Raw genomic sequence first — 70,798 nt, 5'->3', positions numbered from 1 at the left:
GTGCGCATTCAGCGCCCGCCACGGGCCACTGCCACTTTCTGCTTCCTTGTGAGTCTCCCCTGCCAGGCTGTGCGATGTTCGGGGACAAGAGCCTGTACCTTACGCATCTGGAATCCCCAGATCCGGACCCGGTGCCTGGCACAGCGAGGGAGCTCCCTCCGCAAATGTCGCCCAGTGGGTTCGGAACGGGCTGGCAGGCGGGCATCGCTTTGCTACAACGGCACCTCGTGGTAGGCCTCGGAAGTGCAGCAGGAAGGGGACACTGGGGCTAGGGGCGGGGGCTCCATGGCTCCAGATGTCCCCTGGGGTCCGAGTCGGAGACGGTCTCCCGCCCATCCACTCTAGACCCCACCTTGCCCAACGGCGCCCAACGTAGGCAGAGCCCAGTGGGCGGGTGACACGCCCGCCTTTCCATCACCGGGACTGCCCTCGGCTAAGGAGATTTGCCTACCCCATGATCATTGGCTTTGGGCACTTAGAGAGAGAGAGAGAGAGAGAGAGAGAAAGGGAGGGAGGGAGGGAGGGAGGAGTGTGTGTGTGTGTGTGTGTGTGTGTGTGTGTGTGTGATGCACTTGTGCGTTTCAGGGCGTAGTTAGCATGTACCCTGAGCCGATACTTAACACCACTCCTATAAGACCAAATTTTATCAGTAACAATCATGAAATGAATAACAATAAATAAACGGCAGGCAGCCAAAATTTTCTTTTACTGAATTTTGTATATAAACTTATGCCATTTCAAAAACAAATAAAATTAAAAATACAATAATCATTATAGTACAAAAAGGGGAAAAATGGATACATACTTTTAAATTACATTATTTTTAAAAGGGGGGAATATATATCTACATATTGGTCTATCTCAGTAATGAATACAATTACATTAGAATTAAATCAGAATAAAAGACTAACTAGTTAAAAAGAAGAAACTTAATTTATAAACAAACTGTTCAAATACAGTAAAATATTTCCTGTGTAATCTAAAATGTACACTTTCCTAACCAAACTATTATGACCTCACAACTCACACTCTAATTCACTGTTTTAAATGTTAAATACAAATAAAACTAAGCAATTCAAGTCCTGTTTCTACAATTTCACCATCACAGAGCTAGGGCTGGGCGACACAAACTGCACCTGAAAACACTCAGTTGATTCCAAACACCAGAACTGGACAAGGGGCCAGCTGCATGGAGTTGCGAGGTATTGGGATTAACTTCCATGTAGAACACAGGGTTAATTAAAGGATAAGTAGTAAAAAATGTGCTGACTTGAAGCCTACATATTTATTATTAAAGCCAACAGGTTAAGACACAAAAGGACACATGTTATATGATTCCACTTATATGAGAAACCTAGAGTAGGTAATTCATAGAAACGGAAAGTAGAAAGAGGTTACCAGGAGCTGGGGAAGGGGGATTGGAAGTTATTGTTTAATGGGTACAAGGTTTCTGATCGGGATGATGAAAAAGTTCTGGAAATAGTGGTGATGGTTATACAACATTGTGAATGCACTCAGCGCCATTGAGCTGTATGCTTAAAAATGGTTAAAATAGTCACAATAAAAAAATAGAAAAAATGATTAATATTATGTTATGTATATTTTACCACAATAAAAATCATCTGAAAAAAACCCAACAGGTTAGAATTAACAAAATAATTTGGGGAGGGGGAGAGGAATATCTTATCACTGACGTGGTTAAAGGCCAGTGCAAGGCGGGGGGGGGGGGGGGGGAAAGCAGACTGAAGGTGTGTTTTACTATGGTTTTCAAGTTCTCTACAGACAAGGTACTTGCCTGCCTCCAGGCTGGATCCCTTGGGACAACTTTGTTGTGTTTATCTTCGTGGGTCCAAGGTGTGTTTGTCCCTCTTTTGTGTCTGAGTCTGTGAAGTGTTTGTCTTTGGGTTTCTAATGTGTGTGTGTCTCTCTCTTTATGTCTTTTTGTGTGTATATTTACGTGTCTGTCTACAGTGAGATGATCAGGCACCCATCACAGTGCCTATGATGAGGATCCAACAACTGTTATCTGCTGTGTGCTTGCTTGGGGGTTCTCATCTTTGTGTCTCCATGGTTCTGATGGTGGTGGGGTTTTGGTGTCTCTGTGTACAAGTTTCTATGTGTGTGTATGGTGTGTGGGGTAGGTACATGGTGACTGTCTCCACCTCTACTCCTCCTCTCTGGCCTGTGTGTGGGGTGCCACAGTGGATGGGCTCATAGGGAGGGCTGCTGCTGCCCCCAAATTTCTGGCTTAGGGTTCCCCCAGAGCTGCACTGGTGGGAGAGGGCACCCCATAGCCTGGCTTTCCCAAAAGCCACACCAAAAAGTCTCTGACATTTTGCCTGAGACAGTCTTCCTAGTGACTCCCAGTCCTTCCAAAGTCCCAGCTAGCCCTGCACTTGCTCATCCACGGACCCCCAAATTGGGCAGTAAGGAGTGGACAGCAAATAACCCTGGCAGTGGGCAAACCCTCTTGAAGTCACCTCGGTCCACCCCTTTCACAGAGCTAGGGGCATGAGTCCTTAGGGCAAGTGGCCCGGGAGCCACATGGGACTCCAATCCTGGGTCTGGAGACCCGATGCATGCCCCTCCCCTGGGCCCATCAGTCACCCCTCTGGGCCTGAGTTCCACTACCTTCAAAGTAGGCACAGTAACTCCAGTTGGAATCTCTCCCTCCTTCCAAACACAGCCCTAAGCAGGCTTCATTGCAAGCCCCTTTCAAGGCTAACAGGATGAGCCTCGTGAAAGGTCTTCAGAGCAGTTGATGAATAGGTAGGGGGTGGATGGGGGCCGGAGGCAGTGAGCCAGGCAGGCTGGGAATCCTGTAGCTTCAGAGTCAGGAGGGAGCGGATCCGAATCACAAAGCGTGGGGGGCACACTTCCCTTTCCAACTCTGAGGTTCCCAAGCGGGGGGTAGCGGGAAGCCTCAGCTTCCTGAACAAAGGTCAGCCCCCCTTGCCGCTGATGCTCTTTTGGGAGCCTTGGCTTTGGCCAGCACGGAAGAAAGGCTCCTTCTCTCTGGGTCGTGTCAGGCCTGGCACAGGGCTGCCTGGGAAACAGAGTCCAGTGTCTGGCTCCAATGGGCATTCAGAAGCTCAGGGCCTGGCAGGCTCTGCCAGCTACCAGAAAAAAGGGGCATTGTCCCTTCCTCACCGGAGCCAACGGGTCTTTCCTCCCCTGCTCTTGGGGGCCCAGTGGACTCCCTGCTCCCAGGGTATGCTGGAACCCAGAGGTGCCCACCGTCAGGCACCAAGACCCAGTTCTGAGGGAAGAGGGCTTGGGGGATGGGCTGGGACTCCTTCTGGTTCTCATTCATGTGCTCAAGTGTGGGGAGAAAGAGTTCTGGATTCAAAACCACCCTCTGAGCTACAAGATGGCCTGACTTGGGGCTGAGGGTGTGTGGGCACCAAGCAGCCAGGACACAGGGCTTCTCAGATGTTTCTGGGGTCCCAGTTCCCATCTGTGTGGTCTGGCACAGCTCTGAAATTCTCCCTACAGACTCCCAAGCTAGCAAGAAGCTACCGAAATCCTTCACAAATCCAGAGCTTTGAGAAGGGCAGCTCTACCCGCAGTCCTGAGTTTAGGAAACCTGCGTGCAGATCAGGGAGATGCTGAAGCATCAGCTGGACAGCTTGTGTGGATCCCGTGCCCACGGTGGAGACAGCTTTACTGGAAGCTCTGCCTTCGGGGAGTAAGAAAAGCTGATGAAGAATGACACTTCCGTCCTTTCATCCACTAAAAAACAGGTGGCGGGACTTCCCTGGCGGTCCACTGGTTAAGACTCCATGCTTCCAATGCAGGGGGTGCAGGTTTGATCCCTGGTTGGGGAGCTAAGATCCCACAAGCTGCGCAGCGCAGCGAAACCAACCAACCAACCAACCAACCAACAAAAGTAAGTGACTAAAGGCAATGTGGAGTGGACCCTGGAACAAAGGACATTAGTGGAAAAACTGGTGAAATCCAAATAAGTCTGGAGTTTATATCATCGTATTGTAGAAATGTTAACTTCCTAGTTTTGACAAATGTACCATTGTTGTATAAGACGTTAATGTTTGGGGAATCTGGATGAAGGGTATACGGAACTCTGTACTACCTGCAGTTTTTCTGTAAGTCTAAAGTTATTCCAAAATAAAAAAGTTACTTTAAAAAAGGCCATGGGCTTCCCTGGTGGCGCAGTCGTTGAGAGTTTGCCTGCCGTTGCTGGGGACGTGGGTTTGTGCCCCGGTCCGGGAAGATCCCACATGCCGCAGAGCGACTAGGCCCATGAGCCATGGCCGCTAAACCTGCGCGTCCGGAGCCTGTGCTCCGCAACGGGAGAAGCCATAACAGTGAGAGGCCCATGTACCGCAAAAAAAATAAATAAATAAAAAAGGCCAGATGGATACTATAGAAGGAGCCCTTATTGTGCACCACTTTCGCCCCAATATACAACGGTTGTTACTAAGAACGCTGGAAGCCTTAGTCTGAACGCTACTTTTGGATACAACTTATTTAGAATTAATGATCATTCCACGTTCAAACAGGGCCTAAGAAATATAGTTGCCATTTATAGAGCATATCCTATGTGTCAGGGCCTGATACCCATCACCTCATATAATGCACACGCCATCCTACAAGCGTAATTTCTGTACAATCACTGTTTAGAGATGGATAAACTGTGGTTCAGTGGGTTATAAAGCCCGTTGAGATCACAGAGCCAGAGCTGCAGAGCCCAGGCATGCTGACTCCCGTATCCCATAGTCCCAGTGGGCGGGATGGCTCAGAAGAGGAGCTGTTTCTAAGCCTCCTGGAGCTTCCCCTGGTTTGCAAACCAGCAACCTCTCAGGGGGTCCATCTCTCATCAGAGGCTGAAGGCCTTTCTGAAGCCCACTCTCATCCGTCACGAGTTCCTGTTGCTGTCCTGGAAGGCAGCATTTTAGCTCCCCCCCCGCTCCTGGTGGGGACTCTTCTCGTACTTTCTGGGCCCCTTGGCCGGTGTGTGTGTGTGTAGGGGGGCGGGTTCCCTCAGCTTTCATTAAGTCTCAGCACAGCTGCCCAGGCTGTGGGTGACTGGGACCCAGCAGGCCCCCGTGATGGGGCGGCAAGTGAGAGCTGGCTTCCTGGGGCCTCCCCGGGTGTTGAGCAGCGTGGCCACTTCCGAAGGCCCCTTTGTTCACCACTTTATCCAGAAGAGTGGCTGCGATTGTATGGGTACAAAGAGCCTGCGGGCCCTGACTTCCCACCCCTGCCTGTGGCTCAGCAGGGAGAGGGTTTCCCAGGCTCCCCTGCGTAAGCCGGAGACTCAGGCCTTCTACTTCTGGGTCCCAGACCTGTTCATTCATCTAGCCTGCACTGGCTCCCCTGCCCCCGGGGCCCAGCTATTCACACTGGCCACCATCTCCCTGTCCCTCCTGTGCTCACATCGGGACACACACAGCAAGCAGTTCCCGCGCTAAACGCTGGGGCAGACTCCAGGAAGATGCGGCTTGCTCCATTCACCTGCCGCAAAGTGTTTTTGGAAGGTTTGCCGGCTTGCAGGCAGCTGAGGATGCACTGGGTGTGGGCCTCCCCAAGAGGCAGCTGGAAAATGGGGTAGGGTGGGGAAGCGGGCCGGAGGCCTGTCTGTGGGGACTTGCACCCACCATGAGCACATGCATGGCTGCCCTGTGCCAGAGGAAGAACAGAGTAAAGAAAGGAAGAGGGGGCTTCCCTGGTGGCGCAGTGGTTGAGAGTCCGCCTGCCGATGCAGGGGACACGGGTTTGTGCCCCGGTCCGGGAAGATCCCACATGCCGCGGGAGTGGCTGCGCCTGTGAGCCATGGCCGCTGAGCCTGCACGTCCGGAGCCTGTGCTCCGCAACGGGAGAGGCCACACCAGTGAGAGGCCCGCGTACCACAAAAAAAAAAAAAAGAAAGGAAGAGGAAGGCAGTACATCTTAACCTCCTCCTTTAAGCACTGGTATGCCGAGCCCTGGCCTCACATAATGGTGCTCAGTGCCCCCAGTAGTACCCCTTCCTATAGACAACTAAGCCTGAGAGAAGGAAGTGACTTTCTCAAGGAGTCACAGCTCAAAAGTGAAATTTAAGGCCACGGGTCTCTGATCCTTAAGGCCATGCTTTTTACTACAATTCAGGAGAGAGAGCAGGAATGCCAACCAGGGGGCAAACTACATGGCCATGGCCAAAGAGCCTGCTCTGGGGCTGGCTGCTTTGGCCCCATCTGTCCAGACTACCCAGCCTCAGCGATCCCCTGGGAGTGGCCACCTTTACCTAGTGGGAAGGTTCTGGTCCTTCCAGGAAAGAGCCAGAAAAGCCTTTTACCCTGGATTGATCTCTTGCCTCTCTGTCTGCCCCTGGCCTCCAAAGAAGAGAAGGGGTACTGCCCCCGGGCGCATGAGCACACCCTGGGCGTGCTCGCGGGGGAAATAATGGCTCGTCTATAGGCCAATGGCTCTCACCTGACCTGTTTTCCTCTAGGTCAGGGGAGGCAGTGACTCAAGGTCTAGTGGTCTGTCCCTGGAATCCAGAAGGGCAGCCCCAGGGGCCAGACTCTGGACATCAGCCCTCTAGGAAGAGCCTACCATGCCCTACCTCCCCCAAGCCAGAAGCCCTTCAGGCATCCAGGTAGCTAACTCATTCCTGGTCTCCTCTGCACAGATGGGAGCAGCCCAGCTGAAACTTCCTTCTCATTCCTCGTCCTCTTCTTCTCCTCCCTCCCCCCCCCTCCCCCTCCCCCTCCTTCCTCTGCCCTCCCTTCTCTCCCATCTTTCTTTCCTTCTTCCTGCTTCTCATCTCTTTCTTCCTCTCCCTTTCCTTTTCCTCTTCCTCACCCCCTCTCTCCTACACTTTTCTTCCCCTCCTTCTCTCCCTCCTCCACTCTCTCCTACCTCCAAACATCTCCAGAGGCCCAGGATTTGAAGCTCATAAATGATATAGTCAGCACAACCTTCCTCTCATCAACCCAGAGTGCCCACAAACCATATAGCTCACACCAGAAGGAGGCCTTGGGTTTCTTCTCCTCCAAGCCCCTCATTTCACAGATGGCCCACAGACGGGATGCAATTTGCCCAAGGTCACAAAGCCCAGGGCACTAAAGTACTATGTGGCCACTTGTCCATGGGAATAAAAAGAATCATAGCACCGTTTATTGAGCACCTACTAAATTTTAGGTCTTGTGCTAGGCATTTGTACCTATTGCATGATAGCAACCCTTTAGAATAGGTATCACTATTTCCTTTTATTTTGCACCAGGGAGCTGAAACACTGAAAAGTCCAATTGCTTGTCCAAGGTCACACAGCGAGGAAGTGGAAGAGCAGAGATTCAAGCCACGTCTGCTCAGACTCTGACCATGAGGTCTGCTAGGATCACCTGCTCCAGCTCTCTCCTGCTTAGGACCCATTGGTCACTGACTCTCTCAGACATTGCTTGAGGCCAAGCAGAGGCCTCTGTGTTATGCTAGACTGTCCTCTGCCAGCCCAGTCCTGCAGCCCCATCACACACCTTGCTCCTGCCGGAGGTGCTGCCATCAGTTCCACCCAGGGACTCTGTCCTGCTTGCTGAGAACTTGCAAATGAGGGCAGAGGAGCATCCTGGGAGAACGGGGGTAGGGGGCTCAGAGCATCTCCCCTTCCATCTGTCTGCCCACCCAGGAGCCCTCCCTCTGAGATGTCACATGAATTCGGCATTGGCAGAAGCCCAGGGCAGAGGAGGGAGTGCAGCCACAGCTGCGGGAAAGAGGTGAGAAGGAGGGAGGCAGGCAGCCAGAGACATCCCCAACCTCTGGCTGCCCCTTGGAGCAGAAGGGGGCCTGTCAGATGTGGGAGGACAAGGACCTAACCCCTGCAGAGGGAAGGCACTAAGCTCAGGCCTCTTGCCAGCCCTAGAGGGCCTGACCCCAGCTGAGCCAGTCTGGGGCAAAGCAGCAGGTTTGCAGGGGAAGCGGGGGTTGCTTGGTCCAGCAACCAGGTTCTTGCCCTTCACATGGTGTCCCCTGCATTCATAGGTCACAGGATGCCTGGGGGTGGGGAATTAAGGGATCCATGCAGCAGGGATCCCCTGTTGCTGGCCTGCTGAGCATCCCAGACTAAATGGGTACAAACCTCAGGGCCTGAGAGGAGGAAGAAAACTGGTCCACTTGACAGGTGAGGAAACTGAGGTCCAGATAAGGGAAGGGACTTTTGTGGGTTCAAACATTAGACTATAGGTAGTCAGGGCTCTTGACTGTTGGTGGAAAGGATTCAGGGAGGGCCACCAGGGGATCCCTTCCTTGTCCCATACAGGGTCTCCAGCCCAAGAGAGCTCAGAGTCTAGAGGATGCTATCGGGAGACTGGGGGCAACTTCTTCCTGGGACAAGGGCTTGGGTCCAGAATGCTCATGGGGGTTCCCTGCAGCACCAGAGCTAACCTACATGGTATCTCCATTTGAATCAGAAAAGAAGACCCATTTCCCTAACACACCCAGACTTTCTGCACCCCAGAGCTGGGTGACCCTGGTAACCGGGCCCCTCTCCACCCCCTGTCTTCTCTTCTAACCGTCACCTCTCTCCACCGCCTTTCCTCTCTCTCCTTCTACCCTCCCATTCTCTGAGCTCAGCTGTGCCCCTATCCCCATCGCCCCCAGAAGTCCAAACTCCCCAGCAGGGCTCACACAGGCCTTTTAGGAGCCGGCCTCTCCATCCTTCCACACGTCCCCTGCTCTAGCTGCACTGAGCTGCTGCAGTGCCCTGAGCAGACCTGCCTCGGCATCTGCTGTTTCTTCTGGCCAGAACTTGGTTCTTCCTTCTTTGCCTGGACTGCTCCTGGGCATGCACCAAGGCTTAGAGGCCCCAGTGGCTGAGTTAGCTGCCCCTCTATCGGGCTTCCCCTTACACGGGCCTTGCCTCACTGCACCCTCACGCTGTCTCTCCCCCAGGGGACACAAGGCTTCGGGGGTGGGGGCGGAGCCCATGTGTCCCCTCCCAGCTGCATCCCCGGGTCTAGGCCCATAATACAAATTGCTACTATCTAATGAGTGTAATGAGTGTATCCTGTGTGCAAGATATAGTGGAAAATGCATTACACACAACACTTCAGCGACTCTTCACCATGACCCTTTGGGTTCTATTACTGATAATTAATAATAAATGCTATTATTAAGCCCATTCCACAGGTGAAGAAACCGAGACCCAGGGAGGTTAGGCACTTTCCTGCCAAGTCTTCTATCACACGTTCCACCTCTGAGAAAATGTGAGGTAAATGAACTGGGTCTGCGTGGAGAGGCAGGGGGGATCTGGGATGCTTCTCTCACCAGAGTGTGGCACCAGGTCCCCGATTCCATCAGGGACTAAGTCCCAGCCCAACGGGCTCCAGGACCTTCTCAAACTAGCGCTGGGTCCTAGCCTCAGCCTTTTCAAGAGATGTGTGAGTCTCATTCCCTGAGCTTCTGGGCTGCTCCTGTAAAATGGACATTGTGGTCCTGCCCTGGCTCCCCGGCATGCTGGTTTGAGGGGCTCAGACAAGATCCTGGATGTGAACGTGCTTTGAAAATGGGAAAGCTTCACACAAACAGAAAGCAGTGTTTGGTATTAACAAAAGCTACTGGCCTCTCTTTGGCTCCTGCTGCACCCTTGTCCAGGGTCTGGAGCTCCCCAGACTGCTGGGGACAGGGGTGCTTGGGCTGTCTGGGGGTCATCAGTTCCTTCTCCTTGCTGGATCCGGATGCTCCTCTACGACTTTGTGGGAGTGGGTTGGCAGCCTACCAGGAGATGTAGGACAATGGGTTCTAGGCCCCGGGAGGCCCCTTGCAGCTGTGTGCCCTAGAGCAGGGAGCATCAGTTTTCCCAGGTGTAAGATAAACTGTTTTAGGGTTTGTCATGAAGACCAAGTGGGGAAGTGGGTTTAAAATCCAGCCTGCACTCAATCCCCAAGCTGTATGCCCTGCAAGCGCTGCCCAGAGGGAGCGCCTTTTCCTAATTTTCACACAAGACTTGTCTGGGCTGGCAGCTGAACTGGGGTGCAGGCCCTATCAGGAGAGAGGCAGCCTGGCGTCTGAAACCCTCCAGGACTCCCTGGGGTTAGGGCACTTTTCCAGGCATGGATATTCAGCAGGTCTCTGAGGCAGGCATGAATCTGCGTCCCCAGTTGCCCATGAGGAACCTGGGTAGGTGATGTGTGTGGAGATGCTACTGGTAGGCCCCGGGCCCTGGGCTTGGTCCACCATCCATCTGCCCCATGGTCTGAGTATCACCTGCAGACATGGCTTCCGGATGCTAGGCCCTCCTCTCCATCCTCCAACCCTCCTCTCTTGGAAAGAATGAGACAGATAATAAAGTTCTATTTCCATCACATTCGCCATTTCCTGGTCTAAGTAGAGTGTCAGGAGAGTGACAAGCTGAAAGCTGCTGGGTACTGTGGCTCCAAGGCAGTGACCAGTGAAAAGATCCAACATCAGAAATAATGTGGTCCGGCCGGTTTGGGGTGCCCAACCCTGAAATTAATCAGCATTGGAGTAGAGGGATGGTTGGAGAAGATGGGTAAGGGTCTGTGTGCCTACCCCCCAGGAGGTGGGGAACCTGACAGTTAAAGGGACAGACACTCTCCCTCTCCTGGGTGGTGGTGGGGTCTGAGGATGGAGGAGGCAGGGGCCAGGGTAGAGTCACCATGAAACCAGTTTTGGTATTTTGAATTCAAACCCATATTGTGAGTCTGTGCCCCAACCTTCCCCCAGAAATCCCTGGGATTATCATTCAATCCGATTTAGCGGCCTGCCCTCTGGGGGCCTAAATGTCAGAACAGTGAGGCTGATGGACACACACACACACACACTCACACACACACACACACACACCCCACACACACACCCAGAGGCACTTAATCAGTCTGGCAGGAGGGACAGTTTATAGAAGTGATTTCATTTATTTTACTCTCAATATAAAGGAGGCTTTGCAGGGAATAAACCTTTCCTCTAGGTAGGCTGATAAACTCTGTGACTTGTTTGCAAGCTTATTTTAAACCTATGGTATCATAGGAATAAGGCTAGTTTGGGGCCTGGTTCCAGCTCACACTTATTCTTGACTCATCTGAGTTATTAATTTTGATGGCACTGGTACCATCATGCACACGATCATCTTGATTTGGGTTTCTTGCATTCCTGTGACTGGTCCTGCGCTGGTGGAGCCCCTTTGTTTCTGGGGCTGTTTTCTGGGATTCAGGAGCTGCCAGTCACGGCTCAAGAGGAGGCTTGGATCTGCAGATCCAGAACTCAGGGTCAGGCAGCACTGCCCTCCTTAGAGGTGGGATGGTGCCCTGGCTTCAAGGTGACCAGGGCAGGGAAGATGTCCACATCCCTTGCCACGAGAGCCTCTGGGGCCACAGGGCAGGGGTGGGGAGTAGGGGTGGAGGCTTGGTCTCTTGATCTTTTAGCCCCCTGAGGCTCAGTAAATTAATCCGCTAAAGAGGTTGGGTTGTTTTTTATCTCACTCTCAACACCCACCCCCACCCCCGAGTCTCCTTTATACACCCTGGGGGCTGAGAGAACAGACAGGACTAAAACCCACAGAAGGGTCAGAGGGGAAGGCCTGGCAATTAACCTCACATCCTGAGCAGGGTGGGGTCAGGGGTCACTGAGGTGGGGGGAGGGGCTGACCACCAGCTGCCATGCCCAAGAGGAGGCCTCCAGGGGCCCCCACAGGCGGGATTCCAGCCAGGCCCGAGCTGGAGAGAGAAGGACAGGAGGTTCCAGCTCTCAACCACCCCCTGCACCCTCCACCAGGCCTCCAGGAAGCGTCTTTCTCACTTCGCTCCCACACCACACAGGGCCCACCCTGCTGCCCGCCAGGCCTCCTCCTGGGCTGGGACCCTGCACCCAACCCCATCTTGGAGAGGCAGCTGATTCTCCCCCACCGCCCCTCCCCCTCTCTACTTTCGGAGGAGAATAACCTGTGATAATTTTTTCTTCTTCTTTCTGGCAACTAATGGACTCCTTAAATAGCAAAAATTGCGGCCTGTAATTAAGATCTTGCTTTTTAAATGATTAATCATTGTAACCCCTTTGAGCAGCATCCTACTTTCCACTCTTCTCACATTGAAATGCAGATCGTTGGCAAGGGAGGGAGGTGCTCCCAAGCCACTGAGGAGCAATTAAACCTTCCCAGCTGTCACTCGTCCCGTCTGCCTCCCGGCCTGTCCAGACGCCTTGGAGAGCACGCGGGGCCCTGCTCTGAGTGCCGCACTTGCCAGTGGCCTGGGGCCTCCGGGAGGGTCTGCCTCCAAGCTTGACCCTGGGTGGCAGCGCAAGTGCTCTTGGAAACTCCCGGGAAAGCAGATAACGTTTGCTGAGCACTTTTTAAAAATATATATTTATTTATTTATTTGGCTGTGCCGGGTCTTAGTTGTGGCACGTGCGAGATTTTTTTTTTTTTTAGTTGTGGCATGCATAATCTTTAGTTGCGGCATATGGGGTCTTTAGTTGCGGCATGAGAACTCTTAGTTGCGGCACATGGGGTCTATTTCCCTGACCAGAGATCGAACCTAGGCCCCCTGCATTGGGAGCACGGAGTCTTAGCCACAGGACCACAAAGGAAGTCCCTGCTGAGCACTTCTAATGTGTCCAGCTCTTTAGTAACAAGATCTCATTCAATGTTCACAATAGCCACCTAAGAGAGATGTGAAGGTGGCCCAGAAAATGCTTTGCATTTCTACAAAGCACCACCATTTATCAGCCCAAGAAGTGTTTTTCAAGCCTTTCCTCCCTTTGATACATACATGGACTGACCACATGATTTGGCAATGGTACCTCATTAGCGCTAGGAGACTTGGAAGCCCCACGTCCATACCTGTCATCTTACTCAAGAGATTGCTGGGGCCCAGAGATTAAGGGAAGTGGCCAAGATCACATATCACACATACAGCACTTAGGAGGATGCCAGGCCCACACGGTAGATTCTCATGGATTTGTTCAATGAGTAAACATGGGCAGATGTACTTCTTCCTGTAGGGCTCTGCTGCTCTGTTTTCCAGAACCGACTTGTGTATGTGTGTGTGGTGTTGGTGGTTGGCGGGGGCGTCCCCTCCTTTGTAATGGTTTCAGAGGAAGAGGCAGGGGAGAAAAACAGCAGATACAAGCGTGAGCAGGGCTGCCATGTGTGGTCACGCACTATCCCTGCATGAGAGCACCGGCTGGGAAGGCTGACAGGCCAGTGCCCTGCTGTCCAAGCCACGATGGGTGCGTCTAACTACACAGTGATCCATCCTCACTAAGATCCTATCAGCCACACACTGTGGGTAGGGGGTGACACCCATTCCATGAAGGACAAGATATAGCAAAATGACAAAGGCATATAAGCTTTGGCCCAGCGGTCTCCCTTCTGGGAATTTGTCCTATAGATACGCTCACACTTGTGAGAAATGACTTATGAGCAAGGCTATTTGCTGCAGTGACACCTGTAAAAGCAAAAGGTTGAAACAAGGCAAACGAGCCTCAAGAGAGGACTGATTAATGTCATCCTATGAAGCTGTGTAAAATGAGGGAAAAATCAGAATACAAGTTTGTATGGGCTTGTTTATGTATAAAGAAACTCTGGAAGGATACAAAAAAATGAATAACAGTTATTACCTTTTTAGGGAGTCATGAGAACAGGGCAGATGGGAGACAGGACATGAAGGAGACTTCTCACAGCAAATCTTTTTAGTTTTATACTAGGTGAAAATATCAGCTTTTGCAAAAAATTAAATACAAATGATCTGAAATGCTCTTGGTGGTGTGGTACAGGCTCATACAAATGTCACCACCCCTGTGGGTTCTCTTAGGTGCCCGCTCTTGTGGGAGGTGTAGGTCAGGTGAAACCACCTGTGGCCTGTCTGCAGGGGCAGCCAGGGGTGGAGGTGGTACAGACCTGCAGTTCCCTTTCCTTCCTCAGGGATACCCCCAGCTTCCTTGGCCTCTTACTCAGCTGGTCTCATACAAAGGTATGGGCCCACCTTTGTCTTGCACTTAGGAACATCAGAGTGGTTCAAGGCTTCTGCTCCAGCCGTACGTGACCACGGCACAGGCACACGTACAACCACATACACACAGCCAAACAACATGTGCTTGCATGCGCACAGGCACACCTGGGCACATAGGCCTTGCTTGGGCCAATATGCAGGTCAGGGATGCCCCCTCAGCCACAGTCAGGACCAAGGCACTGAGAAGTGGTGAGTGGGAACTCAGAGGGAGGGCTGGAAGAACCGAGAGAACTGGGCTCATCCATCCCAGGCTATCACCTCCCACGGCCTAGACCCAAGTGGGGAATGAGGCTCCATATCCCTTGGGACTGTGAGAAGTAGTGAGCTTTTGAGCTCAGGGGTCAGACCACACAGATACAAAGCCCAGCCCTGCTGCTTGCTCCTGGTGTGCCAAGTGCTTTTCTAGGATGTGTCATCAACATTGGCAGGTCTGCAAACTGAGGCACAGAGAAGTTGACTGGCTTGCTAAGGTCCCACAGCTGGTAAGTGGCAGAGCCAGGATCACACCCGTCAGGGTGGCCCAGCAGCTATGCTCGTCCCCACAGTGCCGAGGGGGCCGCCTCTCAGCTTTGAGGGGCTTTTTGAGGTGTTTGTGCATGAAAAACACAAGAGGTGCACAAGAGGTGCTCAGTAAGCATGAGAGTCATTATTATGGCCGTTTCTGCTCTGTACTCCTATAAGAGGCAGCTCACAGGCTTTCACTCAGGACATGACACATGGTGGCCAAAGGGTCAGTTATCTAGTCCTGCTGGGCAAGTGTCAGGACAGGTGTCCCAGGAAGCATGGGGGTCCTCAGGAAATCCCTTTGCTCCCCAAGACCCCCAGAGATGAGGTCTCCTTGGGCGAGGGCACTTCATGGGCCACCACCATCTGGGAAGGGACAGCCTGGCTCACTATGCCCAGAATCATCGCTCTGTCCCAGGTCTTCACACCCCACCACGGCTATGTCACCTCCTCTCAAGGAAGTTCTGAGTGGCACAACCCCTTCAGTCACTCTGAAAGTGCAAGACCAGGAATATGAGCCCTGGGCTGTCCTACTGTGTCAGGTAGGATTGTTTCTGCTGCAAGTAACTGACAGCCTGATGGACAGGACAGGGGCTTAAACAAATGAAGTCCTATTCATCTCACACAGTAAGAGGGTGGTGATCCCCGGGTTGGCCTGGTGGCTCAGTGACATCAGGGTTCAGCATCTCTGGTCACCCTGGCACTTGAACCTTAGGCTCTCCTAATCCTGTCCCCTCAACAGGGCTTCACACTAGCCCATCAGGAGAAAGGATCAGTGAACACTAATCCCACCGAGTAGCTGTTAGAGGCACTAGGCCACCTTGGCATCGACAAAGGCCTGGGAAGGGGTCCTGGCTGATACAGGGGGACTGTGCAGTTCCCAGATTGCCCCCCTCCCTGGCCTGGCCTGGGGAGAAATGAAGGGAGGTGAGGTGTTCCTTTTTCTTCCCACCCCTACCCCACCCCGCATTCCAGGACACTTCCCAGAGCTGGGTCAGGCCAGCCCAGCCTGTTCCCATCCTCCCTGGGCATGATGAATGCCAGGGCTGCTTATAGAGTCACAATCGCCAAATTAGGTTGCCAAAGCATCCAGGCCTGGCCTGGAAACACCTCCCCAGCTGAAAGGAGGCATGTCTGGACCGAGCAGACGTCTTTATTCAGCTGTAATTGACGTTTCACAGACGTCTGTAACTCCGTCTGGAGAGACACAAAGCGCCCCCATGCTCAGCCCAGGCAGCCTTTTTATGTCGCCCCCTTTCATCTGGCAGTCAAAAGTGTATGAGCCGCCTGGGCCGTCCTAACCTGGTCCTGGGGCCAGGACAAAGGCAGGCGCTGCACACAGAGGCCGCCTGGTGGGCCTTTACCTCCTGGAGTGCTTTATGCTAATCCAGCGCCAGTCCGGACCCCTCCTGCATATCGATGGGCGGCTGTCAGCCTGGCTGGGACAGCCACTGGGGATCCAGAGAGGCCCCACTCACCCAGAGGAGGGGTGGTCCTGGCCAGTCAGGTCTGAGAGAGTGGGTCTGCTTGGACCCAGGCTCAGGCAGCTGAGGCAAAAGGGGAAGGGACGTTGGTGCTCAGCAGGGGTTCTTAGCCTGGCATCCCTGCCCCCCAGGGGGAGGGGCATGTGAACCTCTCAAATGGTAGGCAAATCTATGCACAGGTCCTTTTCTCTAGGGAGAGGGTCCATAGCTTTCATCAGATGCTCCAAAAGGTGAGTCTTACTGCTGGGCTCATCCAGTCTCCCGTTTTACAGATGGAAAAGCTGAGGCCCAGAGCTGGCATGCTTTGCCCAATGTCACACGATAAGTTGGTGGTAGCACTTGGGCCCCTACTCTTGCCCAGAGGACTCTCTGCTGTCACAGGCAACACATTCCTGAGCTTACAGAGGCAGGCAGGTAACTGAGGAGGTATCCAGGTTCAAGGAGAAGGGGCCAGCAGGACAGAGGGGTGTGCAAGGGTCTGCCAGGGACACTGCTGCTCAGCCATAGCCCAGTGTTGCCAGGTCCTCAAGAGGAAACTTAGATTTTGGGACTTCCCTGGCGGCACAGTGGTTAAGAATCCGCCTGCCAATGCAGGGAACAAGGGTTCGAGCCCTGGTCCAGGAAGATCCCACATGCTGCGGAGCAACTAAGCCCGTGCACCACAACTACTGAGCCTGCGCTCTAGAGCCTGCGAGTCACAACTACTGAAGCCCGCATGCACTAGGGTCCACTCGCCGCAATTACCGAGCCTGCATGCTACAACTACTGAAGCCCGCGCGCCTAGAGCCCGTGCTCCGCAACAAGAGAAGCCACGGTAGGGCTTCCCTGGTGGCGCAGTGGTTGGGAGTCCGCCTGCAGATGCAGGGGATGCGGGTTTGCGTCCCGGTCCAGGAGGATCCCACATGCCGCGGAGCGGCTGGGCCCGTGAGCCATGGCCGCTGGGCCTGCGCATCCGGAGCCCGTGCTCCGCAACGGGAGGGGCCGCAACAGTGAGAGGCCCGCGTACCGCAAAAAAAAAAAAGAGAAGCCACCGCGATGAGAAGCCCACGCACCACAACGAAAACTAGGCCCCACTCACCGCAACTAGAGAAAGCCTGCACACAGCAGCAAAGGCCCAAAGCAGACAAAAAAAAGAAAAGAAAAGAAACTTAGATTAAAAAAAAAAAAAGTGCTACCATTTTATGTAGCTACCAAAAAATGTGCTACCAAAATAGATAGCTAGTGGGAAGCAGCCGCATAGCACAGGGAGATCAGCTTGGTGCTTTGTGACCACCTAGAGAGGTGGGATAGGGAGGGTGGAAGGGAGACGCAAGAAGGAGGAGAGATGGGGATGTATGTATATGTATAGCTGATTCACTTTGTTATACAGCAGAAACTAACATACCATTGTAAAGCAATTATACTCCAATAAAGATGTTAAAAAATGTGAAATTTGCCAATTAAAAAATGTACATTCATATTTTAGAGCCACTGGGGGGCAGGGTGGTGATGGGATACATGGCCCTCAGGCTGCTGAGTTTGAGACCTTTGCTTCTGACCTCACTGAGATCCCCCATCCTCAGTTCCCAAGACTGCAGGCAAGGGAGGCTTGAATGTGGCCACCAGTGCAGATTCTCCCTGTGCACAGGTCCCCCCGGCCCAGAAGTCAAAAGCAGTCTGTAATGCGGGCTGGTGTCCAGAAACCCACTCTACTTGTCCTCAGTGCCCTGGTGCACGTCTGCAGCCCTCTGACTGGGTGGCTTCTGCTTTCAGTTGTCAGCCCCCGCTGAGACGTCCCATCTCCAATGACTGCAATTCCTCGCCTTTCCTGAGCCCCGCTGTTTTCCCCACTGGAGGCAGAAGTGACAGGTTAATGGCAGTCTGTGCTGGTCTCTGCGGGGTGCCCTGACCTTCCCTTTGGGCTTGGCATGATCCCACAACACAGATCATCCTCCAGAGGGGGCAATGGGGAGGGGGAGGACCGAGAGGGAGAGAGACAGAGAGAGACAGCCACAGAGAGAGAAGAGCAGGGAGGCGAGGGAGCAGAGAAGGAAAGAGAAAAAGGAGAAGAAGAGAGAGAAAGAGAGGGAGAATCAGGCGGATACACAGAGAGAAACAGCAAGGAAATCAGAGAGAGATACAAGAGAGATAGAGGATGTTGGTGGAGACAGAGGGGAGAGATGGGGAGAGACACAGGGGACAAGCCTGACACAGGTGGAGAGAGTCAGAGAGAGACCTACAGACAGACATGGAAAGAGACCGCGGAAGAGAGGAGGAGAGGGCAGGAGAGGAGAGAAGGTAGGGGACACCCCTCCCAGGCGCCTCCAGGTCCCCTTCCCCAGGCTTCCCTTGTCAGGACTGTCTCCGCAGTTCCCAGAGGCTCTGAGGGGCAAGAATCAGAGCCCTCCGAGACGATTCCCTCTTTGCTCTGAACCCTGGGGCTGTGCGCACCTGCATTTGAAGCTCAGGGGAAGCTGGCACTACCTCTACGCTGGTAAGTGACAGACTCCAGTCCAGGGCCGACATGTCCTGAGGGCTCTGAAAGGCAGAAGGGCAGCTCTCACTGGACTCCAGGGAGGTGCTGCAGATGGGGATCCCCACCCACCTGTCAAAGGAGTTTACATTTATTTGGGAAGGATGAGACCAAAAATTTCAAATTCTTAAAAAAATCCTTTTGAAAATGTTATTAAGCTTTTAAGATGATAAAGAAAAAACCCTTGCCGTGACAACATAGGAGGAGATCAAGCGAAGAGTAAAAATTCTCCTCCCCTGCAACATCTCCAAGCACATTCTAGGGGACAGGATTCAAATCCGGAGCCCTCTAAGCCAGATTCACAAGTGGTTCCCTTAGCCTTCCCTCTCCTTGGCCCATGGGACTGGGGCTACTGGGGTTGGCATTCGTGCCAGCTCTGCCTGCAGGACCCCTTGGTGGCATCTCTTAGGAACATACAGAAGGGCCAGGTCTTTAGTGAGGCAGCTTTTCACAAGTACCCATGTATGTAAGTGCACAAGCATGTGCAAGCACACACGTGCACGTGCACACACAACCCATCTTCCAGGTGTGGCTCCTGGTGTGTCCGAGGGGTCAGCTAGGTGACATTTCATTACAATCCTTGGTAATAGTCAACCAGAAAGGTTAGAACACATATTGGGTACTGGTGTGCTGCTCATAACCGTGGTCTTTGGGACACTTGACCTGTGTGCCTTGGTGCTCAGTGACTCAAGTGGGGAAATTCCAGGCACAAGAGAAAGACGAACAGTGCTGGGCCGACAGGGGAGAGGTTTGAGGGGAAAGATGAGCAGATGGGCCAGACCCATTCCTTTGTGTCTTTAATGACTGATATCTTCTTCTATCAAGCATTTACAGTGATGTTTATCTCATGTGCATTTAATTATGTGTATAGACACTCAAAATATTTTTAATTAAAAATACTGAATACATTTGAAAATGTACTCTTTCTTGTATCCTACATATTAGTACATCCATTTATACATGTATATTACTGTTCAGAGTTATATATACAAAACCATGTATACTGACTTGCTGGGCAAATTTTACAGGCTCACTAGGGGTAATATTTTTTTTCAAATATTTTATTTATTTATGGCTGCTTCAGGTCTTAGTTGCAGCATGTGGGCTTCTCTCTAGCTGTGGTGTGTGAACTCAGTGGCTGCGGTGCACGGGCTCTCTAGTTGTGGCGCACGGGCTTAGTTGCGGAGCGTGGGCTTAGTTGTCCCGGCTTAGTTGCCCCGAAGCATGTAGGATCTTAGTTCCTTGACCAGGGATAGGACCCATGTCCCCTGCATTGGAAGGTGAACTCTTTTTTTTTTTTTAATTTATTTTTTTGGCTGCATTGGGTCTTCGTTGCTACATGTGGGCTTTCTCTAGTTGTGGCGAGGTGGGGCTACTCTTCGTTACTGTGCACGGGCTTCTCATTGCAGTGGTCTCTCTTGTAGAGCATGGGCTCTAGGCGCACAGACTTCAGTAGTTGAGGCACACGGCCTTAGTTACTCCGCAGCATGTGGGATGGAATCTTCCCAGACCAGGGCTCAAACCTGTGTCCCCTGTATTGGCAGGCAGATTCTAAACCACTGCGCCACCAGGGAAGTCCCGGAAGGTGGATTCTTAACCATGGGACCACCAGTGAAGTCCCCCACTAGGGGTAATTTGACTATACTGGATGTTGACTTTAAGTAAGGACTCTAACCCCACAAAAGATAAGACTCCACTGTGCCTATTGCCTCCTCTCTGCCAAGCCCCCCATTATGCCCTGGGGGAGACAGAAACAAAGGTCCCACCTTGTGGGATATTGTATCCTATTGGGGGTAGACGTATAGGCACACGATGAGAATATACTGTGATGTGTGTTATAGGGGAGGTGTGTCCATGGGGAAATGGCATTCAGGAAGGCTTTGTAGAGCAGAGGACACTGGAGGAAATTCTCAGAGGGGGAGTAGGAGAGGTTATGGGCACTAATAGTTTCAGCCTTGCTCCTGATGTCTGGGAGACAGCCTGGGTTCAAAGCCTGGCCCTGACACATACTAGCTGTGGGACCTCGGGCTAGTTACCTCATCTCACTGGACCTAACATCCACGGCAGATGCTGTTGGTCACCCACCAGCAGGCATTTCTTTGTCCTTGCACGACTCTAACTTTGTCCCTGGCTCAGGGAGGGGGAACTGAGCTCCAGCCCCGGTCCCAGCCTCCGGGGGAGGGTTCCAGAAGATTTAAGTCCTTGTCCCCTTGTCAGTGATTGGTTTAGGCGTTGAAACATATTGCACCATTGGCACAACTGCCTAACAAACCACCTTGACACTTCAAACAACAACAATCATTTCCTTTTTTATTTATTTTTGTCTATGTTGGGTCTTTGTTGCTGCGTGGGCTTTCTCTAGTTGCGGCGAGCGGGGGCTACTCTTTGTTGCAGTGCATGGGCTTCTCATTGCAGTGGCTTCTCTTGCTGCAGAGCATGGGATCTAGGCGAGTGGGCTCAGTAGTTGTGGTTTGCAGGCCCTAGAGCGCAGGCTCAGTAGTTGTGGCGCACGGGCTTAGTTGCTCCGCAGCATGTGGGATCTTCCTGGACTAGGGCTCGAAGCCGTGTCCCGTGCATTGGCAAGCGGATTCTTAACCTCCGTGCCACCAGGGAAGTCCCAACAATCATTTCTTTTGCTCAATACATCTGTGATTGGGGCAGGAATCAGTGGGATGGCTCATCTAGGTTTCACATGGTATCAATTGGGCAGTTTGAGTGGAGCTAGAGGATCAATCACACGGCTGGAAGTTGGGGCTGGCTGTGGGCCGGTCACTCAGCCTAGCCTGCGGGCCAAGGGCCTCCATTCCTCCTTGCTTGGACTTCTTCAGACATGGACGCTGGGTTCCCAAAACAAGGGTCCCAAGACGCAGGAAAGAGAAGCTGTCGTTTCTTAGGGTCTGGGCCTGGAAGCTGGCACTGTGTCATTTTGTCCTGTTCTATTGGGCAAGCAGTCACCAAGCTCAGATTCAAGGGGAGGGCACAGACCTCACCTCTTGATGAGAAGAATATGGAAGAATTGGGGGTGGGGTCATGTTTTAAAATTGCTGTAGCCAGTGAAACATGGGGAGAAGTCTGTTGGGGGGTGATTTCTAAGAAAGGTTTCTTTGCTCCCCAAAAGAGACATGGGCTTAACTGAATCACAACTGAGAGGCCAACATAAGAAATGAGACTCTCCCAAGAAGAACAGGATGATCATACGCTTGACCCTTTACGATTATATTCTTAGTTTCATAAAATTCAGGGAAAGGAGACCATTATAATAATATCTCCTGCAGTTGTTATATTTGGGATCATAACAAAGCATGCCTAAATTACATATAATTATGTGAATTATACTTAAAATCCTGTAGAATTTCAATATTTGATGGGAAAACTCAATACTGTCAAGATGTCAATCCTTCCTAAATTAAAGTATAAATACAATGCAATACCACTGAGATTGGAATTTAGAAACATTCTAAAGTTCATCTGGAAAAGCGAATGTGAAAAATTAACCAAGAAAATTTTGAGAGAGAAGAAGTGTTCTCACAGGACACAAAAACACATATAAAGGGATGTATCATAGCATAAGTTTTAATAACAAGAAATTGGAGACAACTTGAATGTCCACCCCCAGGGGAATAGTTAAATAAATTAGAGAGTATGACTCAAACTTGAGCATGCATCAGGATCACCTGAAGACTGTCAGGCCCTGCTTTCAGAGCTTCTGTAGGCTGGGGGAGGGAAGGCTCAAGAATTTTGCATTTCAAACAGGCTCCCAGGTGATGGCGATGCCGCTGGTCCAGACCACACTTTGAGAACCCCTGAACTAGAGACTCTCTCTACTAGAGAATACACTGAAATTGATCAAAGGACAAGGTGTGTGTGAGCTGCAAAAGATAAAGAATAACATCAATTTTCCCTCCCAAAACACAAAAACCAAACTTAATCAAATTATGTGTGTGTATAATTTCACTTAAAAAGATGACTGAAGGGAAAAAAGACAGGTAAGGAAAAGGTAGATGGTTGCTCTTCTTGCCCTGGACATTGCCGTGTCTGCACGCGATGCTGCAGCCACCTTTATACTGGCCTGACGTTGGAGCCAATAGCAAGGAGGGAGGAGCCATGAGAATCACAGGAAAGCATGCCCGCAGCCTGGTGTATCCCTGGAACTCTTGTTATGTGAATTAATAAGTCCTCATATGGCTTAAGCCATTTTTTGTTGAGGTCTTCTTTTACTCACAGCCCAAACTGCGTAACTGATCCATTAATGATTGAATAAGATCATATAAGTGAGTGCTTACTTGGGCACTTGACACATAGCCCTCTTCCATCCAGCCACCTTTTACTGCACTTATTCTGGAAAAGCTTTCTGGGCTGGGCCATAATAGGAAATATTGTGAGGAAGCTGGCAGATTCCCTGACTTCCAGGAGCTCAGAGTGGATAAGGGGAGCCAAGAGAAGCAAAAGAAGGAATTTAATGGTTCATGCAACTGGGAAATCCAGGAATGGGCTGGCTTCAGGTGTGGCAGAGTCCTGTTACTCAAATGATGTCAATTGGTCTCTTTTTCAATGTGGCTCAGGTCTCCCCTTTGTGAGCTACTTGCATTCTGTCCTGCTGTGGAGCACTTCCTCTATGCAGTGGGAGGAGAGCATGGATTTTGTCAACCATAAGGCTTACATCCTACCATCTGAGCAAGCCTAGAGGAAACAGAAGGCTCCTCTTTTCCCTGCCTCCATATATAAAATCCCAGGGGAGGAGTCTGGGTGGCTTAGCCTGTGCCATGTGCCCTTATCTGGCCAAAAATTGTGGTCGGGGGATGGCATACCATGCTTGGCCTAACATGTGTATTGTGTGGGTGTTTACATATATCATTTATGTCATATATGTGTGTATATTGGGTATATATATATTTTTTAATCTATTGTGTTTTTTTTAAGATTTAATTTTATTTTTGGCTGCTTTGGGTCTTTTTAAAAATAAATTTATTTATTTATTTTTGGCTGTGTTGGGTCTTTGTTGCTGTGCGTGGGCTTTCTCTAGCTGCTGAGAGCAGGGGCTACCCTTCGTTGTGTTGCACTGGCTTCTCATTGAGGTGGCTTCTCTTGTTGCAGAGCACGGGCTCTAGGCGCATGGGCTTCAGTAGTTGTGGCTCGTGGGCTCTAGAGCGCAGGCTCAGCAGTTGTGGCGCACGGGCTTCATTGCTCTGCGGCATGTGGGATCTTCCCAGACCAGGGCTCGAACCCGTGTCCCCTGCATTGGCAGGTGGATTCTTATCCACTGCGCCACCATGGAAGTCCCTAATCTATTGTTGTATAACAATATTACCACAAATGCAGCAGTGTGAGACAACATATATTATCTCACAGCTTTTGTGGGTCAGGAATCCTGGCATGGCTTAGCTGGGTCCTCTGCAAGCCTGCAATCAAGGTGCAGGCCAGGACTGAGGCCTCATCTGGAGGCTCAGCTGGGGAAGGGTCCACTTCCAAATTCATGCAGCACTTGGCCAAATTCAGTTCCTTGCACATACAGGACTGAGGGCTCATTTTCTTGCTGGCTGTCACCTGCCCTCAGTTTCTAGAGGCCATTTTCAGGTGGGCTGCAACATGGCCACCTGCTTTATCAAAACCAACAAGGGAGTGAGAGAATTAGTAAGATGGGTGCTACAATCTTTTTTTTTTTTTTGGCCACGCCATGTGGCACGTGGGATCTTAGTTCCCTGACCAAGGATCGGACCGGTGGCCCCTGCAGTGGAAGCTCAGAGTCTTAACCACTGGACGGCCAGGGAAGTTCTCGGGTACTACAGTCTTACGTGATGTAATCACATCATCATATACATGTAATCACATACATCCCATCACCTTTGCTGTATCCTGTTGTTTAGACATAAGTCACAGGTCCTGCCCAATCTCAAGGAGATGGGATTCTGCATGGGCATGAATACCAAGAAGTGGGTGTCATGGGGGCCACCTCAAGAGTTTGTCTCCATATAGTATATATACATACAGGTATATGTTTACTGAATAGTTTATTACATATATAGTTGTTCTCTGCTTGCTATTCTCCACCTCATTCTCCCAGTGTAGCCAAAATTCATTCATTCACTTATTCATTCACTTAACAAGTACTGATCAATCCCCTGTAATGTGCCAGGCTCAGCCCTAGGAAGATGGATTCCTGTTCTCATAGGACTTATATCTACTGGGGGAACTGACAGTTAACTAATCACACAACGAAATACATCATCACAGACTCTGTAAATGCTATGAAGAAAAGTTCAGGGTACAGTAAAGGCATATAACTAGGGGTCCTGTCCTGGTCTAGGGCTCAGCAAAAGTTCCTCTGAGCAATATTTCCTGAAATTTAAGGATGAGTAGAAAATGCAGTGCACAGGGAGTCAGTGCAATGGGGCAGGGTGTGTAGAACACTCTAGGCAAAGGGCATGGCGTATGCAAAGGCCCTGAGGCAGAACTGTATGACTAATTCCTAGAACTCAGTGAATTCCCTGAGGCTGGCATCCCGAACAGCAAGGGGGAGTGGAGAATACCGTTCCTGATCCTGTCACTCCTGGTGCTTAAAACTCTTCAATGACTTGTTCTCAGAACCTTTAGTATAATATCTAAACTTGCCCTTGGGTAGACTCCTGTCTTCCCCTCTGGCTGCATGCCTGACCACTCCTGAGCCAGATGTTCTGTCACCTCCCAGAAGCTGGTTTCTCCACCCCCAACCCTTTGCTTGAATAATTCCTATTTGTCCTTCAGGACACAGATTAGACATGATGGCCTCTGGAAAGCTGGGTTAAATATTCTCCTGTTTGTCTCTGCAAACCCATGGGTTCCATGCAGGTTTTGTCAGGAGGGAGGGGAGTGAGGATGGGTCATTGTTCCATGGTCTCCTCTCCTCCCTCCCTCACAGGGTCACTTGCAGCTGGCTATGGCCATTGACAGATATCACTGATCTGCTTGAGACAGCCCTCTCCACATAACCCTCCGCCATCCAGGATCTTCAAACCCTCCCTTCCTTTGTCTCTTCCAGTGACCTAAGAGTGGTAACAGCCTAGCTGTGACTAAAAGTGTGTGATTAAAAGCTGGACCTCTGGGGCCATAGTTTGAATGCCAGCTTTGCTACATACTTAGCTGTGTGACTTTGGGCAAGTTACTCAACCTCTCTGTGCTTCAGTTTCTTCATGAGTTAAAATGGGGATAATAACTGTACTCCCTTCATAGAATTGTTATGAAGATTAAATGAATTGGGACCAGTGGTAAAGAATCCGCCTTCCAATGCAGGGGATGCAGGTTTGATCCCTGGTCAGGGAACTAAGATCCCAAATGTCGCAGGGCAATTAAGCCCATGAGTCACAACTACTGAGCTCGAGCACCTCAACGAGAGCCTACATGCTGCAAACTATAGAGCCCACATGCTCTGGAGCCTGCGCGCCACAACAAAAGATCCCGCATGCTGCAACTAAGACCTAACACAGCCAAAAATAAAAATAAAATAAATAAATCTTTAAAAGAAAAGATTAAATGAATTAATATATGTAAAGTACCTAGAACTGTGCCTGGCACAGAGTAGGTGCTTTGTGTTGCTGTTATTGGTCTTTAGTCCTCTCCTGGCCTGACCAGTTACTGTATCATTGCTTTTAGACTTGCCTCCTGAATAGGGCTGTGGAACCTGAAGTCGGAGTGCCCGGGGCTTCCCTGCACCCCTGTCTTCCAGCACCTGGCCTAGTAGAGGTCAAATGGCAACTGCCCAGTGAATTGGATTTGATCTAAGAAGATTTCTGGCCATCATCTCATTCAGGGATAAACATAGACTCTGGCCTTTCCTCACAGTTGGGGAGTGAGGGGTGCCGAGCTGTACCTGCAGACCCTCCCTTGGATCTCTCTCCCTGCCCCAACCCCCAGTGCCACCCTGCACCCCAGCCTCCTGACAGCTCCGGGTAGGGCAGATCCTAACAGCCCTGAATGGAACAGTGAGGAGGCACCTGGTGGGTAGGGGGTGGGGGGTAGGGGTGGGCAGCAGCCCTGTGAGCATCTGTGGGGGGAGGGGGCTCCTCACTTTCAGAGGGACACCAACAAGCCAGGTGGGTCCAGTGGGGAGTGGCCAGAGTGGACATGGCCCCATCATCTGAGATGCAGAGGTGTTAGGTTGCCACACCTAAGGGAGATGGGAGGGGTCCTCACATGCTGAAGGGGGGCCTGAGGAAGGGAGGGTAGCCCAGAGGGCAGGGGAATGCAGCCAGTGCAGCCCCAGACAGGGAAATTACTTGTATCTGGACTGTTGACAGTCACTATTCTTAATGTCCACCATGGCTCCCAAGCAATGCATCCAGTGTCTGACCATCTTTGTGGCCGTAGCTCTGTGCTGACTGTAGAGGGTGACCGCAGCTCACACCAGTGTGCTCGTGCTAAGGGCCCCATGACCATGCCCTTCTGAAACAGGAGGGAAGGAGGCAGGGCACAACATTTGAAGGAATGACATAGCCCAAGGACATGACATAAACTGATTAAAACCAAGTGGGTCCAAGATGGCGGACAAGTCGGCTTCCAGTAGACCTTGAGCCTCAGTATACACTCACTGAAACACATCAGCAAGCTAAATGACACACCCACAGGCGCCATGACATTTCCAAGGCTGACCATAAGTATCAAAAAGTGGGCGGTGGCCCAATTCTTGGAAATCCACCCCCTTTGTGAAATAGCTGGAATCCTCCTCCCACTCATTAGCCTATGAAATTACCCGCCCCTATAAAAACTGACAACCCCAAACCCTGGTGCCTTTCTCACCTTCTGAGATGGCCAACACTCTGTCTGTGGAGGGTGTTTCTCTCTAAATAAATCCACTTCTTCCTTATCACTTTGTCTCTCACTGAATTTCTTCTGCGATGAGGCATCAAGAATCTAAGCTTCATTAAGTCCTGAAACCAGGTGTGTGATCACAGTTGAAAGACTGTGGGTTTTGGCCGGGTTCGAGTCCCAGCCGCGGGGGTTCAGGTCCCAATCTGAGGTGCATGGTTTCACTTCCTGGGTCATCTTAGTTCTCTGCATCCTCCATGCCTCAAACAGAACCCGGCTGACTGTCAGTTCTTGTTTGCTGCTTGAAGGAAGGAATGAACGCCTGTGGTGGGGCCGGGGCAGAAGGGACAAAGGGATCAGATAGACCTGGGTTCAAATTTCTGCTCTTGGGGCTTCCCTGGTGGTGCAGTGGTTAAGAATCTGCCTGCCAATGCAGGGGACACGGGTTCAAGCCCTGATCTGGGCAGATCCCACATGCCGCGGAGCAACTAAGCCCATGCGCCACAACTACTGAGCCTGCACTCTAGAGCCCGCGCACCACAACTACTGAGCCCAGGTGCCACAACTACTGAAGCCCACGCGCCTAGAGCCTGTGCTCCACAACAAGAGAAGCCACTGCAATGAGAAACCCATGCACCATGACGAAGAGTAGCCCCTGCTTGCCGCCACTAGAGAAAGCCCGCGCACACAAACGAAAACCCAACGCAGCCAGAAATAAATTAAAAAATAAATTAATTAAAAAAAAATTTCTGCTCTTCACCTACTGGCTGTGTGACCTTGGGCAAGTCATTTAGCTTATCTGAGCCTCAGTTTCTTTGTGAAATGGGAAGCCCAGGGCCTACGTCCCTGGATTGCTCTCAGGCTCAATGAGCTGCTGTATACAAAGTAGTGACACAGTGGCCGGCGCCTGCATAAAGGCTCAGTAAACTGATAAGAACCTTTTCTGAGTCTCTACACATCCCAACGTGTCCGCTTGCTGTGACTCAACTTACCCTTTCAGGATTCCATCTCTCCGGCACCTCCCAGATTCTATCCAGCTCCCAAACCACTCAAGTCTCAGCCTGGCCCTCAAAGGATCAGGCATAAAGACAGAAAGCTGCCCATCTTCACCCTGAAGGAAACTGGAGGCCAATTCTTCTGTCCTCTATGGGGTCCTTGCCTCCTTCCCCATCCTTCATCTTGACTGGCCAAAAAGGACATCCCAGAGCACAACCCAAGCTTGGAAGTTTCTGGAATTCATGGGGAAAAGCCCCACACTAGTTAGGGGAGAGTTCCCAAGGCCTGGGTGCCCCACACTCCCAGCCTGTCTGCTCCCTCGAAAAGGGTCCCGGTACCTCCTATTTTCCCAGCCAGGAGGCCTGCCAGTTCCCACATTACCACATGAATGGGCCACAAGGCGCCCTGTCCACTTGAGCAAACAATTTGGCTAGCAAATTGACATAATTAGGAGAGACAGAGAGGGAAGAAAGCCGCCCCGGCTCCCACAGCAGCCCGCGGGCAGCTCCTGCCGAGCTCCTCCTGGGCTTTGTGGGCCTGGTGCTCAGGGCTGATTAGAAACCTTGTGGCCTTTTCAAGAGCCCTAAGTGATTGGCCCCCTTAATCTGATTACAACTTGCAGAGCCCCTCCAGCCGCCTCTGAAGGGCCGTTCTCAAGCATCCTGCTCGATGGTGCACACACGAGTACACACACACACACACACACACACACACACACACTTAGCACCCACTCAGGCCTGCTGGTGGAGGCGCTGCCTCTTTCCTCACCATGGCTCACCTCTTTAGTCAGGGACCTCTGAGGACCTCTGAGCTGTCCTAGTCACCGCCTTCAGGCCCCATTCCCCTCAAGACAGGCCCTAAACCTGACACACAAGGGGACTGACACTGCCCCTAACACACTGGGTCACCTATCTTTTTACTTTTTTAATTTCTTAATACAATTTTAAAAGTTACTTTCCATTTACAGTTATTACAAAACATTGGCTATACTCCCCACGTCGTACAATACATCCTTGAGTCTATCTTACACCCAACAGTTTGTACTTCCCTCTCGCCCACCCCAAATTGCCCTCCCCCCACCCCAACTGGTAACCACTAGCTTGTTCTTTATATCTTGGGTCACCTATCTTTAGAGTGTCCCACTCGGATACACTGCCCAGGCCAGGGGCACACGCATACACTCACACCCCATGGGCATGCCTCCCCACCACCCATCCCTCCTCAGAGCGGCCACTCTGACCATCCAGGACAAGATACCCAACCCCACCAAGGGCAGCCCTCTCTCCACAGCAGCTGTATTTCCGGGGCTTCTCGGGCTGCAGCTCCCAGGGGATTAGGCCCAGCAGGCAGCCTGGACACAGCTCAGGCACAGGCTGCTTGGGCTGCCCCCCCGGGAACTCAGCTCGCAGGGCTACCGTCAATGGCCTCAGCTCTCCACATCCACTTTCTAGCTCTTAATCCCCGGAGCTGAGCCACAATGGCCCCTTTTCCCATACTTGCTCCTGGTCCTCACAGGCCCCAGCCTGGCCTCCGACCCCAATCGGAGCCCTCCTGGACCGCAGCGCAGGGTGAGGGTGGGGCGGGGGACAAAGCTGGCCCAATGCGTAAGGGGACAGAAGAGGAGGCTCTGGCCTTGTTAACTAACCACCCCTACCCCAAGAGATGCAAGACGGGCATGTACGTATGGGTGGGTGACATGCGTAGGGCCCTCAGGGATGAGCCCCAGGCTGCTGCACCCCATCTTTCAGGCCATTCAACCTGGAGGCCCTGAGAAAGGGTTCTCCACTTAGGAGCCCCACTCTTTTCTCACACCGTCCTGAAGACCCTCATCTCCTGGCTGGGCCAGGAACCAGAGAGTGGGAAACATGGGGTCCAGGTTGGGACATTGAAATCAGTGGGACCTGGGCTCCAGTGTCACTTTAGCACCACCCTTAATAACACTGTGACCGTGGACGGGTTACTTATCCTCTCTGGACCTCAGTATCCCCACCTGTGAGATGCTGGGAGCTGCTGGGAAGTTAAATAACAGGGCCTGTAAGATCAGCACGGTGCCCAGCACATAGTCAGCACTCAATACATGGCTGCTGTCATCATTTGTGAGTCAAAACAGGAGGGGACTTGGGGTACAGCCACCAAACAACAGATGTGGGGACAGTCTCTGGGTGTGCCCCTGCAGCCCTGCAGGAATCTGGGCTCTGCAGGGTCCTGCGAAAACCGTCGTCACAGCTGTGCCCTCCAGGATAAGCCTCCCAGTATAAGCCTCCCAGTTGCCAACATTTTAAAGACCTCATCCCCAATCACGTGACCCAGAGCTAGTTTGGGCAACAGGGGTCGGTCCAGACTCAGGTCTCTCCCTGCTGAGGCCTGGGCTTGGGCTCCCAGGGCAACCTCGACATTACCCTGAGGCGACTGTCGGACCCTTGCCTTCGGTGCCCTCCCTGCACAGCCCCCAGAACCCAGGTCGTGTCATCAGGGGAAGGGACCCCCCCAGAGTCCCCAAAGCCTGGTCCTTGTCTGGGCCTACTACTGGGCGGGACTGCCAGCGGGACCTCAGGGCCGTCAGGCTTCGGGGATCTCCTCCACCCGTACCTCTCCGGCGCCGCTGCCCCTCCCAGGCCCTCCGTGGGCGTGCCGGGCTGGGCTGGGCTGGGCCAGCTCTGCAGGGGGAGGGAGGCTGGGGTGAGGATCAGCTGAAATCAAAGCCGCCGCTCCCCTCCCCGCCACGCCGCACCCCTGCCGAGCCGCCGCGCACCTCCTTCTTTGTCACAATGTTTTTCAATCCGGTGAAGCAAACTGTCCAATTAGAGCCGGGGCCTCCGGCTTCCATCTTTGCCGACGTTTAATTAACACGCTCCTCCTGGCAGCTGCTGACAAGTTCCAGAAACAGGTTGTAAAGGGTTTTTGTCTTTACCCAGCATGGAAAATGAGGGGTGTTACATCTCGGGAACATGAATAGGTTGCATTTCAGCTCCTCCTCCCCGCCGCCTCCTCCCGCTCCTCTGGCAAGCGGAATGAAGGCCTGAGTGCGTATGTACGTGTGAATTGCGAGGCGGACGGGGAGGGCGATTTGGAGGCAGGAGAGACCTTCTCCTCCCTCTCCCCTCACCCCTTCTTCCTCCCTCTCCCCTCACCCCTTCTTCCTGGAATCTTTGCTCCACAAAGGATCTGGATTCTGCTTCTTATTCTCCACCTGGCACACTTTTGCCTCACCTCCTTTTTAGCCATACCAAACCTTGCCATGCTGATTCCCATCCCTGGGTCTCTGCCCATGCTGTCCCTTTGCCATCCTTCTGGTAAACTCCTATTCAGCCTCCAAAACCCTGCACAGGTGGCCCGCTCTGGTAAGCCACCTGGGCATTGAATGCCTGCCAGAGTTCAGGGTGGATTCTGGATGTCAGTTTAATCCCCCAGCTACACTGTGAGCCCCCTGAAGGCAGGAACTCTGTGTGGTGGCAGGCCTTAATAAGTGATGGAAGATCTGAATTACTGCAACATTCTCCCAATCTGGAGGGAAAGCAGGACTGGCATGGCAGGGAGGAAGGCGGGAAGGGTTGGGGGAGGGGAATTGGCCACAAAAGCCCTATCTCTCTACTCTCTCACCTGCCTGAGTGCCCTTGAAAGGGAGCCGGGTCACATGGAGGGCACAGTGGGCATGGTAGTTCCACAAAATGGGTGTTTCTGGGGTGGCTGATGTGAAGTAAGGAGGGGCCTTGGGGAAAGATCCCAGTACAAAAGCTGAGCCCTGCTGGGGGAGGGTGGGGGCGGGCTCCAGGCTGGGCAGACTCCAGCACCCTGAATTCTTCCTCTTCAGCCTGGGATGATTTTCCTTGCAGTGTGAGTGGCAGCTTGCGGTGGGAGGTCAGGACTGAGACGGGAGGTTTCTTGGGTCTTTTTCTCCCTCAAACTGGCCCTGTTGGAGCATTAATACCCATTCTACAAAGAACACCAAGAACATTTTATTCACGGAGGCTACCATCTGCATGGCACAGAGAGGCCTGGAGGTTTCAGGGGGCATGGGAGATACTGGCTGAGGGGCAGGAAGGGAGTGGAAGAGCCCAGCAGTCGGTGGTTGGCAGCTACGTTGTCTCGTAGGAGGGCTCGGGTCCACTTCCAGCCCCCAGCCCCACTCCTGCCTGCTTTTCTCAGGATGTGGCCACCAAGACCCCTGGTGGCAGGCTTCCTGCAGCCAGAACCTAGCTTGGATGCCCACTTTGTCTATAGCTCCTCCTCCATTCTCAGGCAGGTCCCCTGGGATGAAGGCGAAGGGAGAGATGGAGGCACCCTGGACCGGGCCAGCAGGTGGAGTGCCGCTCGCCTTGCTCTTTTGTTCCCAGCTTGATCAGCACTGGCTCCTTGGGGAACGCTGGAACAGTCTGTGGAGCCTGCAGGGAGAGCCAACAGCAGCGGGCCACTGTCATGTTCTGCAGTAGCCCCTCGGGCACCTTTTCCTTTTCTGAACGAGATGGGCAGCATTAGAAGCAACCGGTGACAGCCTCTCTTTTCTCTTTCCTTAGACCCCAGCATCCTCTCCTGACACATCACTCAGCCTGTGTCCCAGACACAGCTCTTTCCAAACTCTGGTCTTTGAAGAGGTCAGATAACTACGATAAGAGCAATGATAGTGACCTGGAGAGACCCCAGTTCCTCCACTTGCGCTGTGTGGCTTTGAAGATCCTGAACCTCTCTGAGCCTTAATTTCCTCATCTGTTAAAAAGAGGGAAGTAACTGCACCTGTCTGTAGAGATCTCTGAAGGGTCAGATGCAAAAGACATGAGAAAGGGCTTGGTGCATTCCACAGAGGGAGCAAGGAAATGTTAGTTGATGGAAAAAAAGGAAGGAGAGAGAGATAAGGAAGGAAGGAAGGGTCTCGCCTGAGTTGATCTACTGAACAGAGCCAGACCTTCTCATCTCCACTTTTATAAATGAGGAAAGTGAGGCTCAGTCTCTGGGGTGAAGAGTTCCTCAAAGTCACTCTTCCAGTCCAGGGTGCTTTCCACAAATTACCGTGTCTGTCCAGTAGGCGCAGAGTCTGACTCTGAGTGCCTCTCCCACCAACCCCAGCATGCCGCTGTGGGTGGGTGGGTAGGGGGGTGTGGGAGCTCACATCCTCATTTCTTGATGCTTTCTTTTTGCCCCTTTGCTGGTGGCATCTGATTCCCAGAGTTGGGCCCCCACTGACAAGCCAAGCCCATGCTCACCTGCTTCTCACTTGCCCTGGGAGTTTAAAGTTCTGAGGGCTTGAGGGTGGGGTCCTCAGAACGGAAGACAATACTCTTCTGGTCCTTGGGCATCTGCAGAGAGAGGAGGCAGCTCCGAGGGCCCTGCCCCAGGCCGGGCAGGTGTACCTGGTGGAACTAGAACAGCCTGGGCAAGTCAGGAGCAGCAAATGGTGTGTGGCGGGCGCCACCTTGTGATCACCGTGCAGTTTGCATGCCGCAAAGCAGGGCAGTCTTTCGCACAGGTATCTGGCTCCTAGTCCACTTAGCCACTGTCCAGGGTGCTAGGGCACTGCAAGGCCAAGGCACAGTCCTTGACCCACTAGAGCAATGGGAAGGCATTCAAGTGAAGTGCACAGTGACAGTAAGAGTTGTAAATGCACGCAAGAGACTGATAACCCAGCCTGGGGGGATTCCAATTGTGCTGAACACACTTTTTGAAAGAGGAGTAGTAGTGTGCCAGGTGAGAGGCAGCAGGGCAAGCTCCCTGAAGCGCAGGCGGGTCCAAAAGTGAGGTAGGGGGAGATGCAGGGGAAGCCAGAAGTGGATTGGTAGGTGCAGTAGGGGTGGGGCAGATCAGCCCAACCTTGGCCTCAAGGCTCAGATTTGATCCTAAAGACCCCCTCATCTGTTGTCCTGGGGAATATCTGTCTCACTTCTGTCCTCTGGGAAGCCACCTTATCTCCCAGGTAGACTACCCAGAGGCCAGGGGCCATGGGAATGGCTTGATGGTGGCTTACTTCCATCGACACGGAATTATATTACTTCAAACTGAGCACTGCTGAAGAGTATACAGCACGGAGAAGGTGTGAACTTAGAATAAATTATAAAGATCAAAACAGAACCAAGAGGGAATTCCCTGGTGGTCCAGTGGGTAGGACTTGGAGCTTCCACTGTTGCGGCCGCCCCAGTTCAATCCCTGGTTGGGAAACTAGGATCCCACAAGCTGTGCAATGGCAAAAAAAAAAAAAAAAAAAGAAAAGAAAAAAATAAAACAAGAGAGAACTTCTACATGTGGGAATTGATAATGTTTTTTAGTTTATTTCATCAACATTAAATCTGTGTGGTTTCTAATTGTGGTGTCTGAAATAGTTTAAGTTCTGACTTCAAATATAGAATGAAAATAATTACACTGCTAAAAAAATAAAGTTTATTCAGAATGTAATAACACAAAACACTTCTTATGATAGAGAGATAAAGAAAAAGAGCAGGATACCAAATCGAGTATAATATCATCTCAGCTATGTATGAAAAATCAATGCCGATTTTAAAAAAAGGGCTGGAAGGAAATATATCGAGACTATTAATAGTGCTTGAATGAGGGTGATGGGATTTCTTTCTATTTTTCTCTATTTCCAGATTTTCTTTAATGAGCTTCTATTCATGTTATAATTTAAAAAATAATTTAAAGAGAGCGAATTGAAAAGGCTTATTAGTTATGTACATAAAATTGGATTACCCTGAAAACTTCTGGTATGATTTTAAAAATACAGAGCCAACTAATCATAGGAGATGCAAATCAAAACCACAATGAGCTATCACCTCACACCTGTCAGAATGGCTATCATCAGAAAGTCTACAAATAACAAATGTTGGTGAGGATGTGAGAAAAGGGAACCCTTGGACACTGTTGGTGGGAATGAAAATTGGTGCAGCCACTATGGAGAACGGTATGGAAGTTCCTCAAAAAACTAAAAATAAAACTGCTATATGATCCAGCAATTCCACTGCTGGATATATATCTGAAGAAAATGGAAACACTAATTTGAAAAGATATATGCACCCCAGTGTGCATAGCAGCATTATTTACAATAGCCAAGATATGGAAGCAACCTAAGTGTTCAACAACAGATAAGCAGATAAAGAAGAAGACGTGGTATATAGAGAGAATGGAATATTACTCAGCCATAAAAAAGAATGAAATTCTGCCATTTGTAACAACATAGATGGACCTGGAGGGTGTTATGCTTAGTGAAATAAATCAGAGAAAGACAAATACTGTACGCTATCACTTATATGTGGAATCTAAAACATAAAATGAACGAATGAATATAACAGAACAGAAACAGACTCACAGATACGGAGAACAAACTAGTGGTTACCAGTGGGGAGAGGGAAGGGAGGAGGGGCCAGATGGGGTAGGGGATTAAGAGGTACAAACCACCATGTATAAAATAAGCTACAAGGATATAGTATACGGCACAGGGAAATATAGCTATTATTTTATAATAACTTTAAATAGAATATAATCTATTAGAATATTGAATCACTATGCTGTACATCTGAAACTAATATAATACTGTAATTCAACCATACTTCAGTAATAAAATAATACAAAGCCAAATGAAGGACCATGATGGGCAGACCCTTGTCTCAGGGGCCACAGACACAGGCTAGGTCCTTGCCCTTGTCAGGAGGGGGAAGTGCAGGAGGCAAGAAGTGCCCTCTGTGTCATCCTCCATCACCTAATGCAGGTAAATACCTCTAATAATGATTCGTGGGGAGGAAGGCCATCCTGAAGTCACAGAAAGCCCAGACTGTGGCATGTTTTTTGTTTTTTGCTGTACGCGGGCCTCTCACTGTTGTGGCCTCTCCCGTTGCGGAGCACAGGCTCTGGACGCGCAGGCTCAGCGGCCATGGCTTACGGGCCTAGCCGCTTCACAGCACGTGGGATCTTCCCGGACCTGGGCACGAACCCGTGTCCCCTGCATCGGCAGGCGGACTCTCAACCACTGCACCACCAGGGAAGCCCTGTGGCATGTTTTTAAAGAAACTGAGTTCTGTGACATTCTACTACTTTTAGCTTCTAGAACAATGTTTCTCAAGTTGGATTTTTGTACTAACACTTCTCTGGATGCTGGGAGAAGTGTTAGTATAAGACCACCTGGGAGCTTGTTCCCATGCCGAGTCCCAGGCCCTACTGAAATGGAATTTCTGGGCTAGCCTCTGGGAAACTGAGTTTTTCCAGGTGGTTCTTATGGATACAGAAGCTAAGCACTGCTCTGTGATTCTGAACCCAGGCTGTATATTAGATTCGCCTGGGAGGTTTTAAGTACTGAAAAATTCTAATGCCCAGGCCCTTCACAAGACCAATTAACTCCAAGTCTCTGGAGGCTGAGACCTGCGCTTGGAAAGCTTTTAAAGCTCTCCAGGTGATTACAATGTGCATGTAAGGACCCAAACCCACTGGTCTTGGGCAGTGGTTCACAGATGAGTTTTTCATCAGAGTCAGGTGGAGGGCTTGTAAACAGTGCTGGGCCCCACCTCTTGAGTTGTGAAATCAGGAGCTTTGGGTGGGACTTGAGAATTTATATTTCTCACGAGTTCCCAGGTGGTGCTTCTGCTCTGGGGAGCACAGGGGACTAGGCTTTGGGAATTACTCTAGAATGCTCTAGAATGAAGCCTTCAACCCCCAGGAGACACAGCCTCCTGGATAAAGGAGCAGGATGACACAGGCTCTGTCCCCCAACCCTCAGCTTCCCACTTCCCAGGCCCCAGCCCAGCTGATGTGGTCCAGGGAGAGGGGAATGCAGCCACCCTTGTGTGGGGGGACAAGTCAGTAAAACTCACCTCCCAGTAGATTGCATCTTCAAAGCAGTTCTCATCAGCGGCTTGTCCCCAGAATGGCAATTTCAAAATGACCCCTAAAGGAAGATGGAGGTCAGGGATAACTTCTTCTCTACCTACCCAGCCCTTTCCCTTGACGGAAAAATCCCCTCAGTCTCACCGCTATAAGTGCAGAGACAAAGGGTTTCTGGGAGCCTCAGCTGACCTCTGGCACACACTCTTAGGTCCCCCAACCACAGGCCCCACCTTCTCTGGCCCAGCCAGTCCCACTCACCTACGATGATGCCGCCCACCAGGGCCATGGCCAGCGACACAAAGAGACCAGCAGCCTGGAACTTGCCCTGTGTGCTTGCGTTCCAGCTCAGTGTGGAACTTCCAAAGCCAAAGGCAAACGCAAGCCTGGGGTGGAAACAGGGGGCAGGTCAGGGCCCTACGGAGAGGCCAAGTCACCGCCTGCTGCCACCCCACCCATGAGTGGACACCAAGGCTCAATAACCCCTGGGCCTCAGCCTTCCTGTCTACAAAATGGGGGCACTGGAAAGATCAGATGATCTCTAAGATCCTTATGGAAGGACAGAGGTTGAGGAGAGAAGGCCCATGAAATAGTGGTCCAGACTGGGCAAGAAAGGGGATAGAGACACAGTCTTGGACCCGAAAGGAACAGTAGGAAGGAGGAATGGAGAAGGAAGGAGGGAGCTCAACCTCCCTCTACCTCCTCCATTCTTACCCTTCCTGCCCATACAGCTCAGTGTTGGCGGAGGCTGCCGTCACAGCACCCACAATGCCACCTATGATGCCGGGCATGCCATGCAGGTTGTGAATGCCGCACGTGTCCTGGATCCGCAGCCGGGACTCCAGGAATGGCTGGAAAGGGGAGATAGGTGCCGCTCAGGCAGGGGGCTGTGGCACGATGTGGGGAGGCCAGGGTTCTGGAGGCTCCAAATACAGAGACCCCGGATTCCCCAGTCCCACACCCCCTCCCTAGGGACCGCCCCCCACTGTCAGGAACCCAGAGACCCCAGCGTTCTCCAGCCCCCAGACCCTGGCCTGGGGCCCTCACCGTCAGGTACACAAAACCCAGGGTGGAGATGATGCCGCAGATGAAGCCGATGACGAGGGAGCCGTAAGGCATGAGCATCATCTCGGCGGCAGTGCCCACGGCCACCCCTCCCGCGAGCGTGGCGTTCTGGATGTGCACCTAAGCAGGGCAGGCAGAGCGGGCAGGAACTCAGTCCTCTCCCAGAGTAGCGTCCTGGAGGAGCTGACCCATAGCCCGAGCTGACCTCCTACGCGTGGGTGCCGCCTGGGAGCCAGGGATGTCTCAGAGTGCATCTCAGCAAGCCCGGAGACTGCAGAGGGCTCCAGCCTGGGCCCAGGCTTCGGACAGCCACCCCTGTGTTCTCTGCACATGTGCCACCCACACCAGCGCTCTGGGCTTTTTCCGTGTGCACAAATCAGTGTTCTTGTGTCCATGCCAATGAGTTCCATCAGCACATCTGCGTGTTCCCTTTGTATCTGGCGGCCGCACATCCCTGTGTGCCCAGGTTTGCATGTCTGATGTTCTCTACGTGCCCGTGTGCCAACGTCAGGCACCTCTGGGGCCTTCATTCACACGCACCCACGTCAGACTCTGTGAGCCTACACCAGCACCAGCTGACTCTCTGAGCGCCTACCTGCGCCGTGGACTGCGTCACTGGCTTGTGGGGATGTTGTTTCCTCTCCACAACAAGCCCAGGAGGTAAGTACGGTTATCTTTTGACGTTTGCAGATGAGGAAATTGAGGCACAGGGAGGTTAATGGACTTGCTGAAGACCACACAGCTAGCAAGGGGCAGAAAGGTGTCTTGATCCAGGTCTTCGTGGAGCCACAGCCCCTGACCTTGACACTATTCCATGTCCCTCCCTGCATGTGCCTACGTCAGCGTGTCTGATTCTTTTCCCCCTGCTTCCTGAGTCCCCACCTCTCTGTGCAGTGATCGGCCAGTGCATCCAGGGGCTCGAGGCTGTGTCCCGGAATAACGGGTACTCCTAGCAGTGTCTCGACACACATGTGCCCATGTCTAGAAGCTAGTGTCAGAATAGCAAATAGAGAGGTGGTTGTCTTTTTACAGAAAAATCTACCAACACCCATGGGGGTTGGCCCCTCCCGCTAATGACAGAAACACGTCCCAGTGACGTGATATGAAGGACACTGGGCAACACCACGTTCCCACAAACCTCCCAAATGCATCAAAAGGATTCACCACTTTGGTGTGTGGGATAGGGCAGGTGAAAGCAGTGCTAGGAAGGCTGAGGGCCAGTGTCTGGAGGATCGGAAGTTGGCAGAGGGGAGGTGCTCAGTCCAGAAGAGCTGTCAGCACCCAGGCTGTGGGGAGGAGAACGAGAGGAGCCAGTTCATCCAGAGCAGCTGGAATAATAGAACCTCCAAGAATGTGGTTCTGGACTCTGCCTAAAGCCAGCTATGTCATCTGGACAAATCATTTCTCCCGGAGCCTCCGTTTCTTCATCTGCAAGATGGGTGCGATAACCCTTATGCTGCCTGCTTCACAGCGCTGTCGGCGGGGCATGGTGATCAGTGCCCACTGGGCACAGGCAGTCACGGCCGCAGCTCCCCCCAAGGCTCCCCACTGCTCCCCCGCCCCACGCTCACCATATCCAGCTTGCCCTTCTTATGCAGGACGCTGGACAGTGCCACCGCAGTGAGCACACAGGCTGCCAAGGAGCAGTAGGTGTTGATGACAGCTCGGTGCTGGGCGTCTCCGTGATTCGACACAGCTGAGTTGAAGCTGGGCCAGTACATCCACAGGAAGAGGGTGCCTGGCCAGACCAGACAGGGCCGGTGGGCCCGGGAGAAGAGGTGTTAGATGGGCCCAACGGAGCTCAGGCAGGCATCCTGTCCTTTAGCTACAGAGATGTCAAATGACTGACACGCCCCAGCTATTTCCCACCCCTGCAGATTTATTCATGCTGGGATCTTCTTAGAAGGCCCTCCCTGTCTTACTTACTATCTAACTCCCACTGAGCCTTCCACTCTGCTCCAGGAAGTCTACCTTGACCCCATAACTGGGCAAAATGCCTCCCACCGGCTTCCACAGCACCTTGAGGGAGAATCTTTTTCTCCACTGTAGGGAGATTATCTGGTGGCATGGCCATCTCTCTACTACACTGTGAGGCGCTCCTTGGAGGCAGGGCTGGGTTTTAAAAGACCAGAGAGGGTGGCTGATACGTATTCTCTGGAATGAATGGACACTGGAAATAGGAATGTACACCTTGCCTAGCCTAGGGATGGAGTGAACAGTTCCTGGTTACCATTGTGTCTGCCCTGGGACATCCTAGGGAACACACAGGATGACTGACCAACTTCTTCCAGCCCCATGGGGGAAAGGGACAAGTATCTGGGATCCTGGAAGTATCTATAGGCGACCTCTCTCTGCACTTCCTCCAAAGGGAGCTGGCAGCCACCTCACAGAGCGCATGGGGATCAGCTGTGAACATGGCAGCCTGAACTGCTCGTGGTGACCTTCACCCGTCACAGTGGTCCTCACCCGACATGGCAGCCCTCAGTCATCACGGTGGCCCTCAATCATTATGGAAGCTCTCACCGATCATGGCAAAGAGGTCCGAGTGGTACACAGAACTTGGCCTGTCCTTGCTCTGATATAGGTTGGGTCGGTAGAGGATCCAGGTCACTGTGAGCCCAAAGTAGGCGCCGAATGTGTGGATGGTCATGGAGCCCCCTGCATCCTTCACCTGGGGTACAAGGGGCCTGTAAGACTCTGACACCTCCTCTCTCTCCCTCCTCAGAGCACTCTCCCACCTCCCCCTACCCACAGACAGAAGTTCAGCTGTCTTTTGACTCCACAGGCTACAGGAGGGAGCCTAGGGCCCCTTATAGATCAATCAACTGGGAAGGGGAGAAAGTGGGGATCCCCTGTACAGCTATACTTCAATAAAAAAATAAAGAGGGGGATCCATGAACCCAGGCTGTAAGCCTGCCAGCAAAATGCCAGGGCATCCTCACCTAACAGATGAGGTTTATGGCCAGATGGGGAACCCAGGCCTGGAAAGGACTTGCTCAGTCACACAGCTGGAAGAGGTAAAGCCAAGCTAGGACCCAGGGCAGCGCCCTATCTAGTCTGTCACCCACTAGTTTTCAGCTTATCTTAATTCCTGGGACCTCGCCGCTGCCCTCTGGGGTCTCCCCTCTCCACATTTCCTCCTACACACCACTCCTGGCCCAACACCACCCCATCCGGACTGCCATTACCCATCTCCCCTGCATCCTATCATGCTCCTTGCCCTCCAACCTCCCAGCCAACCTCCCACCATCCGCCCCATCCCCTCTCCTCTCCCCTGGCCCCCAGAGTCAGAGCAGGGAGATTTGGTGCCCTCCCCATCTGTCCAAGTTCCTCCTTTACAAAGTGGGGCAGGTCCTAGTGACTTAGCAGAGCTGTCTTGAGGATGAAACTAGACAACTTGTGTAAAGCACTTGGCAAGCATGTGGCACTCCACAGGGGTGGATGATTGACTGATTTAGTCTTCCTCCCTGCCCCCAACCTCCCCTCTCTTCATCTTCCTCGTCCTCCCCACTCAGGAAATCCCCATCAGAATCACAGACTCGCTTCTTCGCTTTAGATGGGAAACCCAACCTTGTGTCCAAGGTCACAGAGCTAGCTGTTGAATGGTTGACGGAGCTGAGTTTCCTGACTCCCAGCCTAGTGGGTGCCTCTACTAGCTATGTGACCTTGGGGGAGCCCATTACCCTCTCTGAGTCTCAGTCTTCTCATCTGTAACATGGGGGTAATAATTGTATCCATCTCAGAGATGAGAATTAAATGAGATAACCCATGTGAAGCATTCAGAGCAGGGCCTAGGCAAGGGCAAGTGCTCCTTAACTGTCAGCAGTCATTATTGTGTTTAAACTTGGCTCAAAGAGAGGCCAGAAGACTGTCATGCACTGAAAGAATTTCTGCAGCAGATCAGGGAGGGGTTTTGAGGGCCAAAGGAGCCTTCTCTGCCTCTAAATTCACACCCAAGATACTACTTCTCAGCCAATTTCAGATCTCATCTGTTGACCCCACTGTGTACCCCCTCACCTAGCCTCACTTCTTTCTCTCTACCCACCCCAATCAGTCTCCAAGGTCTATTTGTTCACCTTCCTTATAACTCTTGTATCATCCACTTTCTTCTCCTTGTACTAACCCAGTCCCATTATCTCTCACCAGGGTGACTAAAACAGCCTCTTAACCGGACCCTTTGCCTCCAACTGTTCTCTTCACCACAGCCAAAGTGACATTTCCATTACATGTGTCTGACCGTGTCACTCTCCTGCCTGAAACCTTCCATAGCTCCCGACTGCCCTCATGATAAAGTGGAGACTCTTTGGGACTTCCCTGGTGGTTCAGTGGTTAAGACTCTGCGCTTCCAATGCAGGGGACTCAGGTTCGATCCCTGGTCGGGGAACTAAGATCCCACATGCCGCACGGTGCAGGCAAAAACAAACAAACAAAAAAATAAAGTTGAGACTCTTTAACACAGCCTCTGAAAGTCTGAAGATCCATGTTCCTCTCCCTACCCTGTTTCCTCTGCCTCAAATGCCCTTGCTCATTCCTTTGCCTGGTTATCTCCTACTTGACTTCTAGTTTTGATATCTCTTCCTCCAGAAAGCCTCCCTGACCTGCCAGATGCTGGTTCAGGCCTTCCTCCCCTCCCTTCAGGCCACCTAGCCCTGGAGCTCAATCCTTGTCTCACTGCATGGCCACTGTCTATTTGCTTCCTGGCCCCCTCACTAGACTGTGAGCTCCTTGGGATCGAAACAAGAGTCCTGCTCACCTCTGTATCCCAGTGCCTGGAGCATTGCCTGACATGCAGTTAGACTCCAAAATTCATTCCCTTGACAAATATTTCTTGAGAACTTATTAGGCATTGGGCCAGGTGCCAGGAATAGAGACGGTCCAGATAAGATAAGGTTTCCCATGCTTATCAGATAAGGATACGTGCTATGAAGAAGATAAATTAAGGCAATGAGAGAGAGAGTGACTGGGAAGAGGTAAGGTAGAAGGCAACACTGGGTAGGAGAATCTGGGAGGGCCTCTCTGAATAGGTGAGATTCCAGTTTAGACCACAAAAAAAGGACTTGGGGGAGATGAGCATTCCAGGTAAAGGGAACAGCAAGTACAAAGGCCCTGAGGTGGGACCAGGCTTGGTGTGTTTGAAGAGCAGACAGCAAGGTATGGCCAGAGCACAGAAAGATGGGGAGAGAGTAGATGATAAGCTTGTAGAAAAGGCTGGGAGCAGAACATGTAGGGCCTTATAACAAGTTTGGATTTTATTTGAAGTGAAATTTTAAAAACCAGGGTTTTAATCCGGGGAATGGTCTTATATGCATTATTAACAGGTCACCATGGCTGCTGGTGGAGATTAGCCTGAGGTGGTGGGTGGGGCAAGGATGAAGCCAGCGAGGGACTTACTTCCCTGGCCATCCAGTAGTTAAACTCTGCGCCTCCACTGCAGGGGGCGTGGGTTCAATCCCTGGTAGGGGAACTAAGGTCCCACATGCCTGGCGCGGCCAAAAAAAAAAGGATGAAGACAGGGAGATGAGTCAGGAGGAAGGGATATGGTGGCTTGGACTAGTCTGGTGGCTGAAAAAAAATGACAAAATGAATGATTGAATGTAGGGTGGCCTGAAAACAAAAACCCTGTCAGTGGGACTTCCCTGGTGGTCCAGTGGTTAAGACTCTGTGCTTCCACTGCAGGGGGCATGGGTTCGATCCCTGGTTGGGGAACTAAAATTCTGTGTGTACAGCATGGCCGAAAAAAAATGAAAAGAAAAAGAATGGAAATCATGTGCTCACAATAGTGGAACAAAAAAGATTAGGGTCCTGGATCCCAGATGATACTGAGGAACCACTATACAAGCCCTGATCTCCCTGCTTCTGAGAAATAAACTTTTGTATTAAAAAACAAAAAACCCCCCAAAAATCCTGGGGGTTTTCAGGCAGAGTCCAAATATAGAGGAGCTGGGGGCTAAGAAATGGATGGGGTCCCTGAATAATCCCTACACCTGCAAATATACCAAAGAGGTGTCTGAGCAAGAGTCAGCAGCCTAAGGTGCCCCTTACCTGGGCCAGTGAATTGGCCAACTCCAGGGGGCATCATTCCTGCCATAGAGGTCCACGTGAATGGCACCTCTGGAGTTGTGCAACCTGTGAAGCTATACATATCCACCTTGGCCACTCCCCTGGGAACTTTTCTTACTGATCTGCCCCTTCAATTTACTGTGCCTTTTTCTTGGCAGAGCAATCTGGGAATATGTGTGTGGAAGAGGATGTGCAGGAACATCCCATTCTTTCCATCTGATATACAGGAAAGAGAAAGAAGAGAGAAAATCAGCATGTGAGGAACCACTTCTCTGCCTAGCTGGTGGACTGATGTACCAGGTGGACTATCATTCCTGCCCAATAAATGTCATTACTCCCGCTTTACAGATGAGGAAACTGAGATTCAGAAGGTTAAGTGACTTGCCAAGCTTGAATTGAATTCAGCTGGCATGTCTCCCCAGCTCTCTCTTTCTCTGTCCCCCTCCTGCCCCCATCCAAGTGTCCCTTCCACCCCCATCCCTGTTCTGACCCCTGCTCACCTCTAGCAGGCTGAGGAGAATGAACTCATTCACTGAGAAGAGGGTCACTTGGAAGAGAGTCATGATGAGGAGCTGGACAGGGCTGACTTTGCCCAGAACTGCCCCAAAGGCGACACAGACAGAGCCCACGCAGAAGTCCGCATTGATGAGGCTGTGGGGAGACAGGTCAGGGGAGGGGCTGAGGCCACAGCAAGAAGTGGCACTCCAAGCTCTGGGGAGTCTAGGAGTCTAGGTTGAACCTAGACTTTGGTCACTTGTGGGTTTGGGCTGGCGGTCTAAACTCTCTGAGCCTCAGTTTCATCATCTGTGGTAATGGGCACATAGCATCTTAGAGCTACTCTAAGAATTGAAAGAGGGCTTCCCTAGTGGCGCAGTGGTTGAGAGTCCACCTGCCAATGCAGGGGACACGGGTTCATGCCCCAGTCCAGGAAGATCCCACATGCCGTGGAGCGGCTGGGCCCGTGAGCCATGGCTGCCGAGCCTGCGCGTCCGGAGCCTGTGCTCCGCAACGGGAGAGGCCACAACAGTGAGAGGCCCACGTACAGCAAAAAAAAAAAAAAAGAATTGAAAGAAATAGCATGTGAAGTATCCAGCACAGCAGTGGTACATACTAGATGCCACACCCTTCCTTTGCGGCCCCATCTCAGGCCCCCACCCCTCCTTGCAGGCAGCTTGCGTTTAAGGCATCCAAGTGGTCTGGCTGCTGTTGTTGAATGTGGCCCATATTTGGGGCCTTGCCCTGCCCTCCATCTTCTACCTGCCCTTCCAGAACCTCTTCTCACCTGCCTCCTCTTCAGGAAGCCTTCCCCAATTCCTCTAACCAGATGTGGTCTCTGCCTCCGAATCCTTATCTCTCGCTGTGCACACACCTCTCCTGCTGGCTACCAGGGCCTTGCTTGCGTTTGAGTTATCGTGACCTCCTCGTCACCCTACTTGGGAGAGAGGATATGTGTCCAGGGAGAGAGAGGGGCCTTCCTGCAGGCAGTAGGGAGCCAGAGGCTGGGTGGAGGGAGGGGGCAGAAAGGCCAACAGAGAGAATGGAGGCAGAGGGGCACATAGGCGCTCCTTAAGTGTGGACCCTGAAAGCCCAGCCAGCCAGCAGAGGCGGACATCATGTGGTCAGAGGAGACCCTGTTTCCATCCGTGTGTCCACTTTGCCTAACCCAGGCCTCCGTGGGCCCTGCCAGCAGCAACGCTGTCCTGGATTCCAAGGCAGACTCTCAGCGTGGCTCTCCGAGTCATGAGCGTTGTTAATTGGAGTTCGTGTAAGGACAGCAGCGGCTACTACTTCCTTAAGGCAGTCACATCCAGGGGAGTGCCCCTCCCCCATGTTCAGGGGTGTGTGTGTGTGTGTGTGTGTGTGTGTGTGTGTGTGTGAATCAGGAGGTGAGAAGTAAGAAGCCAGCTGATTGTAGGGCCAGTGCGTGGAGTGGGGGCAGGGCACTGTTCCCTCGGGGTCCCTCCCCAGACAAAGGATGTTCACTGGAATGTATGCTTCACTATGAGCCTTGTTCACTGCTGAGTCCCCAGGGCCTGGCTGCATGAACAATGACAGCTGCTAAGTGCCAGGCACCTAAATGCCTGCTCAGTACTGCTCAGGCCCTCCTGTACCACACCCGAACCAATGATGGGAAATGGAGGCTTAGAGAGGCCGAGTTATTTGCCCCAATTCCCATAACTGCAGCCAGAAGACCATCTGACAGAGGTGACCACTAGGAAGGAGTGATAGGGAGAGTACCGAAGCCCACACCTGGGCCATCAGCTCCCAGGAGATGGAGATCTGGATTTCACCTCTCAGGCAGGGCCTGCAGAGGGGAACTACCCTGGAGTGACAGGTACGATCTGGAGGACTCGGCAGCAGGGACAGGACAGAAGCCAGGAGAAGGGTCCACAGGTCAGGTCTGGGGGCGACATGCTCATCTCAGCCCTGGGCACCAGAGATCAGCTCTGGCTCAGCTGGTGAAAATCATTTCCCTGAAAACCAATTTGCCAAAACTCAAGTTGTCAAGTGACTAACTTGTTAAATAACTGGTTCAAAAAACTTAACTCACAAAAGTTTACAATAATTCCCTTTGAACATTTTAAAAAACTGTATACTTTTGTTTTGCATTTAGCCATAGCTATTTTGCTGTGGTGGCCAATTAAATATACTACAGATATTTTTATGCTTTGGGTCTATGGCTTTGGGAATGAGAATTTCTTGTGTATCTTAAACAGTAGAGTGATATGCATGTCACGGATTTTATATACAAAAAGACTGACTTCTTGGTTCCGAAACATTTCCTATCTAGTCGACTGTTTTTCCTGTTTCTCTTAATTCATGGAGTCACTAATTGGCTTAAGTGAATTAATATTTTGCAAATATTTGGCATATGTTTAAAATTTCAGGCACCTGGCTTATTATACCTGGTTTGTGCCCTATATGTGACAGCAGGGATTTGCACTTTAAACGTGGTTTATAACAATTTGCCTCTAAACCCTTTCTGTAGACTTGGTTTTCTGATTTTCTCCCATGCAACACAAATTGCTATAGGTTTCACAAGTTGCCATGGCCTAGAGAGTTTGATAAATGAGACATTCAGTGAAGTGACTGCTTGGCAACTTGGTTTTTGGCAAGTTGGCAAATTTATTGTATAACCTGGTGGTGGTGTTGGGGGGAGGGATACAATGAGGCTCCTAGGAGGTCTCCTCAGACAGAGGGAGGGGCTGAGTTACCTGATGTGAGGGGGTGGTGGTATTCACCAGACCAAGAGATTATGACAGAGAAAAGTGATGTGGATAGTGGTGAGAAGAGATGGGGATAAGGTGCCCCCTGGAGGCTGAGGCAGGGAGGGGCTTCAGTCCTAGGTCTCCACACCTGCCTCAGCTCTTTCCTATGCCTGTTCCGTGGGTGGGGATACTGGCAAGTCAGGGAGAAGCACTCCATTCGGTCCACAATGAACCTTAGGAGGCTGGTTCAGGCAGCCCCACACTCCTTCCCCTCCTCTGCCACCCGCAACACCGCCCCCTCCATGGGTTCCATGGGCTGAGGTCTCTCAGGGCAATTTTGATGTTTGATGTGTCAAAGGGGAGGGTCTGGCTCTGGCCCCTGGAGAGAAGAAGCCTGGCCTTGTGTCCCTGCAGCCCGCGTCTTAGGAGGAGGGAAAGCCTCCAACAGCACTTGGACACCATTAGAACTCCCACCTTGGGGACTCGTTGATCAGGAAGTGAGTGAGCGAGTGTGTGTGGTGTATGTCGCAGGGCCCCGGGTACCCTGGTTGGACGATGAGGACCCAGCTCACAGCCCCAAGCCCCGGGCTCCGCCCCTGGACCCTCCCCTCACCCGGGGCCCCGCCCACTGTGCTCGCCCCGCCGCCGGCGCCGCGCTTACTTCTCCACGCCCAAGAGAATGTAGCGTCCGTCAAAGGAGTGGAACCATCCCTGCATGAGCAGCGCCCACTGGATGCCGAAGGCCGCCAGCAGGAAGTTGAAGCCCACGGCGCTGTAGCCGTAGCGCTGCAGGAAGGTCATGAGGAAGCCGAAGCCCACGAAGATCATCACGTGCACGTCCTGGAAGCCTGGGGGGAAAGCGCAGCCGAGGGTCTTGGCGGCCTGACGAAGACCCGCCATAGCCCTAGGTCTGGGCCAGCTCCGCCCGACACAGAGCCTGTGTCTTCCCTGCCGCTGGCCGGGGCGGGCCGCCCCCGAAGCCGGTCCCACCATGCCCGCATCTGGATCCTGAGGCTAGGCGCAGTAATGAATGGCTCTACTGCAAGTAGAGGAGCCACTACTACCCCCATCAAGTCATGATACAAACTACTATGTATAAAACAGATAAACAAGGTCCTACTGTATAGCAAAGGGAACTATTCAATAGTTCTCTTCAGTATATTGAATAGAAACTATTGAAACTATATTGAAACTATTCAATATATTCAATAGCCTGTAATAAACCGTAAAGGAAAGAATATGAAAAAGAATGGACTTCCCTGGTGGTGCAGTGGTTAAGAATCCGCCTGCCAATGCAGGGGACATGGGTTCAGTCCCTGATCCAGGAAGATCCCACATGCTTGTGGCAACTAAGCCTGTGAGCCACAAGTACTGAGCCTGCACGCCACAACTATTGAGCCCACGTGGTGCAACTATTGAAGCCTGCGTGCCTAAAGCCCGTGCTCTGCACCACCACAATGAGAAGCCCAAGCACTGCAATGAAGAGTAGCCCCTGCTCTACACAACTAGAGAAGGCCTGAGCACAGCAACGAAGACCCAATGCAGCCATAAATAAATAAATAAATTTCTTTTTTAAAAAATTTATTAAAAAAAAGAAAAAATATATTTATATATATGTATAACTGAATCACTTTGCTGTACACCAGAAACTAACCTAACATTGTAAATCAACTATACTTCATTAAAAAAAAAAAAGACCTTCTGGAGTGAACCGGTCTAGGGGAACAGAGGTGGGCCCCCCAACTTTAGACCACTTAGACCACTGGGTTTTAAGGCCAAGAAATGCCTGACCCCCCCCTCGGGAGATGACAGCTCCCCCTCACCACTCTCACCAAGGGTGGGCGTGGGCAGCTAGGCATTTGAAACTGGGGCCAGGCTGCGGATTACACCCAGGGTCTAGGGCCTTGCCCCCTCAGCTCCATTCTTTTACTATGGAGAAGTTAGTCTTATCTAGCCTAGGAGTCCCTTGACTGGCCATGCACATCGGTTGATCACCCCCAGAAACATTGCCACATCCCACCCCCACTCCCAGCAAGCACACCTTCCAGCATCACTGAGACCTGAATTAGATGTCTCTGGAAAGTCACTTAACATACTTGATTCTCAGCACCTTCTGCAATGCTTACTCACAGATGTTGCAGAGATTAAATGCAGACGTGTATGTAAAGCACCTAGCACAGTGTCTATCCCATAATAGATGCTCCAAATGGGCATGTCATTATTTATTGCTACTTGATTATCATTTATTGTTACTTAGGTATATTCTAATTCTCAGTTCTGACCCAACCCTTCTACCAATTCACAGTGTGGCCTCGACAAGCTACTTCCAGGACTTCCTTGGTGGTCCAGTGGTTAAGACTTTGCACTTCCACTGCAGGGGGCATGGGTTCGATCCCTGGTCAGGGAACTAAGATCCCGCATGGTGCAGCAAAAAAGAAAGGAAGGAAGGAAGGAATAAAGGAAGGGAGGGAGAAAGAAAGGAAGGGAGAAAGAAAGAAAAGACAAGCCACTTCCCCTCTCAGAGCCTCAGTTTTCTCAATGATAAAACTAAAGGGATGGATTAGAATGATCTCAAGTGTCCTCCTAGGGCTAACATTGCATGGTTCTAGATTCCCAGAAAATAACAGAAGGCAAAGAGCTTTGAGAAGCAAAGACAGCTACAAAAGTATAAGGCACTAAAAGGAACTACCACAGGTGTCACAGGACACAGGGGCCAGATGGAAGGGCTCTCATTGGCCAATTCTGGGACAATTTGAGCACCAAAATAATTAGGTTACCATAACAAATTAAAACCATAAAAATATAGGAACTCAGAATAGGTAAATAAATAAATGAGATAGCAGGGAGGGCTCTTGCTTACAGCAGAATGCTGCCAGCCTGACAGTTAAATGTGGAATGAGCGCTGAAGTTGGAAAATCATAATTTTCACAGCAAAGATTCCATCAGTGGATGCTGAAATCCAGGGACAAATTTTTATGAAGAGCAGGACATTTCCCTTGTCTTAAAAGGGTCTCCCTATAGACTGCTTATGAGTTGCAAGGGAGGGGAAAAAGCACCCAGTAATTATACGGCAGAGAAATTGGGCAACATCTTGACTGGGTGATCAAAATGAACATCACCAGTGAGGGACAGATGGACAATGTGCTCCTTCAGGAAGATACTCTGAAAAGGACATATCACCTCTGTGGTGCTCTGGCTGAGAATGCATAATCCCACTCTAACCATGAGGAAACATCAGACAAAAAATGGGCAACATGCTATTAGAAAGGGGTGAGGCTGTATTCTTGAAAAAAATCGATATCGTAAAAGATAAAGAAAGGCTGCCCATTTTGAGCATCTATTATGGGACAGACCCTGTGCTAGGTGCTTTACATGCACAGGAATGGTCCAGATTAAAGAAGCTAAAGAGGGAGAGGGAAGGGTAAGCTGGGACGAAGTGAGAGAGTAGCATTGCCATATATACACTACCAAATGCAAAATAGATAGCTAGTGGGAAGCAGCTGCATAGCACAGGGAGACCAGCTTGGTGTTTTGAGACCACCTAGAGGGGTGGGATAGGGAGGGTGGGAGGGAGGCACAAGAGGGAGGGGATACAGGGATATATGTATACGCATAGCTGATTCACTTTGTTATTCAGCAAAAACTAACACAACATTGTAAAGCAATTATACTTTTTAATTATACTTTTTTTTAATTATACTTTTTTTTAATTATACTTTTTTTTAACAAAAAAAAAAAAAGAGGCTAAAGAGACAGGTCAAATAAATTCAACACCTAACACTAGACTGGATCCTGGACTTGGCCGGGGTGGGAGGTGGGTGCAGGTGCAAGGGAGTGCTACAAAGGTTGTTACTGTGCCAACTGACAAAATTATATAGGGACAGTATATTAAAGTACTGTGCAATGTAAATTTATGAAATTGATCACTGTGGTTATAGAAGAGAATACCTCTATTCTTAGGAAACATTGTGGAGTAATTAAGGCTACAAGACCATGATGTGTACAATTGACTCTCAAGTAGTTCAGGGAAAAAGTAAGTGTGTGTATGTGCTTGTGTTTATGTGGGAAAAGAGAGAGAGAGAGAGAGAGAGAGAGAGAAGAGCAGATAGCTTAATCGGAGTTAAAGAGTATACAGTGTTCTTTGTACTATTTTTGTCTTAGCAACTTTTTGTAAATTTGGAATGATTTCCAAATTAAAACATTTTTTGAATAAAAGTGAACTGCAGAGCCCACCAGACCTGGCCTACCCACCTGCCTCCTCATTCTTCCTTTCCTCAGTCCTCCCCTCCCTCCTGTGCCCTGGTGTCACTGGCCTCCCTTGTGCTCGGTCCCACTCCGGGTCTTTGCCCGTGGTGGTCCCTCCACCTGGGATGCTGTTCCCACAGAATGGCCAAGCAACTTCTCTTCCTGCAGATCTTGGCAAAATGTCACCTCATCACAGAGGCCTTCCTGACCCCTGAGTTTAAACTTGGTTCTTTCCCTCACAGCACCCTCTTCTTTCTATTCTAGTTCTTATTACAATTTGTAGTTAGGTTTGTTTGTCTAGCCCACCAGACTATAAAGCTCCAAGAAGGGAAGGCCAAGCCTGTTTCGTTCACTCTGGTATTCTCCATTGTCTATGAGAGTGCCCAGGTAGATGCCCCATAAAAATCCAGGAATGAATGAATGAGTGAATCAATGGTTACTGTCATGATCTCAGCAGCACCCAGATATGCCAGCCTAGGGCCCAGGTGGGATTTCACCATCAGGGGACGCTGCAGGCCTTCTACCGTCCAAAGTCTCCTACCCACTGGGCGGATAGGCCCTGGTGCCCACAGCAGCCTGGCAATGCTTATGCTTGCCAGCCCCCATCTGCCCTCATCTGTCTCCCCTGCAGGCTTCCCTGAGGCCCAGGCCACAGCCATAGACCCCTTGGCTAGCAGGCACCTGGACGAGGCTGAGAGAGGAGGCCCTGGCACATTGCTGGGTAAGGGCTGAGGGCATAGCAGACGATGCAAGAGAGCTGTGGGTGTCGCCCCAGTATGGTGCGCTGAGCTTTGCGCTTCTTGCGCAGACCTACACAAACAGACAGCAGCTCAGCTTAGGTTCACAACGTGTGCAGCTGATTTCATGTATTATCATGTTTCATGGTTTATCACGTTTCTAACTGTTGTAGAGGAAGCTGAGCTAATGTATGTGAAGCACCATACACGGTGTTATGGTTATTCTTGGGAAGAACTGATGGGTGACAGACTGGAAAGAGAGGGAGAAGACACATTCAGACCACAATTAGAAAAGCAGGGAGGGGACGTGGCAGGAGGGCAGAGCTGTGGGGAAACACAGGGAAGGAGGAGGAGGTTGCCGGGGTGGGAGGGAGGTGCTGGGACTAGCGCTGGTTGTGGGAGTCTGAGATGACCCCAGGGGTGGCGGTGAGTGTTGGGCAGGGTAATGTGGGAGGAATGGATCCTGGCCTTGGGGCTTGGAGCTGGGGTTTGAGATCAGGCAGACCTGCAGACAGAGCTGGCAGCTGGAATGTGGGAATGGTGAGTGGGAGCCAGAAGCTGAGGATCTGCTAGCTTGCCTTGAAGCTAACAGACCAGACAGGGAAGCTGCTGGCAAGGAGGTGGGGGGAACCCCTAGAAAAAGGTAGCATCACAGAAGGTGGGGGCCATTCAAGGAGCGGGGTGTCAGCTGTTTGGTGGCAGAGGAAGCATGCGGGCAGGGGCAGGGCTGAAGAGCACTGGAGGCAGCCTTCCTGGGGGGTGATGTGCAGTTTCAGGGCTGCCTTTGTTCTCCCTGTGGAGCAGAAGAGAGGCCTCAGCTTCCCAGGGCTTCTCCCTAACTGTCCCCACCTGGCCAGTTCCCTGTCCTTCTCTGTGACTCCCTGGCTGTCCTGACCTCTGTCTCTGACCCTCTCTGCAGGTGTCTCTTTCTCCTCCCCCCACCTCAGGCACACAGATGCCAGCTTCTCTCTCCTTGGGCACCTTCCCTATCCATTCTCTTGCTCATCTCTCTTTATCTCCCAAAGTCCTCATTAGAAGTACCACTTTATTAACTTATATTTCATAAAGTTTGATGCTACTGAAAATGCTTTTAATAATAATGGTCTGGGGACTTCCCAGGAGGTCCAGTGGTTAAGACTTTGCCTTCCAATGCAGGGGGTGTGGGTTCGATCCCTGGTTGGGGAGCTAAGATCCCACATGCCGTGTGGCCAAAAAAATCAAAACATAAAACAGAAGCAATATTGTAACAAATTCAATAAAGACTTTAAAAATTGTCCACATCAAAAAAAAAAAATCTTAAAAAAAAGAAAAAATAGTGTGAAGGTCCGGAGTGCATGAACTTCAGCAGGGACATACCTCCCTGATCTGCAGTTTCTTCTTCTGTAAAGTGGGGGATAGTAACAGAGCTCAGAGGTGTGTGGTGCACATTTAATTGGTCATCCAACCAAAGCCCTGGGCATAGGCCTGGCCCTTTAGCCGTTGTGCAATCATATTAGCTACTGTAGTACTTCTCTTTTTCTCTTTCAAGACTGACTAGGTGCTTTGCATTGGGTTGGCGACTTGCTGGAGGACAGTGTAAGTTGTTAAGACACCTCCCCTCTTCCCCCTCCTTCCCCAGCCTGGAGTGACTCAAGCAGCCCAGCCCAGAACCTGCTCTCCACTGGGAGGTCCCTGATTGGGCGAGTCTGGCACCTGGCGTCCAGTCTGAGAGCTGCCACAAGGGGGCACCAGTACACAGCTGTTCTGCACCCGCTTCCTTGCTCACTCTTCCCTATGGGTCCCTAATGAAGCTGGCCTGAAGCTGGCCAAGTCTCAAAAATCTCTGAAGCCTGAGGACAAAGCTTCCCATGCTGACGGGCTATGGCAGCTCTCCCTCCTCTGCTGCCTCAGCACAGCAGGAGTGGTGCCCTGCGGCGGCCTGGGTACCGGCCCTTCCCATGCTCTACAGGCCAGCCCAGCCTAACCTGTTGCCTTTGAAACGTACCGGCCAGCCCCTCAATTCCCCAAGGCTCTGTGCCCACCTACCCCATGCCTCAGAGCCGACCAAAGAACCACCCCATCACCGCAAAACCTCCTGGGGAGGTGGCCGGGGAGTAGCAATGTGGCAGAGACTGGGGGAAGCTGGTTGGCTGTGCAGTGGGAGGGTTTGGTCTCACCCCTGCCTGTGCCACTGACCAGCTGGGCAAGTCTCTAACCTCCATCACCGGCACCATAAAATAGAAACAAATACACTCCCTGCCTGACAGAGCATGCAAAAAGCACTTGTAAGTGGGGAGAGCACAAAGGAATTTAAATGCTATAATAGTTCAAACTAATATTGGAAGAGACATTCCTCGGCCACATCTCTAAAGGGATGCTGAGCCTGCACTTAAACACCTTCAGCAACAGAGCACTCACTCCCTTCTGAGTAAGCTCGATACCAGCATTTACTGTCCTCTGGTTTCATGCCATGAGACGTGCCCTCCCAGCCACCCGTCATCTTCAATCTTCCAGGAGAGCCTGTGCATTAAAGAACATTCCCACTTCACAGATGAGCATATTGAGGCTCAGCATGGTTAAGGAGGTGGCTTACTCCATTTAGTGATGGACCCAGATCTGTTTAATTCCAAAGCCAACCACCGGGTTACACTGCCTTCTGCTTGTGGGAACATTGGTCTTTTATTAAATGGAGTTGAATCTGAGGTTCAGGTTCCCAGGAGCACAGGTCAAGCCTTGTTGCCTCAGTTTCATGAAACAGTCCTTCAGGTTTGAAACTGTGGCATCCTCTACCTTGGGTGACCTCCCTTCTCCCTTAGTTTTCCCAGGAGGCTTCAAGAGCCAAGGCTCTGATGGCTCCTCCTCAGGCCAACTTCCCCCAGACACTGCCTGGAGACCCTCAGGCCCCAGAGCACCAGCCCAGGAGGAAGTTCGTGTTCAGCAGCCGGTGCCTGCAGCACGGCCTTTGAGGCCACTGCCAGGGCAGGTCCCCAGCTGGTTCTGTGCCTGCCGCCAAGGGGCCCAGCTTGGGAAGTTGTCCTCAGGCACTCCCGGGCCTCAGCCTGAGCCAGCTGGAGCAGTACTCCTCTGGAAACCGAGATGCCCAGATGCTCCACTAATCCCTTGGGCGGGAATGAGGCCCACACAGGTGTTGACAGCCTGGAACCAAGAATCCTGAAAGTACCACAAGGGCTGCCCTCACTCCCCGCCCCTGGGAATTGCCTTGAGGCCCAGGAATCCAGGCACAGGGCCCCACCTTGGCTCCAACTCCTAACCATGCCCACTGGGAGCAAGAGGGGCAGGAAGAGAGGGGAAAGGTGAGACTAGGGGGAGGAGGGCAGTGTAGCAGGGTGGGCTCAGGTACCCGGAGCTCCTACTCTGGCTCACTAGTTTCCTAGCTGAGTGACTTTTGCAAGATACTTCCCCTCTCTGGCCTTAGTCTCCTCACCTGTAAAATGAGAGTCATAACATTGCCTTCCTCATGCAGAGGCGGTGATGACTTATGGAGAGATTGCATGTTCGGTTTGAGTTGCTGCCACTACTTCCTGCCCTTGCCAAGGAATCCTGAGGCCGAGATTCTCTCCCTACACTCCTCTTCTCTCTGTCACTTCCTGCTCAGATGACAAAGAGCGCCCCGGCCGTGGCAGGAGAAACTCAAGGCCCTCACTGATGGCTGGGACTACCTCATCCCGCTTAGTGACCTCCCTCCCAGTCTTTTCACAAACTTGAGCCGCTCAGCCCACATCCCCGCATGCTCTTTCCATGGACCCCTTAACTGCCCTGCTTTCCCCTCCTCACCATCCCACTGCTCTCCAGGAAGCTGTCACAGATCTCTTCTGCACAGAGCACTTGACCCCCTTGCTGAGGCCTGCAGTGTTGGGGTGTACCTCTCTGACCAGAGTGGCCATAAGCCCTGGTTTGCTGAGACAGTCATGGTTTATGCCTGTGTCCTGGCAAATTACTACTAGCACAAATTTCCTACCTCTTCACTCTCCAAAGTGTCATTTGGTTGATAAATTATACGGCCACCCTATAGATAAGTGATCACTGAGTGAATAAAAGTAGAGCACGCAAGGAAGTGGGTGGGTGTGGAGAGAGTGGGGATAGGAGCTGGGGAGATGTGAGGATTGTACCCCCTACTGGAGTGGTTCTGTAGCTCCTATTAGAGGGTCTTGAGACCTTCCACTGCACAGACACATGGGGGACCTATAAACGCCCATGGGAGGCCTTGGCCCTGACGCTTTACCAAGGGGCTGGCTCCTGTGGCCAACAGAGAAGCAAGAGCTGGAGGGAAGGAGTGAAACAGGCAAAGGAGGGTCTCAAGCTTGCCTGCCTCACCATTTGCTGGGTCAGTCCCCTGCCAAGAAGCATAAAAGTGGGCAATGTGAAAGGTGGATTTGGAGTCTAAACTCCAAGGCTACAGCTGTCAAGATCTCTTAAAACATGGCCCTGAGTGGAGTCCAGTAGAGGCTGTGGTGTCACCAACGCTGGGCACCCTCTTCTCTCACCTCCCTTCTTTTAGGCACCATATTTCTGTTAACGAAGCCTGTGATTTTGCTGGCTTTTTGGGAGGCACTTAATGTGGCTGGCTCCCACGGGGCCTACAGTCTCCTCCACCTCTACTTCTTTTCATGCAGGCTGCCATCCTGAATGTGTGTACTTATTTAACTGGATCTGAGTACAGTGGGTAGAATCCCATTACTGAGGGTGTACAAGCCATGGAGGGAAGACCAGTTTGTATAGATGACTGTTCCAAAACCAACAGTCCATGACTATGTGAGCACCAACAGTTAGAAAGATTGTCTTTGGCTGCTGGTAGATGGTGTGGAAAACTAGAAAGCACAAGGGCATGAAAAGAGTCCTGGGCTGGGAGTCTGGAGGTTGGGCCGACCCGAGTGACCTTGGGCCAGTTCTTCTAACTCCTGAATCCTAGGGCCTCTGTGTTTAGTGCTCTTCTAGCAATTGCTCCATTATGAAGTGAGGATTCCATGCTCAGCACCAGGCCAGAACTTTATGTGCAAGGTCTCAACCCACTCCTGGGAGGTAGGATCTATTATTATCGTCACTGGACAGATGAGGAAATTGAGTTTCTGCATTGTTGACATTTGCCTAAGGCCACCCACCTGGTTAATGGCAGAGCCATGATAGAGGTGAGGTCTGGTGATTCCAGGGCCATGCTCTTAACCACAGCACCACAGATGCGAGAGAATTCAGGGGTGCTCTTTCTCCCTCTCCAAGCCAAAAGGTGGTAGGTGCCGTGGTCCCCCACACCTCTCCCAGCAGCTGGGCTGGTAGGCCAATGAGCCACCCCTGCAGCCCTCGACATTGGAACTACCCCCTTAACATGGAGAGCATGGGCACAGCTGGACAAGGGAACCAGAGTCACCCACTGGTTGGTGACCAAGATGAGACTCAGGTCTTTGGAAGATATCAAGAAGGGCTCTCTGACAGGGAGGCTGGAGGTCTCTGGCGGCACCTGGAAGGAGTGAGCTCTCCCCAGTGAGTTTTCAGGGGGTGAAAGGAATTTGTGTACATCGGGCCACTTCCCAAGCTTGATCTCCAGACACTGGGAAGTCCCCCTGGTCGGGAGCCTAAGAGGGGCGGGGCAGGGGGCCTGTGGGCAGCATTTCCTCCTCCGCTCCCGCCTGCCTGCCCCATGTTCCTGAGCAGCAGGCTGCGGAGGTGAGGCCAGGCGGGGCCCTCAGCCCGGTGGGGACAGCTCGGATATGCCGCAGCTGGGCCTGCAAGGTGGTGGGACTTACTCGGGTACCGATAGTAGAATTCGTTGTCCAAGTCGCTGGAAATGTTCCTGGACATCCTCTCCTCGATCCAGTGGGCGTCGGCATCCAGGTCATAGCGCACGAACACGCCGAAGAGGACCACCAGGGCCACCTGCAGGAGCAGGCAGATGACCGGCAGCCGCCAGCGGAGATTGGTGTTCCAGGCCATGCTGCAGGGGGCGCCTGGCCGGGACGGGCAGCAGGCAGTTCGGACGCTCGGAGGCGAGAGAGGCTTTTAAGACTTGGGCAGGGGCGGGGCGGCCGAGTCCGGTTGCGGAACAGCTGATCCGGGGGCCGCCCGCGCGCTCGCCCAACCGGGGAGGGGACCCGCGGCCCGCGGCTCGCCCTCCGCCCAAGGGCCCACGCGCTGGGGTGGCTTTGACGGTGGCGGGAGTAGGGACCGAGAGGGCAGAGGGCAGGGATTAAGGCGTCCAGCCTCTGTGGATCCCATAGATACCGGGCAGCACTGCCTTTCCTCTTCTGTTCCGGTGAACAGAGAAAGAAAAAGCCGATCATTTGCCTCCCACCGAGATAAAAACGAAGGCATTCCCGGGCATAAGTCATCATCATCATCGTCGTCTTCATCTTCATCTTCTTCATCGTCGTGCCTTTCTTTTCCTGATTACAAAATTCACACAGGGTACATGAAAAACCAGGAAAGTTCAAGAAACTGTCACAGACCAGGGAAGCCTGAAGAGACATGACAAATCAACGTGATGTGATACCCAGGATTGTATCCTGGAACAGAAAGAGGATATTAATGGGAAAACTGGAGAAACCCAAATAAAGTCTCAAGTTTAGTTACTAGTGTTGTACCCTCGTTGGTTTCTTAGTTGCGACAAGCGTACCCTGGTTATGCAAGTTAGGAGGGACTGGGTGAGGGGTACAGGGGAACTCTCTGTACTATCTTTGCACATTTCAGGTAAATTAACATTATTCCCAAAGAAAAGGGTATTAAGAAAAAAATATATATAAAAGATTGTAGGAACAGTTTAAGAGCTTTTCACAAGTTCATTTAACTATGATCAGGAATTATCTATTGGTTACTATAAGTGATCTTGATATGAGTCAAGATAGAATTTAACCTTGGAATTTAAGTTAAATCTTTGCTTAGTCCGTATTTTGTCAAAATAAATTTGATTTTCTTATTTTTTTAAATATTGCTTTCCCTTTATTTTTCACACACACACAGAGTGTATTTTATTTTTACAAGAGATAAATCAACTGACACCAAGCATTGTAAATGGATGACCACAACAAAAGTAACAATGATTGCAATTACCAAACATGAAACACACTCATACTATGTCATAATATTGACTTTCAGTCCAGGAATCCTCCACCATAACAGCTCCTTTACTTTGCAGTGAAAATTGATTTGTATATTTTTTGGCTCTGAGTCCTTGTGGGATTTTTTTTTTTATTTTATTCAAACAGAAAGTCACAAAAATTATAATCATCCTCATCATTTCACTCAGTCCGACGTAATTAATTTCTTTTTATCTTGATCTTTTGTTAGCACTTTTATGAATTCATCAGTTAAAAAGAAAGAAAGAAGGAAAGGGAGAGAGGGAGGGAGGGAGGGAGGGAGGAAGGAAGGAAGGAAGGAAGGAAGGAAGGAAGGAAGGAAGGAAGGAAGGAGATTCTTCTGCTGCCTTTAGTCCCAGCTCGCCCCTGAACTTGGGGAACATGACCTCCTCAGTAGCATTTTGATGCTATTGCACTTTACTGAATGTCCCAGGGCAGCTGTCCTCTTCACTGGCTGCCCTTGGTCTTGTGAACTGAGCTCTGTTTTTCCCTTGAGTGGCTAGCAGTTTCATTTCTGGTGCCCCTAGGGGGAAATGGCCCCTGCTCCAAAAGCCTAGGGAAAATACCTCCTCCCAGAATACCTTCTCTCCAGCTAACATAAGGCCAGGCCAGCAGGCTGCCCCATCTCAGACAAGGGCCAGACTCTCTGCAGAGCGCCTGTCCTCCCAGGGTGATGGCAGGAGGATGGGAGCTCCCTCCCCGGGCCATTCATCCACCTTCTCCTCTCCTCGATCTACAATTCATTCATTCATTCAGTCAAGTCAGTCATTCTCACACTCTTTCTTTGTAGCGCTGGCCTCACACCATCTGCTTATTTATCTGTCTGTGGTCTGCCCCCTACATTCAGTCCCCAAGGGCAAGGGCCCCAGCAGAGATTCTAGCTCAAGGTAGTTAGTTGCTCGTCAATGATTTTTCGAGTGAATGAATGCATGAATAGATGAACTCTCATTTTATTTAGCTAATCAAAACATGTACTGAGCACCTACTGCATACCCAATGCAGGATTAGGCCCAAATAGCTGCACAAAGATGCACCCCCCCCCCCCCGCCTCCCCAGGTTTAGTACTATACAAGAGGAGGCACAAGTAATTTGCCCCAGTGGTTAAAGCAGAATTAAGCACTTTCCTATGCAGTTGAGAAGAGTTTGATGGGCACCAAGGTGATCAAGGTGGGCTTCATGGAAGAGGTGAACTGATCTGGGATTTGTAAAGCAGTTAAGAGGTAGACCTTTCCCCTCTGCCCTCTGGCTACCCTTGACTCACCCACATCCCACCAGTTGATTCCAGGCCACCTCTCTGTCCTGGCCCAGTATTTTCTCTTGCCACCAGCAGGCTGGGATTCTAGGCTTCTCCTCTGAGACCAGGGTTCAAGACACCAGCTGCTCAGGTCTGTTGGACCAGGCAGAGGTTTACCACAGGAGCCAGCCACTTCCTCCTAAAACGTGAGTGCCTTGACAAGTAGGGAGGATGAGTGGGGATTGCCGGGACAGGATGGTTTCCTCCCAGCCAAAGAGGCAGGGCATGGCAGCCACGTGGGCAGGCAGGAGGGGAGTTGTGGTTTGGGGGCAAAGGTGATTCTGAACTGCCCTGGGAAGCAGCTCTGGCCACACCCCATTCCCTTCACCTCCTCAGAGCCACAGAGAGTGCCACCTCTCCACGCTCATGGGTCGGTCTCCAATGTGGCTGGCCTGCGGGGCAAGGGGAGAGGATGCAGGCTTCTGCAAAATTCTCTCCCCCATGACAACTTGTGGGATCAAAAATGAGGTCACAGATAGTGGGACACGGGACATCTTGTGCTCCCTGGTGGGCTGCTCTGAGAGGGTCACAACATTCTATCTGTGCTATTCCTACCAAAAACATACACGCTGAATTTAATCATGTGGAAGCAGCAGACAATCCCAAATTGAGGGACATTCTGCAAAACAACTGGCCTGCATTCCTTAAAAAAAATGTAGGTGTCCCGGTTGACCAACAAGAAAAAAGAGAACTAGGTTAAAAAGACATGACAGCTGCATATGGTGCTTTGATTGACCCTTGATTGGCTCCTGGATCAAAACAAACAAACAAAAAGAACCCTGTAAAAAACCACTATTGGGACAGCTGGGGAAATCTAAACAAGAACCACGGTTAGATAAGGGATTTATCAGCGTCAAGTGTTTTGAGTATGATCATTGTAGTGTGGTTGTATGGGACAGTGTCCTTGTTCTGAGAGTATGCCTGGTGAAGCATTTTGAGGTGAAATGTCATGTCAACTCTCAAATGGTTCTGAAAAAAATGTGTGTGTGTGTGTGTGTGTGTGTGTGTGTGTGTGAGAGAGATGAAGCAAAAGTGGTGAATCCAGGTGAGGGGTACATGCATGTTCATTGCACCATTCTTGCAACTCTTCTGTAGGTTTGAAAATTCGTAAACAAAAAGTTTGGAGAAAATCCCTTGTGGAGCTGTCACTGGGAGCCTCCGATATCTGCTAGGAAAAATCAGCTTCCCCAAGGCCTGGGGCAGAAACCACAGAGTTATAGGCTCAGGGAGAGTCCCACCCACACACTCTGCCCAATTACAGTTCAAACTTTGCATAACCCACAGGGCTCCCTGTGTTCCGTACAGAACAGGGGCCAGCATGTACCAGGGACTCAGCACTTACTCAGGACCTACCCCATGCCAGGCTCTGTACTAGGCACCAAGACCTCAAGCCCCTGCTCTTTCAGTGTGCACAGTTCATGGAGGGGTCAGCTCATGCCACTGCAGAGTATGTTCTGGGTACAGGAGTCCAAAAACACACAAACCAAAATGCAGGGGTCTCAGGGAAGACAAGCAGAGATTAGCAACAGCAGCAGCCTCTGTGAACTGGGCGTTCCTAGGAGCCAAGCACAGAGCTGGGCCTTCTCTGGACAGCACTGTGTCTCCTCTTCACAGTGGATGACCATGCAGGAGGGATTTTTTTTTTTAACAAGGTGGAAACTCTGGCTCAGAGAGGTCACATCACTTGTCTAAAGTCACACAGCTAGAGGATGGCAGATCTGGAGAAAGAGGTGACGTGATCTCAGTCATGAAATTTGACAAACTGACTTAGTTTTGGTTTTGTTTTTGTTTTTGGCTGCACCGTGCAGCATGTGGGATCTTAGTTCCCCGAGCAGGGATCAAACCCATGCCCCCTGCAGTAGAAGTACGGAGTCTTAACCACTGGACCGCCAGGGAAGTCCCCTCAAACTGACTTAGTTTGTTGCTTGCCAGGCATGAAGGGACTGCTTGAGTGACGATGTGGAGGGAGGAAAGTGTGGGCAGGGTTTCTCAGCTTTAGCACTAGTGACATTTGGGGCCAGATAAATCTCTGTTGTGCGTCTGTCCTGTGTGTTGCAGGATGTGTAGCAGCATCCCTGGCCTCTACCCACTGTATGCCAGTAGCCAGTAGCACCCTCTACCCTTCGCTGAAACCACTAAAAATGTCTCCAGACATTGGCAGACGTTTGTCTGGGGGCAAGATCCCTGCCGCTGAGAGCCACTGGGGTAAAGCATCTGCATCCTGCGCTAAGCTGAAGGGCAGCTCTTGGCCTAGCTCTGCTCCTGGCTGGGGGGCTGTGCCTGCTCCCTCCTGAGGTGGGCAGGCGGACAAACCCTGGCATGAACTCTGCACTATCTCTGCGGCTGCACCCGGCTTCTCCTCCCACACTGTCCTCGCCTCCACTTCTGCCTTGACTGCTCTTCTTGGAGAGTCCAGTGAGCGGCAGCCCCCTGGGCCAGCTGAGAGTGGCCAGAGACAGGCCAGGCCCTGATCATCACTTGCAGGGCCTAGGAAGGTCACCCCTTCCAGTGTCTCAGTGTCCCCACTTGTAACGCGGAGACAAACACAACTGCTTTGGGGAATCCCAATGGATCACTGCTGTGGCCTCAGGGTTCCTGGCCAGGCCTGAATTCCAGACAGTGAGTGACAAAGGGAGGGCTCTTGCGCAGGGATCGTCCCCTCCACACCCACACAGGGCAGAGTTCTCTCTGCAGCCCCGATGGAAATGCTGTCCTTCAGACTTAAAAAGTCCCTGAGACCTTGGACAGTCAGGTCTCCAGGAATTCACCGTTAACAAATAAAGTACAGTCAGTAAGCAGTAGTATGGCCAAATTAGAGTGCCCGTCCACCGCAGCTGACCTGGACGCCCTGGCTTCCCCCAAGCCAGCCACTGTGTACTGTGTGTTATTTTGCCAGCTGCTGCATTAGCCTTTAAAAGTATTTGGAGACATAAGATGAACTACATTTCTTGCAAAGTATATTCCTTTCCGTATCACAGAAATTATTTTATGGAAATGTTAGCACTTCTGTACCAATGTTGAATAAAATTAAAAATTAAAAAAAAAAAAAAGGGTTAACACTCTCCTAATGAAGACCCTCCAGGAACCTCCTCCCCACCTCCCATCCGCCACCCCCCACTGCTATGCCGGCCGTTAGATATTTTGGCTATTTCCTCTTCACTCCCTCCATCATTCAACATTTATTGCAAACCTACCATGAGCCAGGTCCTATGCTAGGTGCTGCCCTCAAAGTGTTCCTGGGCCTGTAGGGACTAAAGAGACAACCAAACATCAACGATTCACGTAGCACAGCAGTTGTAAAGGTAGAGGCCTGTACAGAGTCCCCTGGGGGCACCATGGAGGTAGGAAAGGTCTACCTGTGGAGGAGTCTCAGAGGACTGGGTCTTGAAGGATAAGTGGAGGATCGTAGTGAAGGACAAAGGGGGAAGGGAATTCCCGGAAGAAGGACCAGCCTGTGCAAAAGCAGAGGTCATCCATAGGATGTGGAGAGAAAATGTTAGAACTTGTATTCATATTAAGTTCTAGTCTCATGCTTTTTTATTTTCTATTTTATAGACATATTAACATAGTGATACATATATGGTTTTTGTTGTTGTTGTTGTTGTTTTTGGCTGTGCTGCAAGGCTTGTGGGATCTCAGTTCCCCAAACCAGGGATTGAACCTGGGCCACAGCAGTGAAAGCCAGGAATCTTAACCACTAAGCCACCAGGGAACCCTCCTGGTTTATTTTTTAATATATGTATTTTGAGGCGCACCCCTCCCATATTTTCTACTGATGCATGATCAAAACTGTTGCCAAGGCTGGCTTGAGACATGTTGTGTTTGAAGGGCCTGTGAATGTCCAAGAGGTAATGTCTAGGCTTGGAGCTAGATAAGGGTGTGGGTTAGGGAGACAGCCTTGGGTGCTGGGGGTGAGGAAGGGAGAGGGGTTTAGATTTTGTGTTTACAGAGACAAGGCAGGGTGGAGGAAGGAGCAAGTGGTTCTTAGCCTGGCTGAATCTGGGGAGCTTTTAAAAAGCATTCACTCCCAGCTCCTTTGATTTAATGGGCCTGGAGTCAAGCCCAGTCATCTTCTTTTAAACTCCCCAAGTGATTCCAATTGCAACCAGAGTTGAGAACCACTGCCCTAGATCAGTGTTCTTTAAATTTTCATGCTGTGTATCCCCTAAAAGAATTTTGGAAAACTACATACTTTCATATTTTTAAGTTGACATCTAAATTTTTTTATCATAATTTTAATAGCTGTAAAAATATAATTTCCTGCATGTTGTATATATTTTCTCCAGAACCTCAGGGTTGCAGATTTGGTTTATTTAATTCATGGGAAATGTCTGCCATATAAGCTAATTGGCAAAGCCAGAATTCATCGTCAAGTCAGTCAGCCCCATCAGATTTACTATCTGTCAAAAGAAAATCTGGATTCATTTTTCAATTCAAATAAATGCGTTAATACATAGCCCCGTGACAACCATCTCACTTTCATATTCTAGTTCTAAGCTAAATAGTGCGCAGAGCCTTGTCACCTAGCATTTGTCCCTTAGATGGAATAAGATGCTGCCCCTTCAATATTTATAGCCAGTGCTCTCTGTGCTTTGTTGAGGGGGATCTCTCCCTCAGAAGTGTGCACTCTCTAATTGCTCCTTTGTTTGGGTCCATAGTGGTCTGCACTTGTCTAAATGATGGACCATGGTCCAGCTGAGATTGAGTGAAAGGTAAGCCTTACTTGGAAAGGTAAGTGAAGTGGGAAAGGACAACTGGCTTGATGTTTGACTGCAGAAGCAAATAGATTCATTTTAGAAAAAGAGGACAGAGAGAAGTTGAGGATCTGGAAGTTAATACCTCTGAAGTTGTTCATGATAGATCCATACATATGGTAACTTGACTTACAATAAAGACACCTATGCAATTCTGGGGAGGAACCAATGCATTTTTCTCTGCATACTCATAAGGGACAAAAATTAGCTCTGACCCCTTCCTCACACCATACACACGAACTCAACGTGGATCGTAACCTAAATGTGAAACTCAACTAATAAAACCCTTGGAAGAAAACATGGGAGGAGATCTTCACGATAAGGCAAAGATCTCTTAAGTAGGACATAAAAGGCACTTACTAGAATTTTTTCTAATTGGTAAATTGAACTTCATTAAGATAAAAACCTCTGCTTATGAAAAGATATCATTAAGAGAGTGAGAGGGCAAGAGCAGATTTTCACAATACATATCTCTGACAAAGGACTCATGTCCTGAATATATAAAGATCTCTTCAAATCAATAAGAAAAGGACAGCCAAACCAAAAAACATTTGGGCAAAAGCCTTGAAAAAGAGGCTATTGAAAGGGCCAGTAAACATATGAAAAACACTCAACACCATTAGTCATTAGGGAAATGCAAAATAAAACCTCAATTAGATTCTGTGATACTCTCAACAGAATGGTTAAAATTAAAAAGACCAGCAACACAAAGAGTTGTCAAGGATACGGAGCAGCTGGAGCTCTCATACATTGCTAGTGGGAGAATAAATTGGTAAAAACCATATATACCCCTACCCTATGTCCCAGAAATTCCACTCCTAGCCATATATCCAAGGTGAGATAGTAGCTGAAGTTCAATCAGCGTGCAGGCAATAAGGGGATATGATGTTGTAGAAAATTTAGGACAGTGATAAAAATGACTAAAAGTCAATCTGCTTTATTGTCACCATGCACCAGGACCAGAAATTCTAAACAGTGTCAGTTACAAAATATCCTTCCCCCTAGAACATCTGTTCTTGGTCTAAGTTCTAAACAATTGCTGCAATTACCATTGAGTTAAATATATATATATATATATATATATATATATATATATATATATATGCTTCAAATTAGCACATTTATAGTACTCATCCTTTCTTCTTTTTGGCTGTGTTGGGTCTTCATTGCTGCGCCCAGGCTTTCTCTAGTTGCTGTGAGCGGGGGCTACTCTTCGTTGTGGTGCATGGGCTTCTCATTGCGGTGGCTTCTCTTGTTGCAGAGTATGGGCTCTAGGTGTGCGGGCTTCAGTAGCTGTAGCTTGTGGGCTCTAGAGTGCAGGTTCAGTAGTTGTGGCACATGGGCTTAGTTTCTCTGTGGCATGTGGGATCTTCCCAGACCAGGCATTGAACCCGTGTCCCCTGCAGTGGCAGGTGGATTCTTAACAAGTGCGCCAACAGGGAAGTCCCTATAGTACTTATCCTTTAATAAGCATTGCATTGTACATGGAAGTTAATTTGGAGAATGTCCAGATACACACTTGGCCCTCAACACACATGAATTCTGTGTATTTATTTATTTAGTGAGGTTTTTATTGTGGTAAAATATAAATACTCTAAAATTTACCATTTTTTAAAAAATTATTTATTTATTTATTTGGTTGCACTGGGTCTTAGTTGTGGCAGGCGGGCTCCTTAGTTGTGGCTTGCCGGCTCCTTAGTTGCAGCACATGGGCTCCTAAGTTGTGGCATGTGAACTCTTAGCTGCAGCATGCATGTGGGATGCAGTTCCCTGATCAGGGATCGAACCCGGGCCCCCTGAATTGGGAGTGTGGAGTCTTAGCCACTGCGCCACCAGGGAAGTCCCTAAAATTTGCCATTTTAACCATGTTTAAGTGTACAATCCAGTGACATTAATTACATACACGATTTTGTGCAACCATCACCACCACCCATCTGCAGAACTTTTTCATCTTCCCAAACTGAAACTCTATTAAACATTAATTCTCCATTACAACCTTCCCCTATCTCTTGGTAACCTCTAATATTTCTGTCTCTACGGATTTGCCTATTCTAGGTACCTTATTTAAGTGGAATCATATAGTATTTGTCCTTTTATGTCTGGCTTATTTCACTTAGCATAATGTTTTCAGGGTTCATCCATATTGTCACATTCCTGAGAACTTCATTCCTTTTTATGGCTGTATAATGTTCCATTGTACCTGTATTTATTTTGAGAGTAATTTCCTAAAGATTCAGAATCATTCAAGCTTTTGCAAGTCACAGTTCCTCTCTCCATTCCCCGTGGTATTACATACTCCTGCACCTAACCATATATTTGAAATAAATAACGGTAGCACAATGATTTTAAAGACAAAGAAGCAGAACCTAAGTTAATTTAATTTCATTATTTTATGTGATTATTGGCTTTTTTTTTTCTTTTGGCCAGGCCGAGCAGCTTGTGGGATCTTAGTTCCCTGACCAGGGATCGAACCCAGGCCCTGTGAATGAAAGTGCCAAGTCTTAACCACTGGACTGCCAGGGAATTCCCTATTGGCATTTCTGTGTTTAAAATTTAATACAGTAAAATAGTATAAACTGGTATATGTTTTTGTCTCCTTTAAAAAAAAGTTAACATACTTAAAAAATATTAATCCTTTTTGTGGGGTTATGGTAATATTTATTTTATTCTTAATTTTTTTACTGGTGTGATGACATATACCTGAAGTGCAATAAAATTAAAATGTCATTTTCTGTGTTGTTTTTCTTGTCATCATTATTATGATTATCAATTTCATTATTATTGCTAAAAATAATTTTGCTGTATAGAGAACTGGAAGCATTAAAAATATCCATTCCAAGTGTCCAGTATTCTAGGTATGCCACTGGATATACTAAAGAAAAATGAATATGTCCACCAAAAGATATGTATTATACAGAAGGTTCATAGCAGCTTTGCTCATAAAAACCTCGAATTGTAAATAACTCAAATGTCCATCACTTAGAGAATGGATAAATAAATTGTGGATTATTCGCACAATGGAATACTACATAGAAATTAAAAAAGAACTAACTACATATACATGCAACCATACAGATGTCTCTCACAAACATAAACGAAAGAAGCTAGGCACAAAAGACTCCATTTCTATAAAGTTCAAGGACAGGCAAAATTAACGGATGGTGAAAGCAGTTAGGAATAGTGGTTACCTTGGGGAGGGGGTGGCAGTGATTGACTGGGAATGGCAGATACCCAGACGTATATACTTATAAAAATTTATCAAGCTTTACACCTGTGATTAATGCATTTCACTACATGTAAATTATTCTTCAATACAAAAGAAAAAAAAAGTTAGCTCCAAAAGTTCAGAGATTTTTGTCTGTTTTGCTCAACTCTATCCTCAGAGATTAGAACAGAGCCTGACACAGGGCAGCACACAGTAAGCACTGAACGAATGAATGAACTTAAGGTTGGTCTTATTACACCATCATGTAAGTCTTGCAAGGTTACATTTACTTGTCTATCTTCCCCAGTGGATTTCTGGCCTTGGGGATCAGGGACCTGGTGGAGTGAGGCTGTGCCTGGGATTAGGGTGGTTTGACGATCTGGGTACCTTTTTTCTTCCAATTCCCTTTACGGGAAGGTAGGTTGGGCTCTGAAACTGGAGAGCATTCAGGATGTGCTCTAAGGACTTTGAGACGGACCGTCAGTGATAATAGAATAAAGGAAGGAGAGAAATAGAGACATCTGTAGCTACACTGACCCCAACATCCTTCGTATCCCCCCTACCTTAGACCACACTCCGTGGGCCCTGCTCCTTCAGCCCAGGATCCCTCTTTCCCTGCTGGCCCTGGTGGAAGGTCTCCGCAGGCAGCAGCTGTAGTTTCTGCTCCATCCTGCCCCGTCTGATGAAAGCCCCTTCCGACCTTATTCCATCTTTTCTGAATTAGCCTCCATGGTGGACACTCCTTTCTCGTTGACTCCAGCAGTTTCCCTCCAATCCATCTCTCTCTCTCTCTCTCTTTTTTTGAATATAATTTATTGGCAAAAAAAATTTAAATCATACAGCCATGCATGTTTACTTGTTCTCCTTTCTTTAAACAGTCTCAGTGGGTCTCTCTCTTTGCCCTTGTTCCAAACCTCTCATCCTGGTCTCCAGCTCCCATGTCTGAGCTTCCACGGTGACTCATACTGACACTGATCTCTTCAAGGTCTATGTTCGCTTGGAACACCTTTTAAAACTAGGAAAATTTGGAGAGGGTAGTGGCTTTATCCACATGGACTAATCACCCCTGAATGGGTCTTTTATCAAATTATGGTCCAAACATGGCAAGTGGATCAGGACACTCAGGAAGGGTCCTTGGCAGAGGTGAAAGTAGTGGGAAAGAACCCCAAACACATTCCTGCTCTCCCACACTTTTGCTTAAAGTGGTTCCAAGTGCCTAACAATGATGGAGAGACAAACCTAATCACATCTTTCTAGAAGGTCTGGATCTAGAGCTGAGAGACAGTTTTTAAATCTTTGCTTATAATAATAAGAACACTGGATTAAATGCAGCAGAAAGGATCTGGGCTTAAAATAAGAAAAGAACTGCCAAACTGATGGTGAGAACTTCAGAACCTGGGCATGACCCGGCAGGAGCAGTTGGGCCAGCTCCTTCCGGGAAGTCCTGACCACAAAGACAAGTGCTGATGCAGTTGCATTTATGGAGTGAAACTAAGCCAAGCTCTGTAGTCAGGGCTGCTGCCATTGTAGGGCCAGGTGGGCTGGGTTGCCAGGGAGGCAGTGGCATGAGATGGCCAGGGAGCCTGCCCTGGCCAAAGAGGGTTTCTGGGCAGGGCTGGTTCTGTGGAGCAGGAGGGCCAGTCAGGAACCTGAAGCTACAACAGACTTGCTCATGAGGGTTGAGCTCTTGCCCATTTTCTTTCCTGATCAACTCTTCCTCATTTATCAGGATCCACCACAGGTACCACCTCCTCCAGGAAGCCCTCCCCTAGGACTCTGAGTTCACAGCAGTGAACTCTGGGACTTGGCTACTTCCTTCTAGAGACTGTTAGTCTCTTGAGGGGGGACAGAGGGTGATTCATCACTGTGTCCCTTGTGCTTGGTAGATGTTTGGAGATGTAGAGAAATGAGAGAAGGAAGGAGGAAGGAATGGAGGGAAAGAGAAAAGGAAGGAGGATGAGAGGAAGGGAAGGATAAAGGAACTGAAGAGGGAGAGAGGAAGGAAGAGAGAGGGAGAGAAGAAGGAAGGGAGGAGGGCAGGAGGGAGGGACTCCTGTACCCAGAGCTTACACAGATGCCCAAGGCTCACCCCTGCTTGACGGTCTGGTTTATCAACAGCAAAACTACCCCAGGCTTT

At 50.4% G+C, this 70,798-nt stretch overlaps 1 protein-coding gene across 2 annotated transcripts; it reads right to left on the bottom strand.

Moving 5' to 3' along the window:
• Positions 1-32,166: 32,166 nt before the first annotated feature.
• Positions 32,167-58,389, bottom strand: RHCG (Rh family C glycoprotein). 2 transcript variants are annotated; one of them, XM_029239443.1, is made up of 11 exons: positions 58,083-58,366; positions 48,024-48,210; positions 44,654-44,804; positions 40,617-40,764; positions 39,665-39,831; positions 38,076-38,213; positions 37,743-37,879; positions 37,290-37,414; positions 37,019-37,092; positions 33,431-33,523; positions 32,167-32,614 (listed from the first exon to the last, which is right to left on the bottom strand). In XM_029239443.1, exons 1-10 carry the CDS (start codon positions 58,267-58,269, stop codon positions 33,455-33,457), a joined length of 1,383 nt encoding a protein of 460 aa, XP_029095276.1. In that variant the 5' UTR covers positions 58,270-58,366; the 3' UTR covers positions 32,167-32,614; positions 33,431-33,454. The 2 variants fall into 2 exon arrangements, with proteins under 2 accessions (XP_029095276.1, XP_029095275.1); XM_029239442.1 differs by having other exon boundaries at positions 32,182-32,614; positions 33,431-33,586; positions 58,083-58,389.
• Positions 58,390-70,798: the final 12,409 nt, after the last annotated feature.

Source organism: Monodon monoceros, unplaced genomic scaffold (genome assembly GCF_005190385.1).
Source record: "Monodon monoceros isolate NGI ecotype Baffin Bay Population unplaced genomic scaffold, NGI_Narwhal_1 Super_Scaffold_21, whole genome shotgun sequence".
Taxonomy (NCBI): domain Eukaryota; kingdom Metazoa; phylum Chordata; class Mammalia; order Artiodactyla; family Monodontidae; genus Monodon; species Monodon monoceros.
The sequence above is the reverse complement of the archived record's forward strand: the minus strand, read 5'-3'. Positions and strand labels throughout refer to the sequence as shown.

What these genes read in the sequence shown, in the direction of transcription:
- RHCG (XM_029239442.1), bottom strand. Translation starts at nt 58,269, where the DNA reads ATGGCCTGGAACACCAATCTCCGCTGGCGGCTGCCGGTCATCTGCCTG. An exon ending in ATTCTCTTGGGCGTGGAGAA is followed by an intron (nt 44,805 to 48,023) that starts GTAAGCGCGGCG and finishes GTCTCCCCACAG; the next exon opens with CCTCATCAATGCGGACTTCT. An exon ending in GGACCTCTTTGCCATGATCG is followed by an intron (nt 39,832 to 40,616) that starts GTGAGAGCTTCC and finishes TGGTCTGGCCAG; the next exon opens with GCACCCTCTTCCTGTGGATG.